This window comes from Leopardus geoffroyi, chromosome A2, assembly GCF_018350155.1.
Source record: "Leopardus geoffroyi isolate Oge1 chromosome A2, O.geoffroyi_Oge1_pat1.0, whole genome shotgun sequence".
NCBI classification, from domain to species: Eukaryota; Metazoa; Chordata; class Mammalia; order Carnivora; family Felidae; genus Leopardus; species Leopardus geoffroyi.
In genome coordinates this window covers 159546100-159618188 of record NC_059331.1, presented here as the reverse complement: position 1 = coordinate 159618188, position 72089 = coordinate 159546100, and the positions used below count along the sequence as shown (strand labels likewise).

Genomic DNA, 72089 nt, shown 5'->3' with positions numbered 1-72089 from the left:
CTTCAAGGCTCCCATCTAATCTCATTCTTAGCCTCCCTCATATATACCTTATACAGTGACATTGCCTGAGTACAACCAGTGGTAGAGTGAGCCTGGTCGTCGCCACCTTGTGTCTCCGATGGGAGTATCTTGTCATCAATGACTCATCTTCCAAAATCTAGTTGTATTGATAAAGATCTCTCTGTGAGGAAATATGAGATATCATCTGTATCCTCAAGGCAAAACAGGTACATGTTGAAGGTCATGCTTAAAATAGTCATACCTCTGTCACTCTTTATCCTACTTACTTGTAAATGAGCTCACCTTTGCTAAACTGTGAGTAGTTTGAGTGCAGGGTCATTTTGGTGTCCCTAGCACAGTACCCATCTTCTAGAAGGACTAATTATCAATTATCTAAATGAAGAGAACCGGGTTGAAAGCCAAGACCCTTCTTTCTTCTCTGTCTCATCACATGGCCATGTTCATGTCTCAGTATCTTTGAGCCTCAGTGTTTTTGCAGCTGTCAGATAAGGATGTTTGATTAGATTTTGTACTCTTGGCCAATAAAAATAGCTGATTTTTCTTAGTTTATTTGATGTTTGAAAATATTTGCTGTTTATTCTGTACAAACAGATTTTTAAAATTACAATTACTTACTAAAGAATTAGATGCACCAGCTCAGGTGAATATTAACATGTCTGTCTCATGTGGAAGTATTTGGCTTTTATTTATGAGTGAGACACAGTTTAAAGAATAGTATAAAATCTGGGCATTAAAAATGAACTTAAACACAATTTTAAAGTTTCTGCTTGTCACTGAAAACTGGGACAGAATACTTGGCAATATTTAATATCTTCTGTGTCTTTCCTAGAGCTCAGATTATTTTCTAAATAGACTTTATTAGTCTTTCAGTATTGCTATGGAATATCAACGGATTGGTCGAATCTATTGCAGTATGTATGATCTGAGAAATGTTAAGAAATTGAAGTAAGGAAATATCTTAGTTTTTTTTAAAATAAGATCATGTACTTGAAGTATAGTCATATAGCCTGAAGTTTTGTCCTTAATAACATCAAATCTATGTAACATATAGCATGAGGTGTATGCACATAGTTTTTTTTTCTTTATTCCTCCTTCTTTCCTTCAGAAATATTTTCACGTGTGTAACATAATTTTCAAGTGGTTATTTGAAGTAACTATATATATTTATATTGATATTATATAGTACCCATGTACTGCTTGTCCTTAAAGATAAGTTATTTCATTTTATATTGCTTTAATTACACTACAGAGTTTCTAGAGCTTTACTAGGTGACTTGTGTACATAAATTGCAATGTATTGAAGTTGTTGAATAATTTATACATTCTGACATTTATGCTTTCATTCCATACTCAGAATATGTTTTGGTTGGGGGAATAGTATTCTTTCTTAATTTTGTCAGTTTATTTTCTTATAAACTTTAATTCTAATGATGTTGAAAACAATGAAATGTCTGTGTTTGACAACTGAAAATTATTTCAGGGGAATTTTTGGATAGAGCTTCACCAGTTGATAGTGGGAGAATTTTTAAAAAAAAGTGTTTAGGATGATGAGGGGTTATGGGGCAGACACATACTTTTTTGATGCTTGTAATTTGGCGGCAATGATCAATAAATTATTCTACATTTTGAAGTAAAATTTTTTTCTAAGTTTATTTGGTGAGAGAGAGTGCAAGCAAGCATGAGCGGGAGAGGGGCAGATAGGGAGAGAGAATCTCAAGCAGGCCCAGTGCTGTCAACACAGGCCCCAAGGCAGGGCTGGTCTCATCACCAAGGGATCATGACCTGGGCCAAAATCAAGTCAGATGCTTAACCAACAGAGTAATCCAGGCACCCCTGAAGTAAATATTTTTATTTTTATTTTTTCATATGAAATTTATTGTCAAATTGGTTTCCATACAACACCCAGTGCTCATCCCAACAGGTGCCCTCCTCAATACCCATCCCCTACCCTCCCCTCCCTCCCACCCCCCATCAACCCTCAGTTTGTTCTCAGTTTTGAAGAGTCTCTTATGCTTTGGCTCTCTTCCACTCTAACCTCTTTTTTTTTTTCCTTCCCCTCCCCCATGGGTTTCTGTTAAGTTTCTCAGGATCCACATAAGAGTGAAAACATATGGTAACTGTCTTTCTTTGTATGGCTTATTTCACTTAGCATCACACTCTCCAGTTCCATCCACGTTGCTACAAGGGGCCATATTTCATTTTTTCTCATTGCCACGTAGTACTCCATTGTGTATATAAACCACAATTTCTTTATCCATTCATCAGTTGATGGACATTTAGGCTCTTTCCATAATTTGGCTATTGTTGAGAGTGCTGCTATAAACATTGGGGTACAAGTGCCCCTATGCATCAGTACTCCTGTATCCCTTGGGTAAATTCCTAGCAGTGCTGTTGATGGGTCATAGGGGAGATCTAATTTTAATTTTTTGAGGAAACTGTTTTCCAGAGCAGCTGCACCAGTTTGCAATCCCACCAACAGTGCAAGAGGGTCCCCTTTTGTCCACATCCTCTCCAGCATCTATAGTCTCCTCCTTTGTTCATTTTAGCCACTGTGACTGGCATAAGGTGGTATCTCAGTGCGGTTTTGATTTGTATTTCCCTGATGGGGAGTGACGTTGAACACCTTTTCATGTGCCTGTTGGCCATCTGGACGTCTTCTTTAGAGAAGTGTCTATTCATGTCTTCTGCCCATTTCTTCACTGGATTATTTGTTTTTTGGGAATGGAGTTTGGTGAGTTCTTTATAGATTTTGGATACTAGCCCTTTGTCCAATATGTCATTTGCAAATATCTTTTCCCATTCCATCGGTTGCCTTTTAGTTTTGTTGATTGTTTCCTTTGCTGTGGGAAAGGAAGTCTTTTATCTTCATGAGGTCCCAATAGTTCATTTTTGCTTTTAATTCCTTCGTCTTTGGAGATGTGTCGAGTATGAAATTGCTACGGCTGAGGTCAGAGGTTTTTTTCCTGCTGTCTCCTCTAGGATTTTGATGGCTTCCTGTCTCACATTCAGGTCCTTCATCCATTTTGAGTTTATTTTTGTGAATGGTGTAAGAGAGTGGTCTAGTTTCATTCTTCTGCATGTTGCTGTCCAGTTCTCCCAGCACCATTTGTTAAACAGACTGTCTTTTTTCCGTTGGATATTCTTTCCTGGTTGTCAAAAATTAGTTGGCCACACATTTGTGGGCCCAATTCTGGAGTCTCTATTCTATTCTATTGGCCTATGTGTCTGTTTTTGTGCCAGTATCATGCTGTCTTGATGATTACAGCTTTGTAGCAGAGGCTAAAGTCTGGGATTGTGATGCCTCCTGCTTTGGTCTTCTTATTCAAAATTACATTGGCTATTCAGGTCTTTTGTGGTTCCATACAAATTTTAGGATTGCTTGTTCTAGCTTCGAGAAGAATGCTGGTGCAATTTTGATTGGGATTGCATTGAATGTGTAGATTGCTTTGGGTAGTATTGACATTTTAACAATATTTATTCTTCCATTCCATGAGCACAGAATGTTTTTCCATTTTTTTGTATCTTCTTCAATTTCCTTCATAAGCTTTCTATAGTTTTCAGCATACAGATCTTTTAACTCTTTGGTTAGGTTTATTCCTAGGTATCTTATGATTCTTGGTGCAATTGTGAATGGGATCAGTTTTTTTATTTGTCTTTCTGATGCTTCATTATTGGTGTATAAGAATGCAACTGATTTTTGTACATTAATTTTGTATCCTGAGACTTTGCTGAATTCACTTATCAGTTCTAGCAGACTTTTGGTGGAGTCTGTCGGGTTTTCCATGTAGAGTATCATGTCATCTGCAAAAAGTGAAACTTTGACTTCATCTTTGCCAATTTGGATGCTTTGATTTCCCTTTGTTGTCTGATTGCTGATGCTAGAACTTCCAACACTATGTTAAACAACAGCAATGAGAGTGAATATCCCTGTCATGTTCCTTATCTCAGGGGGCAAGCTCTCAATTTTTCCCCATTGAGGATGATATTAGCTGTGGGCTTTTCATAAATGGCTTTTATGATGTTTAAGTATGTTCCTTCTATCGTGACTTTCTCGAGGGTTTTTATTAAGAAAGGATGCTGAATTGTGTCAAATGCTTTCTCTGCATCGATTGATAGGATCATATGGTTCTTATCTTTTCTTTTATTAATGTGATGTATCACATTGATTGATTTGCGAATATTGAATCAGCCCTGCAGCCCAGGAATGAATCTCACTTGATCATGGTGAATAATTCTTTTTATATGCAGTTGAATTTTATTTGCTAGTATCTTGTTCAGAATTTTTGCATCCATATTCATCAGAGATATTGACCTGTAGTTCTCTTTTTTTACTGGGTCTCTGTCTGGTTTAGGAATCAAAGTAATGCTGGCTTCCTAGAATGAATCTGGAAGTTTTCCTTCCCTTTCTACTTTTTGGAACAGCTTGAGAAGGATAGGTATTATCTCTGCTTTAAATGTCTGGTAGAATTCCCCAGGGAAGCATCTGGTCCTGGACTCTTATTTGTTGGGAGATTTTTGATAACTGATTTAATTTCTTCGCTGGTTATGGGTCTGTTCAAATTTTCCATTTCTTCCTGCTTGAGTTTTGGAAGTGTGTGGGTGCTTAGGAATTTGTCCATATCTTCCAGGTTGTCCAGTTTGTTGGCTGATTATTGTTTGTATTTCTGAGGGATTGGTTTGAATAATTCCATTTTCGTTCATGATTTTATCTATTTGGGTCATCTCCCTTTTCTTTTTGAAAAGCCTGGCTAGAGGGGCGCCTGGGTGGCGCAGTCGGTTAAGCGTCCGACATCAGCCAGGTCATGATCTCGCGGTCCGGGAGTTCGAGCCCCGCGTCAGGCTCTGGGCTGATGGCTCAGAGCCTGGAGCCTGTTTCCGGTTCTGTGTCTCCCTCTCTCTCTGCCCCTCCCCCGTTCATGCTCTGTCTCTCTCTGTCCCAAAAATAAATAAACGTTGAAAAAAAAAATTTTAGAAAAGCCTGGCTAGATGTTTATCAATTTTGTTTATTTTTTCAAAAACCCAACTCTTGGTTTCATTGATCTGCTCTACCGTTTTTTTAGATTCTATATTATTTATTTCTGCTCTGATCTTTATTATTTATCTTCTTCTGCTGGGTTTGGGGTGTCTTTGCTCTTCTGCTTCTATTTCCTTTAGGTGTGCTGTTAGATTTTGTATTTGCGATTTTTCTGGTTTCCTGAGATAGGCCTGGATTGTAATGTATTTTCCTCTCAGGACTGCCTTTGCTGCATCCCAAAGTATTGGGATTGTTGTGTTTTCATTTTCATTCATTTCCATATATTTTTGAATTTCTTCTGTAATTTCCTGGTTACCCATTCACTCTTTAGTAGGGTGTTCTTCAACCTCCATGCTTTTAGAGGTTTTCCAGACTTTTTCCTGTGGTTGATTTCAAGTTTCATAGCACTGTGGTCTGAAAGTGTGCATGGTATGATCTCAATTCTTTTATACTCATGAAGGGCTGTTTTGTGACCCAGTATGTGATGTATCTTGGAGAATGTTCCATGTGTACGCGAGAAGAAAGTATATTCTGTTGCTTTGGGATGCAGAGTTCTAAATACATCCATCAAGTCCATCTGATCCAGTATATCATTCTGGGGTCTTGTTTCTTTATTTATTCTCTGTCTAGATATTTTATCCATTGTTGTAAGTAGAGTATTAAAGTCTCCTGCAATTTCCACATTCTTAAAAAGGTTGCTTACGTTTGTGATGAATTGTTGTATATATCTGGGGGCTCTGACTTTGGTGTATAGACATTTATAATTGCTAGCTCTTCCTGATGGATAGACTCTGTAATTATTACATAATTCCCTTCTTTATCTCGTTACAGCCTTTAGTTTAAAGTCTAGTTTGTCTGATATAAGTATGGCTACTCCAGCTTTCTTTTGACTTCCAGTAGCATGATAGATAGTTCTCTACCCCATCACTTTCAATCCGAAGGTGTCCTCAGGTGTAAAATGAGACTCTTGTAGATAGCAAATAGATAGGTCTTGTTTTTTTATCCATTCTGATACCCTATGTCTTTTGGTTGGAGCATTTAGTCCATTTACATTCAGTGTTATTGTTGAAAGATATGGGTCTAGAGTCATTGTGATGTCTGTAGGTGTCATGCTTGTAGTCGTGTCTCTGGTACTTTGTCTCACATGATCCCCCTTAGGATCTCTTGTAGGGCTGGTTTAGTGGTGATGAGTTCCTTCAGTTTTTGTTTGTTTGGGAAGACCTTTATCTCCTTCTATTCTAAATGACAGACTTGCTGGGTAAAGGATTCTTGGCTGCATATTTGTCCTGTTCATGACATTGAAGATTTCCTGCCATTCATTTCTGGCCTGCCAAGTTTCAGTAGATAGGTCTGCTACTACCCTTATGTGTCTACTGTTTGTATTTTAAGGCCTGTTTATCCCTAGCTGCTTTCAGAATTTTCTCTTTATCCTTGTATTTTGCCAGTTTCACTATGATATGTCATGCAGAATATCGATTCAAGTTATATCTGAAGGGAGTTCTCTGTGCCTCTTGGATTTCAATGCCTGTTTTCTTCCCCAGGTTTGGGAAGTTCTCAGCTATGATTTGTTCCAGTACACCGTCAGCCCCTTTCTCTCTCTCTTCCTCTCCTGGAATTCCTATAATATGGATATTCCGTTTGATTGCACCACTTAATTGTCTAATTCTCCCCTCATACTCCTGGATTTTTTTTTTCTCTCTTTTTCTCAGCTTCCTCTTTTCCATAATTTTATCTTCTAATTGACCTATTCTCTCCTCTGCCTCATTAATCCACACTGTGACCACCTCCGTTTTATTTTGCATCTCATTTATAGCATTTTTAAAATTCATCATGACTATTTTTTTAGTCCCTTGATCTCAGTAGCAATAGATTCTCTTCTGTCCTCTATGCTTTTTTTTCAAACCCAGCGATTAATTTTATCACTAGTATTCTAAATTCTTGTTCCATTATATTGCTTAAATTGTTTTGATCAATTCGTTAGCTGTCGCTACTTCCTGGAATTTCTTTTGAGGAGAATTCTTCTGTTTGATCATTTTGGTAATTTTCTGTCTGTTAGGCATTTAAAAATTTTTTTTTCAACGTTTATTTATTTTTGGGACAGAGACAGAGCATGAACGGGGGAGGGGCAGAGAGAGAGGGAGACACAGAATCGGAAACAGGCTCCAGGCTCTGAGCCATCAGCCAGAGCCCGACGCGGGGCTCGAACTCACGGACCGCGAGATCGTGACCTGGCTGAAGTCGGACGCTTAACCGACTGCGCCACCCAGGCACCCCCGTTAGGCATTTTAAAATCTTGTTGTGTGTTCTGTACCTGCAAGCACTGCTTTGTTAAAGGTGGGTCATACACTGTCCAGGGCCTGGCCCTTCAAGAGGTGTTTTTTCGGGGATTGTTATTTGCTCTCTGTTATTGTGACTTTGGTTATTTTATTACCCTACTCGTAGTAATATTTTGAACCCTCTACCAAGTGTGCTTTGATTTGTTCCTTGGAGTAGCCCTGTCAAGTTGCGATAGACCATAAGCAATTGAATATGGAGGTAACTGGGGAGATCAAGCATCAGCGTCTCCATAGGAACCACTTATTAAACTTCTTCTATGTTCCTTGATCTGAACAGAAGTGATTCAGTTGGCCAAGACCATTTTTTGAGTGCCCACAGCAGCCTCAAGCAGTGTAAAGATGCTGTGAAACAGTGCCCCCAAAATAGAACATTCTATCTCTTCCACAAGAAACTTCCATGCTGATCTCAGCATGGTGGAGTTCTAAAGCAGTTGACCTCCCTGCCCAGCACCCATATGTTGCAATCCACGTGTAGAAGGTATGAGAAACAGCCCGCTTAGAGCAGGAGGCAATTGGGGAGAAGGGATGTTGGTTTCAGAGTTAGTCCCCTTTGAGTGGATGAGAGGGTTCCCTGGGAGAACACCTGGGCTTCTGAGGGTCCCCGCCAACAGCAGCACTCAGCAATCTATCCTGAGGTGCATGGCCACGTCCTTGCAACCCCAGCCCCGAAATAAAGATTTTTATATGATCTATTATTTACATATGTGGCAGGGATCCAGATCATGTTCAGTCTTAGACTTCATTTTGAAAAGACAGGACTTTTTTTTTTAAAGAGGGGGAGGATAAAAAAGCTGTTTTCTGGATGTCCTTACAATAATTTTCTTGAGGCAAAATTTGAGGAATTAATACATAGACAGACAAAACTCTGAAAAATAACCAGAAGGGTTGAAAATGAGAGATTACTATTTGCTTAGAATTAAGAGAAACATTCCCTCTTGTTCATGGCAAAGAATTTCCCAAAATACACAGATAAATAAAAGAAAGCAAGAGAACTTTAATATTAAAATTGAGAAAATTAAGTAAATCAACATTCCTATAATTATGATGTTATACGTATGGAACATAGAAGGAAAATAAATTCATAATTTATTGAGACTTTTTCTAAACCTGAAATAAGTTGTATCAGCTATGACCTAAGTAAAATACAAAAGATGGTGTGTCATGATGAAAATGTGTGTGTTTTTAAACACATTTCAAGTAGGAGGAAACATTTCATGAGTGGTGGCTGTCTAAGGTGGGCCCAAGTTTCTCTAAAGCTTGAAAATTATTTATAAGTAATCAAGGAAAATACTTGAAGATGCTTAGGACAGTGGTGTGCAACAGGTTGACTATATACAATTTCTTCCATCAATTCCTTACTGGAAATATCTCACAAATGGAGAAGAGGAAAGACTCATGCAGTAAACATCTGTATTTAAGATTTAAGAAGTGCTAAGATTTTCCTACATTTTTTTTTCTCACATTGTCTCTATAAATATATAGAGAACCATTTTAAAAACAATTTGCTGACAGTATGGAGCTTCAACTCTAAATATTTTGGCTTGCATTTAGTAAGAACATAATATTCTCTTACACAATCAAAATGCTTTTTGTCTTTATAAAATGTTGGTAAATTGACAGTAATTTACCAATAAAGTCTAATAGTCCATCTTCAACTTTCTCACATTACCTGCCTCCACAGTTGATTGTCCCCACTTGCATAAAGGATCCTTGTTTCATTCGGTTGGTACAAATTTTAAATCCAGAGGCAAACTCATGCTTTAAAAGTTTTTTGAATAACACTGATTTTTTCTTAAAGAGCCCAGATCAGTTTTCTCATAACTTTGTGACAAATACTTGATATGTTTGCTTATTTGTTCATTTTCTTCATTTCCCTTGTTCCTTTAGCCCCTATGTTTCCTGCAAACTGGAAGTTAGTTCTACAGGCTTGATTAGATTCAAGTGCACCTTGGGCAGGAAAAACTTATAAATGTTGTTGCATGGTATCTGGACTCCCAGTAAGAATTCGTGCATGGTAACCTGTTTGCTTTTCCCAGAGCTCCATTCATCTTTGAGCAGTTTCTCGCTTCCTGCCACTACAAGATGGCCCAAGTTGACCTGTCCCAGACCTAGATTCTTTTTACACAGGAGGAATGAGCGTAAATATTTGTGAACAAGAGGGCGAATTTTGATAAGCTGAAGTCATCCTCAGCAAATATCCATTCATCATTCTTTCTTTTCCTTGGGGCAAAATATATTCTCCAGCCCCTGTTTTGGTGCTGGCCATGTGATTTGTTGTGGTCAGTGCAACAGGAACAGATATGCAAGCACAAGCTTTAAACATATTCGTATCCTGCATCTTGTCTACTGTGATATGTTGATTTGTAATGAGCATACGGCTTGGATAGGTTTCAGTTAAAGGAAAACGAGGCCTACCTAGAGCAGAGCTACATCCAATTCACAGCCTGCACTTGAACTGAGGTAATCAGCAACTTAGAACAGCCACAGCTAATGCACACAGCCAGTGCACAATGTATTTTAATTTTGTGGAAAACAAATGAGAAAATCTAAGTTAAATTTTGCAATCTTTTCTAAGGCATTATTGTCATAATACCCGACCGACACCTGGGGCAGGGTACATGCATCAGTAATTCTGCTATGCATTGCCAAATTTCCAACCATATGGGAAAATACTATTTTTTACTCCCACCAGCAATGTAATAATGTTTGTGTTTCCACTCATTTTGTTAAAAAAATGTATCCTCAAACTTTTGTATTTTAATCAAGTAACGAAAAACACTATGGAGTTTGATGTGCATTTTTGTTGTATATAACGGTGAGCATATTTTAGGTGTTTAAGGGTCTTGCATATACACCTTCTAGACTATCTGTTCATACATTGATTTTTAACAAGTCGTTTTTTACTTCTTGACTTTTAAAGTATTATTCTATACCTTAAGGATGTTAATGCTTTGTCTCTTAGGTAAGTTGCACATACTTCTTTTTTTTAGTTTGACTTTCCAGATGGTATTTTTTTGAGAAGCAATTTTTTAACGTAGTTTGATAAATTACACTTGTAGATTAGATAGAAAGGCCTTACAAACTTCTGGTGTTTATATGGTTAACTTGCAACGCAACACAACATGCACGTGCGCGCACACATGCACTTAAAATCACAGTATGTGAAAAAATAGCCTCTAGGAGTGAAAGTAAGCAGAGCCAACAGAGAACTGAATTATTCCTCAAAGATTTCAGATACCAAAATATTCAGATGACAAATACAAAGTATTTTAATTGTGTCTCAATAAAAATATGTGAAATGAACAAGGCGTGACAGGAAAGTGTACTTTAAAACAAAGAGTACGTAAAGCAAGAAAAAAAAAACTAGGTTCTTATTTATAATCCAGTTAGTTAACATACAGTGTAATAATAGGTTCAGGTGTCCAGTGTAGTGATTGAACACTTGCATACAACACCTGCTGCTCAGCACAAGTGCAATCCTTAACCTCCACCATCCGTATGACCCATCCCACACCCGCCTCTGTCTGGTGACAGTGAGTTCTCTATCGTTACAATAATGTAGTGGTTTTAAGAAAAAACTGTTGACATTAAAATGTCAGGGGATGGATAAGACAACAGTATAGACCCACTGGAAAAAAAATGATTGGTATAGCAAATAGATGACATGAAATTACTAAAAGTTAATCACAGAAGAAAATTGGATGGAAAATATGGCAGAATGTCAAAGATTCACAAGGAGCATAAAATAAAGTAATAATTGAGCCTTTAGCCAAGAAAAATGAGCAAGTTCAAGAGTAGTACAGTTGAGAATATTCTAGAATTAATAAAGACATGAATCCTCAGATTCAGAAAAAAAAAAAAAAAACATGTGAAGATGTATAAAAAGTAACACATACCTAAATACTGGTTAAACCTAAAGTGGTTAAACTTCAGATCACCGAAACAACAATAGCCGCAACAAACAAACAAACAAAATCAGAGTGGCTAGGGAGAAAAGCTAGATTCAGTACACAGAATTGACAACTGCAGACAGCAGACTCTTCAATGGACACCAATGAAGCCATGAGGAAAGCCAACACCAGAAGCCAACACACTGTATTGACAGAATATAGGTTTCAAGCCAGCACAGTTGTTTAAGAATAAGTGTGAAATAATATTCTCAACATATATAATGAAACGTAGTATTACATTTAGAACTTAATAATTAAAGTTCAAAAATAACTTCAAAAAAGTACTTCAAAAGGAAATGTGAAGTAAAAATATAAGGTGAAATGAGGAAAAAATGGTTGGAAAACCTAAAAAGGGACTAAATAAAATAATATCTACCTGAAATACAGGGAAATAATATACACATGAACACATTTCAAAACGTCAGTATTATATAAACAAGTGTTTTAAAAAACATGTAAAGGAATTAGAAACAAAGTTAGAAATTATAACAAAAAACGCATGGGGAAAAATTTTATGGTGCCGCTACATCACTTAGATTTCAAAGATTAAAATGGCCTTATAAAATTACTAAAACAGAATTAAATAGTATGAAAATATGCACGTTCATTTAATATTTCTTAAGTTTAAGTTATAGATGTTTCTTAACTTTATGCATTTTAAAAGCCTAATTCAGGCATTGTGTTTTCTAAATCATATGTAAGGAAAATAGAAGTGTGTTTACATATGTCTACACATGTAGATTTGGGGTATTTCCTTTATATGTTATGAAAAAAGAATTTCCTTTGTTGTATACGTTTTCAGTGTGTAGAGATACCACTTTTTGCTTTCCATGCACTTTCCTAGCTATTGTTTTTTAAAAATTTTTTTTAATGTTTTATTTATTTTTGAGACAGAGAGAGACAGCATGAACAGGGGAGGAACAGAGAGAGAGGGAGACACAGAATTCGAATCAGGCTCCAGGCTCTTAGCTGTCAGCACAGAGCCCGACACGGGGCTCAAACTCACCAACCGTGAGATCATGACTGGAGCTGAAGTCGGACGCTTAACTGACTGAGCCACCCAGGCGCCCCTCCTAGCTATTGTTTAAATAACTTTTTGGGATCTAGAAAAACATTAAAGCTATGGAAAGATAGATGTCTAGAAACTGAAGAGCTCTTTGATATTTTGCTCCTGGTTCCTATATGGAAACTCTTTAACAGTGTTCAAGTAATCTCCATTACTTTAAGCACTCAAAATAGAATTTTGCTAATTAACATGTTTCTTTTATACATTCAGGTATTATATTTTTAAAAGGTTAAACAAGTAGGATACAAAGCCAAGTTTCCTGTTGTCTGCTTTTCTCCCTAGAGTTTTTATTTTAGAAAGAGAAGTTTAATGTTTACAATTACACAGATTAATTTCTGTTAGAAGAATTAATAAAAACCCATTTTCTAAGAAAGTTCTAATAAAGTTAACAGTGGCTAACATACTTTCAGCCATAATATATTTCGAATGTTTTAAGAGTCTTATATCTATAAATTGATTTAATTCTCAAAATACTGTTAGTATTTCCATTTACAAGTGGAAAGGCATTTTGGTCATTTAAAGTAATTAGGAACACATGTGTTCAAGTTGATGTTCAATTTAACAACACAGCCTGTGCTCCTTATATTATTGCACTAAACAGGAATCAAAAAAATAGACATTTTCCGATCCTGTTACTCTGCAGGAAAAAAGTGTAGAGAAAAAGCAGACCAAGAGAAGGTGTATTTGAATATGAATATGGGTTGACCTGTTTTTAAAATTCTGCAACAGAATCCAGGGACTTACAATAGAACAGACCATAGAACAATGAACAGAAGGAAATCCTTGAAGTCTGAAGAATGGAAGAATCATTGAACAGTGCACAGAAGAAAATCCTTGAAGTCTGAAGAATTAAAAATTGAAAATGACAGTGTTTTGCTTAGCAAGAGCGCTAATGAGGAAGGGAGGATAGAGATGTAGTTTCGTGTTGCTTAGGAATGAAGAGCAGTGAAGGAAGTCTTACTTGAATACACGCTGTTTTCTTAAGGTAAGTTTGAGTGAGTAGGATTGATTGGAAGAGAACAAACACTTGTTACATGAATGACAGCAATGCAGAATTAGCAAGAAATCAATAACTGTAGGCTATGGAAACTAATTTTCACTAAGAGCAGGAAAAAAGTTAGAGATTAATTGGTAGAAAAATACGTTGGAGTGATTGGAGCCATTTGGTATCATTATGCTAGCACATTTTTTCAGAGCTCTGAAGCCCAAAGGAGGCAAGATATAGGAGCAAAATAGATTTATCAGGGTCTAAACACTGTCAAGAATGATGCCGAAGAGATCTGATATAAGACTTTACTCATTTAAAAGTCTAAAGTCAAAGAAATCTTGGTAATAAACTATGTATGGCCAGAAAATGTAAAATGAATTTTCTCTTATTTACTGCCAGGTAATATTTAATAATAGAAAATCTTCAAATTATCACACATCTGCACAAGATACTTTTAATATATAAATGTATATACACATATGCCTATATACAAAGACAAATATATACATACATATATATTCCCATACGTATATGCGTGTATACATACATATCTACATATATGTATGAGAGTTACAAATAATTTCTGGTGATTAGAAACCAAATCAATGAACCTAAGGAACAAACGGGATTGGACCACTTTCTGGCTGTTGTAAAATGTGAACTGCATGTGTTTGTTGTTTTTATCCTATCCTGTAAGTATATTTAGGGGGTTTAGGATTTGGCATGGCTCTCGAAAAAGTGTGATTGTGGCTTAACTGGAGTACAGACCTGAGTGGACCAGTTTATTTGGAGCATAGGAGCTTGCTAGCAGCATCAAGCTGCCTCATCCAATCACATTCCTTCCACCCAGCCTCCCCCACTGAAGGTAGACATTCAAGTGTTATGTTGGAAAGGGTTGAACTTTGGCCATGGTTACTTAGAAAGTCAGTCTTATTTTGGAGTGGAAACAGCTGTGTAAAAGCTTGACTGAACTTTGCCTGAGACATAGTTTGCATCCATAATGTGGAGGGGAGGAAAATCGTGTGGTCTTTAAAAATCTCCCAATATACTTTTCACAGATTATGTCTCAATTATTCTTACCATAAATTTTCTATCAGCACTGTGGGAGTTGGAGTACAGGTTATTGGTATTAGAAAGAACAAAACCATAAGATTAAAACCAGTAAATACTCTAACATAGTGAGAAGAAAGTTGATGTTTCTGATCATGTAGCCCAGGCTGAGTAGAGAAGCATGTGAATATCGCAAAAAGCTGATGAAGGGAGAAAATGGCGGTGGTGCCCAGAAAAACAAAGCAGTAATGATTGGAAAAGTATACATGTCATTGTCTCAGAAGAGTAGAAAACTTACAAGGTAGCGATTTGGGCTAAAGTTAAGTTTTCATTAGGAGATAATGGCATCAGAATATATTTGAGTTGAAATGCTCCTAAGGGGCTACCCAGCCATTTACCAATATTTTCAAAAATTACCCCTCAACCAATGACCAGCTAAACTTTTATTAATATGTCAATGGATGAAACCAACTGATAGAAAGGTAATCTCAGATTTCAATCCTAATTGTTAAGGAGCTATATACCAAGCTATATTTGTTTTCCTATAACTTACATTCACTAAATCCACTTTAATTATCTGGGCTAACCTAGAATACATTAAGTATTTGTCAGATCTTTGGTTTCCTTCTAGTGTTATTTTCTCAAGATAAATCTTTCCCATTTTGTCAACTATTTTTTAATTATGTCATTTCAAACAACCCAAAGTAACTCATTTTCTTTGTCTAAATCTTGTATATTTGTCGACAGCTAACAGGTATGACCTCTAAGCCTAAACAAACTTACTAAAAAGTACACTCTCGGGGCACCTGGGTGGTTCAGTCAGTTAAGCACAGGATTCTTGATTTTGGCTCAGAACATGACCTCAAGGTTCATGAGATCAAGCCCCACGTTGGGCTCTGTGCTGATGGTGCAGAGTCTGTTTGGGATTCTCTCTCTCTCTCTTCCCCCTGTCTCTAAGATAATAAAAAATAAATAAATAAAATACAGTCTAATTAGTCCAAAGAGAAGTGATGATTATTTCTCTTCTTGTATACATTATAATCTGGAAAGTGTTCTAAACTCTATTTTTATCATTTCTATAATATTTTGACTCATATTTAATATACAGTGAATTAAACTCCCTGTATTTTGTTTTCATATATCATGGTGTTAAGTCATGCCTTACCATCTCACACTTGACATTTATATCCGTGCTCCCATTAAATGTCATCTTATTTCAATCTGTAATGGATTTTTAATTTTTTTATTCTTCCTATATTTATGTCATATAAAAATTAGTTAAATGCACAATCAGTGTTATTCTAGAATGAATTAGATAAAAAATTATTAAAATTATGGTCATGGTGAAGATAAAATCACTAGAATGTATTTGTTGTCATGAGAAAGAAGGTGAAATAGGGAAAAATAATGAGGAGACAGAATAATCTTTTTTTAAAATGTTTATTATTTTGGAGACAGAGAGAGACAGCATGAACGGGGGAGGGTCAGAGAGAGGGAGACACAGAATTTGAAACAGGCTCCAGGCTCTGAGCTGTCAGCACAGAGCCCGACGCCGGGCTCGAACTCAGGGACCGTGAGATCACGACCTGAGCCGAAGTCAGACGCTTAACCGACTGAGCCACCCAGGCGCCCCTAGGAGACAGAACAATCTTACTGAACCAAAATTCTGCTCTCTAACGGGGTATTCTGTAAGACACGCTTAACTTCTTTAGAGAGGGTACTGGAATTAAGTTATTTGCACCAGCAAGATTCAACATGTTGGTACTTTAACAAGAGCAGGTTTCTAAGAGGAAGGGAGGAGGAAAAAGAGGGAGGGGGTGGGGAAAGGAGCAGGGGAGAGGGTGGAGAGGAAGAGATAGCCTATGAAAAATATGTTTTGAGCTTACTTCTTATTGATTTTTCTTTTCCAAGCTAAAGATTATCATTTTCCTAATGGAAAAATTTTACGTATTTAAATCCAGGCAGAGTTTGAACTAAGTGGTGTGATAAACCAAAGACTGCCATTAGGTACTATACCAGAATTGAAGAATAAATCAAAAGATTTCCTTTCCTAAATAATTGAATTCATAACCCATGGCTTTGAATTTCAAATTTTATTAATTCATTTTATGATGGCTTTCTAAATTGCCTTTTTCCAGCTAATATGCCAAATTTGATGCCAAATTTGATAGCCCCAATTTTCCTATTATAGAAAAACTTTGATTAACTTTGAAGTCAATAGGATCGTTACAGGCAAAAAGGAGTGATTCTGCAGTGCTTGCAAATTTAGGTCAAAGCACAAAGATTATCTTAAAAAATATTTTGTAATTGTAGTGATTTTCATGTCACTGTGCTAATTATTAAGAATACAAAAAAAAAAAATCAAAGTTCCAGAGCTTACCCTTAGTGTGTTTGAAATCTCATAAGGTAGAAATGAAATGTCATATTTATTTATTCATTTATTCAACAGTTTATGTTGATAAAATACATTCCCTATGCCAAACACTTCTAAGCATTAGACACATCAGTTAACAAGGCAAATATTCTTGCCTTCAAGAAGGTTATATTGCAAGCAGAGATAGACAATAAATAGTATGAGAATCAATCCATAATGAAATGATAGGCTAGAATGTAGTATGGCTATGCTGGGTGTAGAATAAAAGCAGGAAAAGTAGTGCTTGAGATTTTAGAGGTGAGGAGGGATGCTGTTTTACATGGAAAGGTTAGTGCAGGGCTTACTGAGCGTGATGTATCTAAGAAAAGATTTGAATGCAGTGATGGAGTTGTCATGGCTGGAGACCATTTCAGACAGAAGGATAGTAGGTAGAAAACCCCATGACAAGGGCATTCTTGGTGTGTTGAAGGTGTATTCAAGGTGTGTCTCCAGTGGGGGAACCACTGGGACAAAAGTAATGTAGACAGTAGGGATAGAATGGGTGATAAGGAAAGAAAAGGCTGGATTGAGAGAGAGAGAGAAAATCATTGTGGTTGCTGGCAGCTTCTAACGTGGCTCCAGGGATTCTCCACTTTCTGGAGTTCATGCCTTGTGTAGGGCATGAATCCAGTGAGGGATGAGGGATGGATCCAGTGAGTTGCTTCTAGCAAGTAGAATACTCTACACTTGATGAGGGATCATTTCAATGATTATGTTACAAAAGACTGACATTTGTCTTGCTGGTGCTTTCTCTCTTCCTGGAACATTTTCTTGCTCTCCTGCTTACTTGCTCTGATAAAAGCCAGCTGCGGTGTTGTGAGATGCTCCATGGAGAGGTTTAATGGCAAGGAATTGAAAAAGGCCATTGGTCAGCAGGTCATGAGGAGTCAAGGCCTCCAGCCAACACTGCACTAGGAATTAAATCCTGTGAACAATCTTGTGAGTGGTCTAGAAAATAGTGTCTTGGGGCGCCTGGGTGGCGCAGTCGGTTAAGCGTCCGACTTCAGCCAGGTCACGATCTCGCAGCCCGTGAGTTCGAGCCCCGCGTCAGGCTCTGGGCTGATGGCTCAGAGCCTGGAGCCTGTTTCCAATTCTGTGTCTCCCTCTCTCTCTGCCCCTCCCCCGTTCATGCTCTGTCTCTCTCTGTCCCAAAAATAAATAAACGTTGAAAAAAAAAAAATTAAAAAAAAAAAAAAAAAAAGAAAACAGTGTCTTTCCGGTTGAAGCTTGAGATGGTTTAAGTCTTGTAGAGTTGCCATATAAAAAGATCAGTTAAATTTGAGGCTCAGATAAACAATGAAATATTTTGTAAGTATACATAAGTGGGACATACGTTAAAAATTATTGGTTGTTTATTTAAAATAAAAATTTATTTGTGCATAGTATATTTTATCTGCCCAGTCTAGGAACCCTATTTGTGAGTAATCCAAAGCCAGAGGACTCAGCTAACCTTTCTGATTCCTGATCCATAGAATAAAAAATGGGTGTTTATAGCTGTTTGGCTTCGAGACCATTTGTTACACAGCAATAGCTAACTGATTTAAGGCAGTTTTTGATGAATGTCAAAGAAGAGTGCTCACCCAGCTTTGAATGAAGGTCAGGGGACTAGTGAGGAAGAAAGTGAGATTTGTGCTGTTTGTAAGAATGGTAACACAGGCTAGAGTATGCTTAGAAGGATAAACATCTTGTTTCTTCTTTTAATCTCGCCTAGATTCCATAATTTATTCATCAATAATAAATAATTATAAATTGTCTCTTTGAACATATTCTTAAAGTAGCTTCATTGTGTCAACTTTTAAAGAAATGGAAAAAAAGGAGTATATGATATATTCTTGCATCTCTGTATTATAGCAAAACTAATATATAAAGCACTTTCTATGGGCCAGGAACTTGTGAATGCATTATGTATATGAATTTATTTACTTTTCATAATAACTAAAGTAAATGTGTAGATGAGGAAATGGAGACAGATGGTAAAGTAATTTGCCTAAGATTATACAGATAGGAAGAGACACAAAAGTCTCAGCAGACACAAAAGTCTTTGATTTTAATGAACTTAAATTGTTTTCTTTCTGTTGGATGTCATCTGCCATAACCTCTAGGTTCAACACTTGCTATTTAGGCTACTAATATTTTTATCACAAGAATATACATCTCGTCTCTTAGAAGCTTCATTATTTTTCCCATGAAATCCATCCCTTGCAAATCAAATAGTCACAGGCAGCTTCATGTTAAAAATGAGCCTGACTTTCATTTGATTCATTTATCCCTTCTGGCAGATATTCAATCAATTTGGATTTAAGTCCCGGTTCTGTCACATAGGAACTTCAAATCCGTTAGCAATTTCCCTAATTGCTCTCAGCCTCAGTTTTCTCAACTATGAAATGGAAATAATAATTATTATGACAGGAGACAGAGGAGATTAAAAAATATATTGTACCTCAAATGTCTGTACGGTGTCTGATCTAAGAGATGCATGCTAACTGCTAATGTCATGCCATCTCCCATTTTTCACTTTCCTGAGTATCCAGTCATCTCTTTCTTAATCACCGGAAATCTGGCCAGAATTCACAAGTAACAGAGGAGACGCCAGTGATTTATTTCTGTCCCAAACCAGAAGCATTTCTTCAGTCCTAATTCTCCTTGTTGTCTTTAGAGTTTTTGACACTTTTACTGTCCCTTGCATTTAAAAATTTATTGCTTCCCGACTTCTGTGGCACTGTCTTTTACTGGTCTCTCACCCTTTTCTCTGACCCTTCCTTTTTTATTCTATTTTAGTAGCAGTATTGAGATGAATTAATTCATGTCCAAGTAGTATTAAGCGTGTCCTATGTGATCATCAGTCGTCTAGGCTTCTCACGTTGGACAGCCATACATGTTTACTTAGTTTCTTCTAATTACATTATTTCTGAAATTCTTTCCTTAATTTATTTTTTTATTAAGGATTTTTTGAGTAAGTGAAAGAGAGCATCAGCAGGGGAGAGGGGCAGAGGGAAAGAGAGAGAGAGAGAATCTTAAGTAGGCTCCATGCTCAGTGCAGAGATCAGTCCCACAACCCAGGGATCATGACCTCAGCTGAAATCAAGAGTCAGACGCTCAACCTACTGAGCCACCCAGGTGCTCCTCTTTCTGAATTTCTTACTATAAGTAACCTAATTTTTTTGTGCCACGTGTGAATTTGTCCCAATCCAGCCTTGCTTGCCTTGCTTTGCGATACTGGACCTAGACTCCGTGAACATTTCTTCTTGGCCAGCTGAGATGTTACGTTTGGTCAGCAAAGGGAACGGGAGGGAAACTGATGGAGAAGAGGATTCTCCTGGTTCTGGTGTGCTTTTTCCCTTCAAGCCCCGGCGACGTACAGGGAGCCAGCCTTGGAGCCAGCGGCGTGCGCACCAAGGGAGTGCTTGTCCTCTAGCACGTTTCCTTGCCCATCCTGTCCCATGGTTTCCTACTCACCAGCCTCAACCTACCGGCGGTCTGGCAGGAAGCTTCCTGCTCATCAGGCTTTATCTAGTATCTGTGGGCCAGCTCTAGCAGGGGACCACCTAGATTCCATCTTCCCATTTGGTTTGTTTCTTAGTTTCCAGCCTTGACCCCACAGCTTTGGACGAACCCCGTAACTTTCTCCAGCATCAATGGGCTGTAGCCACACCCTGCCCAAGAAGGCTTGAATCTCAGCTTTGGGCAGGTAGTCCTTTTCCTTCTTTGCTGCTTCTTTGCCTGTGCTCTCTCAGGCTTAGGCTTTTCTCGAACACTCTGTTTTAATCAGCCTTTCTAGGCATTCCCCTATTCACAATTAATATTATGCTTTCTATGAATGATTTCCTTGTTCAGATTACTGGTGTTTTTGTGTCCTCGCTGTGTTCTGATGCAGGATAGATATGGAGAAAGTTTCAGGAGATAACCCCTAAAATAGGGTATTTTGGAATTAGCTTAATCATGTGTATGTGCTTGAGCATAGCACTGGGCTCCTTGCCAGTGGGAAGTGAGATGCCTGCAAATCATAAGTGTAAGTTCGACTTAGTATGTTAGGCCAGATAGTTCTCTGAGCTGGTTGTACAAATTTACACTGTGACTAGCAGTGTCTTTCAGCGCCTTTTTATGTTCTTGCAAACATTCGCCGCCATGTGTCTTCCTGACTTGACTAATTCTGGCAAATGTGTAGGGTTATCTATGTTTGGTTTTAATTTTAATTTTTATTTATATTCAGACTAATAAGGTTGAACACCTTTTTGTATGTGTATTGGGATATTTAGAATATCTTTTAAAACTTGTCTTGTTTGAATAACTTTTCCATTTTTCCCCATTGACTCAGCTACTTTTTTTTACTTATTGATTTATGGGAGTTCTTTATATACCATAAAATGCAGGTTTTATTAGCTATGTGTGTTGCAGGTATTTTTTTTCTCCCAGTCTGTGGAGATACTATTTAGAATAATAAGAGAATTCAAATGCCAAGGAACAAATCCTAAATTTATAGGACACGACTGTAAAATTAAAAATTGGAGAAAATAATATAATTTATATGAGATATGCTATGTTCTTGGACTGGAAACCTGTAAGACATAATGTTACCAGTTGTCCCCAATGTTATCTGTAAATTCAGTAAAATCTCAACAAAAATCTAAGCCAGTCTTTTTTGGAAATTGAAAAATGAATTGCAAAACATAGGAAAACATATTTGCAAAAATATGCAAAACATAGGAAAACATGATAATCTTGAAATGTTTACCAGATACCAAGACCTACTCTAAAACATCACTTATTACACAGTGTGATTTGGACAATAATATATACAAATAGAACAATGAGAAATGACAGAGTTAGGACCAGAACCAACATTCTTTTCCTTGGAGCACCTTGTATGGTCCTAAAGATACCTGACTTGTAATTCTTTGACCTTTATGTATATACAAATATTCGCTCTACCGACTTCTTCCAAATCCTTTTGTGTATTGGCATCTTGTATTACTGCTTCTTCCATTATGTAATTTTCCCTAAATAGGATTCATGAAGGAAATTTTGAGTAGTCGTTTGCATGTAACTGACCCACCACAAGGGATTCCCCCTTTGGAATCTACTATACAAGATTTTATTCTTAGAGGAATTTTTCATGTATTTTATTTCTTAAATTGTTTCAAGATAACATTCAACATGTTAATGTCCAAAACACAGTACATTCCTTCTTTTCCCTTGTAAGTAAATCGATTCCTTTTTTAGTAGTGATCGTGATATTTTAGCAGAGGTTAATTTAACATCTCTCTGTTAGTTTGGTGGCATAGCTGTGAAGGTTGAGGGGGAAGGGGGATGATCTCATTTGATTAGCAGTGTTCCTAATAAAAAAGCATACTATTTTGACAGATTTGTGTGTTTTCAATGAAAGATACTTAATTTCTGAGGGCTAGTTTAATAAAGAAGATTATTGGTCCTTCATAGAAAACAGTAAATGTCAGTGTGAACACAACATGCTTACCTTTTGAAGATGCTGTTGATCTTTAGAGCTTACTTGAAAAGATCATGCTGGGTTGGGGTGACATTCCCAATAAGAAAAATTGAAAACTGTTAAAATCATCACTCACATTCATGTCAATTTTGATCACATTTTCTTCCTAGCTGATTAAGGTAATTAATCTTAAAATAGTTTCACATTTTTCTACAATTGAAGGCAATGCACTGCTCAAATCTTACATGCATGATTTTTTGGGGTATGCTAGATGCTAGATGTTTTTTTTTTCCTGTCTTTCACCTCTTCCTTGTTCATATTAATCTGAAATAGTTGGATTTTTCCAGACATAGAATACATAGAAGAATAATAGAATAGGACTTCAGTGGGTGAATGTAGGAACTGAAATGAAGGATGAGCTATTCTGAATTACTTAAAAGTGAAAGGATTTTTTTTTACTAATGTTATTGAAATATGTATTTAAAGGATGGCTTTTTTGTTTACAAATAAAGGGTTACTAAAATTTATGGAAATATTTTCTATTTATATTAAGCCAGCTGTCAGAAGGGAGGGGCTAGCTGATAGCCCCCAGCTGTTAACTGCTTTAGATTTTGCTTCAGTTCTTACAGGCTGAGATCTTAACTTTGCTTACAGCACTGCCAATGACTGAGCAACATGGCACAGTGGAGGACTTGATTTTCCAGGATGGACTGCACTCAGTATTTGAGCAAGTCAGTTGTAAAACGTTCTAGCCATTTGCATCCAACGTGGAACTTCTTCATTGGGTAATATTTACTCTGGAGCTCAGACACATAAGTTAAAACCAAATAGTGCTGCACTTTTATCTATGAAAATAAGTAGGGTGAAAACTTCATAAGGAGATGACTATGGGTCTTGTTAAGTATCTTTGAAGTGCTTTGTGTAAGAAAAATAGAAAAGAAGGAAATTTTTCAAAGCAAAAACATGTACATGCTGACTACACAATTCAATATCAAACATTGATCGCTATGATGAAGAGATATTGAGTGACCATTATTAAAAATTACCTTTAATGTTGTTTGTGTTGTTTTTTTTTTTTTTGAGAAAATACTCTTTTGGAGAAAAATAGTTATTTTACTATCAGAACAGAAATAGACAATTTCATTATTATGTTTCAGGAATGACTGATAAATATTACGATAAATATTAGCTGGGAAAAATACTTGTCAAATGCCCCAATTATTTTTCTTTATCGTAATAATAAAAAAGCTTTAAAAATTTTACTTAGAGGGGCGCCTGGGTGGCGCAGTCGGTTAAGCGTCCGACTTCAGCCAGGTCACGATCTCGCGGTCCGTGAGTTCAAGCCCCGCGTCGGGCTCTGGGCTGATGGCTCAGAGCCTGGAGCCTGTTTCCGATTCTGTGTCTCCCTCTCTCTCTGCCCCTCCCCCGTTCATGCTCTGTCTCTCTCTGTCCCCAAAATAAATAAACGTTGAAAAAAAAAATTAAAAAAAAAAAATTTTACTTAGAAGTTTGCCATACTTTTGGTCAGTAACAACTATTACTATGGAACTGCTTTTGAACTACGCAAGCATATTTGAATTTAATGATTCTTGTTTTAATCGCAAGGCACCGAATTCAGAAATTACATAGATAAGTCAATATCTACTTCTACATTATAATTGAATTACACAAAATATGTTGATATACTTGCTAATTGCCCTCGTTAACAGGGATGTTATCCATAATCTGGTTTTCAGAGATGGGATTCCAGAAATCTTCTAATACACATAGTATGTGGGATGCACATGTATCTTTATGCAAACGTTGCTGACCTAAAGCTCTCCATTTGTTTTGTTTTGAGGGAGTTGGAGAGAGTCCCCCGTTGGATGCTGGGGTTATACTCTGCACACATTACCACTGTTTTCCTTCTACTGTCCTGTATTCCGAATTTCCTAACATAGTATACAGGAGGCCCACCAGGGACTGCTAGAAACTTGATGCTTTTAATAGGGTTTCAGAAAGTAAGTTTGAAAAGATGGCTTCTCACAGTTAAAAATACTCCCCTTCTCTGTATGTGGCCAAGGATTTATAGCTCTGTCTCCATTCTTCAACCTCTTTAAAACTTATCCTAGTTCTCTACCTCCTTCAGGAGGCTTCCTCCTGTAACACAAGGCCCCATTGAGATTCCTTGTAGCTATTCTTTGGATTACTTGATTTTTTTTTGATATTTGATTATATTCCATTTAGCACTTTCTTGTTGTAATTTTGCATTATTCCCTAATTTTTAAATGCCTAATGGGCCATTTTTCCCCCAAATCTTGTAACCTCATGCAGGGATGAACAATGTCAGGTATTTGTTTTGTCTCCATTTTTTCTCCCACAATATTGTAACTTCTAGCAGGGATGAGCCATGTCAACTACTTAAACATCTGGGAGAATGTTTAAAGTTTCATAACACTTTTATTAAATCGAGCTGGCAGTAAATCTGCTGTGGGTAATACCGTTCTTAGTGCTATCTTCAGTTATATGGCTGAATGAATGGAGTGAGTCATTCATGGATACTGAATTTTGTATGTATGTTCTCCATGAATAAAATTCACTATGAGAATCACTCTAGTGAGGGATCTGAAGATAAAATAAGAGAATCAAATAAAACACATCTGTTTTCTCTTATAGTATTGGGATTTAGTTATGGCTCCATGTGAGAAAACATTACAGATATATAGTTTTCACTTAAATATAATATGGTTTCTTTGTCTTTGATCCTTCTTTTACTGCTGTAAATTCCATTGGTGATGTAAACTCCCCACTCCCATTGTTGTATCTCAGATCGAAGAATCCAGGTATATTTGCATAACCTTAAGTGAAGTGAAGATGGGACTAGTTTGTACAGTTGCATCATATCTTTCTACAATCCACTTACTGGGTGTTAAAGAGTTTCACGACCCTCAAGAGTTAATAAAGAGACACAGGGGCATTAAAAACCAGTGGCAATTTTACAAAATCAATCATGTTTATAATATATAATTAAAAATTTAAAAAGTATATAATTATATATATGAATTACATATATATTTACGTATAATTGAGTCAGCATTGTTTAGAATTCCCTTCAATATTGCGTTTTATTTATTTTCGTTTGTGTGTAGTGGTATAATACACACATATAAATTAATGATAAAATCAATTTTCACTTTATACTTGCTCGAACTCTTGTGTGTGTTCACTGAGTAAATATCAGTAAGTCCTTACTGTGTTCCAGGCATTGTAAATAAAAGAGAAAAAAAAAACATTTCTGACCTACAGGATTTAGATTGTTGAGTCCTTGAGAATCCAAATGATTACGTTCTTGCATATATGATAAATCCTTGTTTTATTTAAAAAAAAATTAATGTTTATTTATACTTGAGAGAAAGAGAGACAGAGCGAGAGCAGGGGAGGGGCAGAGAGATCTCTGAGAGAGGTAGACACAGAGAGAGGTAGACACAGAATCCGAAGCAGGCTCTAGGCTCTGAGCTGTAAGCACAGAGCCCCACAAGGGTTTGAACTCGTGAACTGCAAGATTATGACTTGAGCCAAAATTGAACCCTTAAATGAGGGAGCCACCCAGGTGCCCTGAACGTTTTTTTAAAATATTTACTTACGTACTTATTTACTTATTATTTATTTAGAGGGTGTGCAAGTTGGGGACGGGCAAAGAGAGGGAGAGTGAGAATCCCAAGCAGGTTCCACGCTCTCACCACAGAACCAGACATCACAGGGCTCGATCTCATGAACCTGTGAGATCATGAGCCCTGAGTCAAAAATGAGGAGTTGAGACACTCAACCGGCTGAGACACCCGGGTGCCCCAGAAACAGTTCTTACTGTTATAATTCCAGGTGAAATTGACCTGCCCAAGTAATGTTATTTCTATACTACAAAACATTGTTAGTCTTACATGTGAATTATTTATCATCACTCTGACATGGTATTTAATAGCTTAAAATCCTCATGCAAATCTGTCTTTGTGGGTGGTATTTGTGGGTAACACCAGTAGGAACATTAATACATAGTCAAAAACACTATAGAAATTTATAAGCACATTTATACCATATTAAAAGTACAGATGTTCATAAAAAAGAGGCTAGGGGCACCTGGGTGGTTGAGTGGTGAAGCAACTGACTTCGGCTCAGCTCACGATCTTGAGGTTCATGAGTTCGAGCCCTCCACCAGGCTGTGTGCTGACAGCTCAGAGCCTGGAGCCTGCTTTGGATTCTGTGTCTCCCTCTCTCTCTCTGCCCCTTCCCTGATCGTGCTCTGTCTCTGTCTTTCTCAAAAGTAAACATTAAAAAAAAAAAAAGAGGATAGATTCTGTACTCACAGACACATGTGCACGCATACACCTTGGCGTCTGTGCTTGTGTGTGTCCCACAAGCTGGTTGTGTAAGTACAGAAATTAGAGACTTCGTAACTGTCCTTTTTCTTAGGGTACCCTCCACTCCTCGCCACACAAGAATACTGGCTAAGGCAGAGCATGTCGAAGAGAACTGCAATTCCATTCCTGAAGGCAGATGTATGACAGATGAAATGGAAAAAGATGGATTTAATACAAATAATTCAAGAAAGTTGTCAGCTGCTCTTACTTTTTTCTGAGCAGCCTCGGGGGGAAAAAAAGAGAAATTACCAACTAAGATTAGGTGATGGGAATCAACACAAAGGAAACAAAAAGGATTCTGCTAATATGATAGCACTTTCATCTAAACAAGTGCATTAAAGAGAAAGCAGAGTGCTCAATTAGAGAGGGGCAGTGTATTTTGGGGGGAGGAGATAATTTTTGCATTTAGCTTTTTAATTAGCTCAACTGTTCCATTCCTTAAAAAACAAAAATAATGGAATAATTGAGCTACCAAAAGAATTCTTTTAAGGCTTTTGAAGCAAGGTGATAATCCATTACGGAAAGAAATTTAACATTCTCTAGCTTTGTTGAAACAATGGCTAAAAGATCAATTAGTAGATTAAATTCATCAATCAATATTCTAGTTTATTTTAAATTATCTTAAGATCAATTTATATATTGTTTCTTTTTAACATCCATAACTCTTGGTGTACATCCTCACTTGGACATATCAAAACTTACTAGTAACTTGAAAGCTGTAAAAACAAAAACAGGCTTAGGTTTTGAGTACTCACCTGAGAAGAATACTCAATATAAGATTTTTAGATGATAACATAGCCACAGATATCTGTTTTGAGGTCCAGTGCATCATGCAATGGTGAGAGTTTAGGAATTATATTAGAATTTCTGTGTTAGATTTACTGGTAGTATGATGCTGCACAATGCTATTTCAATATTTAAAATGTGAAAATAGCCATACCTACCTTGGAGTATTTTCTCTTTTTTTGTTTTTTTTTTAATGTTTCTTTATTTTTGAGAGAGAGAGAGAGCGCGTGAGCAGGGGAGGGGTAGAGAGAGAGAGGGGGACACAGAATCTGAAGCGGGCTTTGGGCTCTGAGCTGTCAGCACAGAGCTTGACACAGGGCTGGAACCCAGGAGATCATGAGATCGTGACCTGAGCTGAAGCCCGACACTCAGCCAGCTGAGCCACCCAGGCACCCCCAGCTATTTTTTGAATGGACTTTTAAAGTATAACATTTCTATAAAAGTGCATTTATCATTAGCATAGAGCATTAAGACTCCTCTGAAAACCAGTACCCAGTTGAAGAAATCGTGCATTCACTCGGAACCCAAAAGCCCTTTCGATGCTCCCTGCCAGTCTCTACCTCCTCTCTCGTTTAGCTGCTATTATTTCTTGCCACGTTTTAAAGTTGAGGTGACATTTGTATCATGTAATTAACCATTGTAAAACATACAATTCATTGGTAGGTAGTACATTCACAGTGTTGTGAAGTCACCTTTATCAAATACCCAAACATTTTTGTCACCACCCCAAAAGAAAACTCCACACCCGTTAAGCAGTTACTTCTCACTCTCTTCTCCCTCCAGCCTCTACTAACTCCGCTTTCAGTTGCTATGGATTTACCTCTTCTGGATATTTCATATAAATGGAATTATATACTGCCTGATCTTTTGTATCTTTCTTCTTTTAGTTAGGTCCATCCTGTTGTAGCATATATCAGTACTTCATTCCTTTTTATACCTGGATAATATTCCAGTGTGTGTGTGTGTGTGTGTGTCTTACGACTCAAAAAAAATCAGCTATAAATCGACAAAGAACTTGAATAGGCATCTCTCCAAAGAGGATATACAAAGCTTTAATAAGTACGTGAAGACTTGCTCAACGTTATTAGTCATTAAGTAAATGAAAATCAAAATCACAAGATAGCACTTTTTGATGATTCGTAAAAAGTAGAAAAGGGTGAGTAGTAAAAAATAGGCAAAAAAAAAAAAGGAAAATAACAAATGTTGGTAATGACATGGGGAAATTCGAACCCTCATATATTGTTGGTGAGAATGTAAAGTGACGCAACTACTGTATAAAACAGTTTGGTGGTATTTCGTCCTTGACTATTAAGTGTGCTGTTAACTATAGGTTTATTGTAGATGTTCTTTACTAACTTGAAGAAATTCCTGGCTATTCTCATTTTCTGGGATTTTTTTTCATGAATAAGTGTTGAATATTATCAAGTACTTTTTCTTCATCAATTAACATGATCTTTTTCTATCTGCTTTACCCCGATAATATGGCAGGTGTATTACAATGATTGCTTTTCAAATGTTGAACCATCCTTGCATGCCTGGAATAAACCTTACTTGATATTGTGTGTGATTATTTTTATAGGTTGCTGAAATCTATTGGATAATATTTTGTTAGAGACTTTTGCACCTATATTCAGGAAAGATATTGGTCCATAGTTTATTCTATTTTATTCTTTGGCTCATTTGGGTTTTAAGGTAATGATCACTGATAAAATGAATTAGGAAATGTTCTCAGTTCTATTGTTTGCAAAAGACTGAGTAGAATTGGTGTTAACATATTGGTAAATTCTTCAGGTATATTATCTGGACTTAGAATTTTTTTAGGAGTTTTAAAATTATGAATCCCAATTACTTTAGTAGTTACAGAGCTTTTAAAAATATCTATTTCATAATGGATGACTCGGTATAGTTTTTTTAAGGAATTCATTTCATGTAAGTTGTCAAATCTACATATGTAGGATTGTTTATACTCCCTTATGCTTTTAATATTAAAGGGTCTGTAGTGATATCCCATTTCATTCTTGATATTGTTGATTTCTGTCTTCTCTATTTCTTTGTCAGTCTGGCTAGAGGTTTGTTAATTTCATTGATATTTACAAAGAATCAGCTCTGTTTCATTGATTTTTTTTTTCTCAATTCCTTCATGTTTTCAATTTCATTGATTTGAGATCTTATTCCATTCCTTCTGCTTGTTTTAAGATTTATTTTTCTCTTCTCGTACCGGTTCTTTAGATGGAAGTTTAGATTATTATTTAGAGACTTTCCTTTTTTGATGTAAGCAGTTAGTGCTATAAATTTCCCTTGAAGCACTGCTTTATTTGTGTCCTAATTTTTGTCCTATTTGTGTCCTTTTTTGATAGGTTGTGTTTTCATTTTCATTCAGTTTGATGCAATTATACAATTTTCCTCTGAGACTTGTTTTTGATCAGGGAATTGTTTTTCTAATCATATTATCCAATGGCGAAGTGTTTGGGATTTTTCTGTTACTGTTCTCTAATTTATTTCTAGACTGATTCATTTGTAGTTGCATATGCCCCAAATGATTTCAATTATTTCATATATATTGAGGTTTGTTTTATGGTCCAGGGTATGATAGTTTTTGGTATTTGTTGAATAGGAATTTGAAAAGAATGTATATTCTGATGTTGTTGGATGGCGTTTTCTGTAATGTGTATGATATCCTGTTGGGTGCATACACATTTAGGATCGCGATATCTTCTTGGCAAATAGGTTCTTTATTATTATGTGATGTCCCTCTTTGTCTCTGGTAATTTACTTTGTTCTGAAGTATAACTCATGTGTCATTAATATAGCCACTCAGCCTTTCTTTTGGTTAATATGTTCATGATCTATCCTTTGCCATAGTTAGCCTTCTTGTATAATTTTATTTGAAGCGAGTTTCTTATATAGACAACATTTAGTTGGGTCATGTAATTAACCATGCTGCAGTTCTATGTCCTTTCCCTTCTGTATTTAGACCATCTATATTTAATATTTAATGTAATAACTGATAATTTTAGGACTTAGTCCACCATTTTATTTAAAATTTTTTTTTTTAACGTTTATTTATTTTTGAGACAGAGAGAGACAGAGCATGAACGGGGGAGGGGCAGAGAGAGAGGGAGACACAGAATCGGAAGCAGGCTCCAGGCTCTGAGCCATCAGCCCAGAGCCCGACGCGGGGCTCGAACTCACGGACCGCGAGATCGTGACCTGAGCTGAAGTCGGACGCTTAACCGACTGAGCCACCCAGGCGCCCCGACCATTTTATTTTAAAAAGTTTTAAAGTTCTTATTTTTTTAACGTTTATTTATTTTTGAGACAGAGATAGAGCATGAACAGGGGAGGGGCAGAGAGAGAGGGAGACACAGAATCTGAAACAGGCTCCAGGCTCTGAGCTGTCAGCATAGAGTCTGACTCGGGGTCGAACTCACAGACCGTGAGATCATGACCTGAGCTGAAGTTGGACGCTTAACCGACCAAGCCACCCAGGCGCCCCTGTTCTTATTTATTTTTGAGAGACAGAACGCACGCAGGGGAGGGGCAGAGAGAGAGAGAAAGAGAGAGAGGGTGACACAGAATCTGAAGTAGGCTCCAGGCTCTGAGTACAGAGCCCGACATGGGGCTTGAACTCGTGAACTGCGAGATCATGACCTGAACCAAAGTTACACACTTAACCAACTGAGCCATCTGGTATGCCTATTTTTTTTTTTTTTTTTTTTTTTGCTTTCTATTCCTTATGTATTTTGGTTTCTGTTGTATTGTTTCTGCCTTCCTGTGGGCTCCTTGAACAAATTTACAGTTCCTTTATTTATTGTTGTTTTTGAGTGTATCTCTTTGTGTAGTATTTTTAGTAGGTGCTTGAGGTGTTAACACGCACACATACACATGCCTATTTAATTTATTTATATATTGTATATAGTATATTTTTCAAATATAATTTAGGAACATTAAGACTTAGGAAGTCTGTTGCATTTGTCCATGTTTAGTTGCTCTGGATGTTCCATTACATATGTGTACGTATGGGTATATACATATAGAAAATATATTGGGGCACCGGGGTGCCTCAGACGGTTAAGTGTCCGACTTCAGCTCAGGTCATGATCTTGTGGTTGACAAGTTTGAGCCCCGTGATGGGCTCTGTGCTGCCAGGTCAGAGCCTGGAACCTGCTTCCCATTCTGTGTCTCCTCTCTCTGACCCTCCCCTGCTCATGCTCTCTCTCTGTCTTAAAAATAAACATCAAAAAAATAAAATATATTTACATCAAGTATAATTTGGGAATATCAAGAATACTTAGAAAAAGTATTGCATTTATCTATATGTTTATTTACCATATTCTTCATATTCTTCTTTTTGATGTTCTAAAGTTTGTTCTTTAATGATTTCCTTTTTGTTGAGAGAACTTTCTTTAGCCAATCTCTATCTCTATCTCTCTCTATATATCACAAATTCTAGTTTTCCTTTATCTGATTATATCTTGATTTTCCCTTCATTACTAAAGGATATTTTCACTGAATATAAGGTTCTGAAATTGTAGTTCTTTTGTTCATAATTGGGAAATAGTATGCCTCTCCTTTCTGTGCTTCACTTATTCTCATAAGAAGTCTATTTTCATTAGAGTTGATTTTCTCCTGTAGGTAAGGTGTTGTTTTTTCTCTGGCTGCTTTCAACGTTTGTTTTCTGTCTTTAATTTTTCACAAGTTTAATTACAATGAATCTGCCATGGTTTATCCTTATTGGAATTTGCTCAGATTCTTAGATCTATAGGTTATGTTTTTTGCCAAATTTAAGTAGTTTAAAAGTTTTTAGCCTCATCTTCTTTTGGGATTTTACATCTTTTGTTATAGTCCCACATGTCCCTCAGTCTCTGTTTTTTGTTTTTGTTTTAGTGTATTTTCTCTCTGTTGTTTAGGTTCAGGTAATTTCTATTCTGTCTTCCAGTCTAATATTTCTTCTGTCCAGTTCGTTGTGTGAAATACATCCATCGGGTTTTAAAATTTTTGTTACCTTATTTTTCTGTCCTTAAGTTTCCATTCGGTTCTTCTTTATAGGTTCTTTTTTTTTTTTTTTTTTTTTTTTTTTTTTACCAAGGCTTTCTATTTCTTTGATGATACATTCTAATTTTTAAATCACTTCTTTTAACAAGGAAGAAGATGTCTGTTACTTTCACATGGGAATGGAAGTCCAGGTTTCCTATTCAGCTTCCACTGATACCCTGAGGTGGAGGGAAGAGGACTATCGTTACTTGTTGACCCAGGAGTAAGAGTTCAGACCTCCTGCTAGGCTTCTCTTCACACCACATCTATGAAGGGAAGAGGTCCTTTGTTACTGTTTTGGGCACTGCTTCCACTGATGTTGTGTGAATGGGGCTCATTATTCCAGAAATGTGGGGAAAGTCCTGCCTCTTTACTCAGCCTCCTTGATATTACCCCAGTGGAGGAGAGAAGGGTTACTTTATTACTGTTGCGTGGGGGTAGAATCCAGACTTTCCATACTACTCAAGTAACACCATGGGGAATTGCTTTTATCTATTTTTCCTTGATTTTTCTATGTTGCCAGCTTTCCTAGAAACCAGCCTGGTTTATTTATACATGTTGTAATGAGAGCCCAGTCAAATCATCACATACCATTTATCAGGATTCAAGATTCCTAGCCTTTCTGCCTTCTTCTTTCCACCTTTCAAATTCTTCTTGGGTTTCCTTTATATTTAAAGATCTATGTAAACCCAGGGAAGTAATATATGTGTCTCCAAGGGCTTTAGTAGTAGTCATCAGGAGAAATAGAAACACATCTACTCTAAGAGTCGAAATTCTCATAAAATAGATCTTAACTACCCTTACTGAAGAACCCTCCATGGTGGGGAAGAAAGAAAGAAAACATGTAAAGTTTTTAACTCTGACTTTTATTTAGGGTAACTTAAAAAAAATCGGTGGCCCAACTAATAAGGATGCATATAAATAAGTGTTTGCATTTAATTTTATATGTTATATATATTTTGCAGAAACACTTCGTTCCACTGACTATTCAGAAGAAAAAAATAGGAGAAGTCAGAGACACAAATTCTGGTCATTTGCTATATCTATCAGCTTTCAATTTTGCTCTCCTGTCCAGAAGTGTTTGACGGAAAAACCCATCTCTCCAGGCCTTTTTGAGAATTTCACTGTCATCTTTACTAAGTTTGTGGGCTTGGAAGCTCTGAAATTTCTTTACGTAATTGATTTCACACTGCTTAACGTTTCTTTTGTCTTCTTCTGGAATATCATCCTTTTTCTTAATTACTCTTTCAGCCCAGGATCTAATCTTTATCATTTATTTTTCTCCTGCTGTTTTACTTTTTTTTTCTATATTGCCTGCTTCATTGCATCTGAGCAGCTATTTGAGGCCAACAAAGCCATTTTCTCCTCTTGAAAGTCTAGTTCCCTTGTTCTCTTGGTCTAGTTGCTCCAAACACCCCACAACAAGTCCATCTGCTTTGATACAAAGGTATTTTCCATAGCCAGATTTCAGCACAATTCTGGAATCAGGCAATTAAACAGGTGTAAAGTGCTCTGGGGTACTAGGGCCCTCCTCATCTTCTTTATGTGGAGCTCCCAGTGTAAGAAGTCCATTGTCAAGTGCATGTATGTAGGTTCCTTTATCCATTTCAATGGCTATGGTTCCTGGTATTTCACCAAAGGTTGTTCCTGTCCGCCAGATTATAAGATGAAGTTGTTTCTTCATCCTCTCTCTTTTCTTCTTCTGTTTACTCTTTTTCTTCTTACTCTTAGCCTCGGTCCTTGAACATGAGTCTGGTGGACTTCACACAGGGGTATTCAGCCTTGGTTCTAGTGATACTCTATGAAAAGGTGGGGGATGACTAAGGGCAAAACACCTCCCCTGGAGTAGAAACTGATGACGGAGGTCCCAAAATTAAGCAAGAGCACAGACTCCCTGAAAGTGCATGCAACAGCAGGAATGGCGTGTCCCTCCTGGGTCCCTGGTGGTTTTCGCCCTGCATTTAATTATATTTTTAAATTCTCTTTAATTTTCAAACTTTCTTTCCAAATTTACTTTTCTTTAATAAGGCCCTGTCTCAAAGACAATATTTTGTTAGTAATATTTAAGTTATTAAAGATTGGAGGTTGCTAAACCAGAATTGCCATTACTGCTATGGACCATGTGTATAATATTTCTAACTTAGATAACCCAAATAAAGACCAATATAACCCATATCCAGTGCCGTCCTTTATCTGTTAGGAATAACCAAGGAAAGAAGGAAGCCCTGATAAATCATGACATGACTCATGATTAGAGGAGACCCCTCCCAGAACTTACCTTAAAATTTATTTAGTGTGACGGACGTATTTTTATTTGCCGGATAAATGAGAAATTGACAGTTGGTGAAGTGTGTGTGTGTGTGTGTGTGTGTGTGTGTGTGTGTGTGTGTGTGGTTTAGTGTTATAAAAGTTGTACTTAGAAATGGGAAACTCCCATGTAATGCTAGAAAATAATGTATTTAGAAATTTAGGATCTTGGGATTTATTTAATTTAAGATGAATAGTATCTAGTGCCTGTAACTTAAAATCATTTCTATTTTACACATTCTGCTGGAAGACCACAATTTAAGTAGCCTACAGTTTTTCACTAGAAGCAAGTTGTAATTCCCCACCTGAACATATGTACAAATTTCTCTTAGGAGTAACCTAGGAATAAGATAGTTGACTAATGGAAATTGGAGCCTTCAACATTAGTAGGTAATCCCAAATTAGATTCCAAAGTACAGCAATTTAGTGTCCAAAGCCTCATACACATTTCCCTTTTATTGCTATACAGACTGTTTTACATTGGTCAATATGATAGGCATGAAATAGTATATGACTTTCTAGGAAAATTGCAATTCTCTACTTACTGTTGAGATTGAGTATTTTTCATATATGTATAAACCATTTCAGTTTTTATATAATTTCTCTTTTTACATGATTTTCTAATTTTTTCTGTTGGATTGACTTCTAATGAGTTGTCATTTTTAAAATTTATTGTATTATAATTAAATGATCATTTTAAGTAATATATGTTAAAAATTATCTTGCAGTGTATAATTTGTCCTTCTACTTTGAATCTGCAAGTTTTTTTCTGAGATTTTCAGTGGATCCAAATTTAATGTTTTTATTACTTTTTGTGTTTCCTATTTTTTCTTTTTAAAATGTCCTTTTTTTGATCTCAGGTCAGAAGACATTTTCCTATATTTAAAAAAAATTGGAGCTTTGTTTTTCCCTTAGTTTTCGAATTCATTTACAGTTTATTTTTAGATGTGAGATGAATCTGAGGCCTTAGAAGTGCTAGTAGGTTTCCATTTTTGCAGGACAAGTTACCACAAATGTAGCAGCTTAAGACAACCACTTATTGCACACTTCTGTAGGTGAGATATGGGCGTTACTGGGGGTTCTACCTAGTGTCTCACAAGTTTGAGATCCAAGTGTCACTGGAATAGCCTTTTATTGGAGTCTTTGGGAAAGAATCTACCTTCGGGCTCCTTCACCTTATTTGGCAGAATTCAGTTCAGGCTGTTGTAGGACTAGGTTTTGATTTTCTTGTTGGATGTCAACTGGGATCATTCTTAGCTTCTAGAATCCTCTCATGTCCTTTCTAAAAACCTTCTCCATCTTTGAACCAGCAATGAAATCTCTCTCCCTCCCTCTCTGCCTCTCTCTCTCTCTCTTTCTCATAATATCCTTTTTGCATTTGGATCTCTCTGATTTGCTCTTTTATTATCATCCTGAGAAAACACTGATTTATTTATTTTTTTAATTTACTTTTTAAAATTTACATCCAAGTTACTTAGCATATAGTGCAACAAAACACTTTTTATTTTTATTTTTTTTAATCTTTGTTTTTTTTTTGTTTTTGAGAGGGGGTGGGGTAGAGACAGAATCTGAAGCAGGCTCCAGGCTCTGAGCTGTCAGCACGGAGCCCGATGCAGGGCTCAAACCCACAAACTGTGAGATCATGACCTGAGCTGAAGTCAGATACTCAATCGACTGAACCACCCAGGCACCCTGGAAACACTGTTTTTAAAGGACTCACCTCATTAGGCTTGGTTCACCTGGATAATCTACTGATAATATGGTCAATTGATTAGTAACAGTAATTACATCTGCAAAATATCTTTTATCATGTAGTGTATCCTAGTTATGGATGTAATAACAGAGGGTGGGGATCATTGGGTCATCTTAGAACTCTGCTTGCCACAGAAGTGTACTGTGGGATGTGTTTGCTACGCAATTATTTTATATTTTCTTCATGGCTTTGTTTGAATCTTCCCCTTAAAGAGCTGAGAGAGAGAAAGAGGCTCTGACCGAGTGCTTCCAAAAATCATTTAATATATATTAAAGTAATCATTATAAAGTCTATATTTTAACTTTATAATACAGTCAGGGATACAATGCAATATTTGTGTTTACACAGTTTTTACCCCAGTTAAGAAAATGTCCTATCTATACATGTCTATTTTTAATGTATTTAACTTAATAATTGACAAAGAATTATAAGATGTGTATTCTATCCTTCTGTTGAAGGCACTTAGATCACTTTTCATGTATATACATGCCATATTGAATTTGAGGCAGTAACTCAATTATGACCATGTTGATAGGATGGGAAAAGGAACAGACGTATGTGTGCATTTGGCATTTTCAGAAATTAAAGTTCTGCGGGAAGCATTAACTTTTTCTCATTTTTTAATTTTAAGGAATGCAGCCAAGTGGATTTTTGTAATGGACTCACGTACCTTCTGGAGCTCCTTAAATTATTGTTTTGGTTTCACATAAAGTGAACATTGTGTGCAAGAGTGCCCTTGGGAGAATTGCCCTGACCACATAGCCATGATTTAATAGAAATAATGGAAATCCATGATTTAATAGAAATAATGGAAATAAGTGAGCTGCATTTTACCTTCCAATCGAATTATGTGGCTTTTCAATTGAAAGACAGGGATGGATACAGATAAAGGTAGATACAGATATAGATCTTCTTTCTTTGTTCTCAAGGCCCCTCTTTCTACTGAGCTGGGTCCTAGAGATCAACAAATCAACATAATCATCTCAGTTGTAAAATCCGTGAAACCTATGAAGATAAAATAACTTACTTGCCTAAAATTGCATTGACCTGAGTCTCAAATCTAGGCTGTGTGTCTCAGTTCACCCAGTCATTCAATTTTGTAACTATAGCTATATAGCACAGATTATTTGAGGGTTATAAATCATGTGCTAAGTTCTAGGACACTGAATGGGTGAATATTTGGGGCCAAAAAATGTCATGTTAAGAAAAATCATCCACTTGTTGAAACCTGATTTCTTTTTTATATAAATAGAAAGTCTGTCTGTGTCTAAGTTGTATTCCTTACTTCATTTTAGGTTTTCTTTAGACATTGAATCCAAGTTCAGTGAAATTTCAGTGGAATATGACAATGACACAACTATACCTTTTGCATTTTAGACTATTCATAAATTTGATATTTTTATATCTCTGACATTTCAAGCTATGGGATGATATATATATATATATATATATATATATATATAATGTATAATATATAATGTGTAATATATAAATTATACATTATTATTTATGTATATATGTATATATATAATGTATATGTGTATATATATATATAATGTATAATATATAAATTCATAAAATCACTGCAAACAAATATAATCCAATCTTTGTTGGAAAAAGAATTTGTCTTTTATTCCGAAGCACCTGGGTGGCTTGCTTTCTTCGATTTCCCTGGAAGACGATGTTGTCGCCTTTTGGGGGTATTGCAGCAACCTTTACTCCCTAACTTCATCTATCATGCGAATTCCCCACCCTAAGAGTACCCTCATCTTTACAAACTTGTCTTTTAAATAAGGTCATAAATCAGGTTTCTCATTACTTTTTCTGCTGCTTCAGTCAGCACTAGAAGGAGCATTTGGGCTTAACGGTATTGGAAAGCCACTAAAAATACCACGCTGGTGCCTGTTAACATATACTTAGTCCCACTTGGAGCCAGGGCTAAATTACTACCCAATTAATATGGGACAGACAAGGAGGGGCCGAGGGATGGAGAGATTCAAGAGCTGCTGTAACCCCATCCGCCAGTTATCGATTTGTCCTGCTAGAACAGTTTAATGGAGAATTGCACACTCACCACACTTAATTTGACAGTGGTGTAAAAAGTAGTTTAGAAGCCTTCCCATCGCCCCCGAGCTGAAGAAGTAGAACTGAGAATGGAAAGACTGTTGAAAGGAAAAGATGAGCAAGTCTTGATGATTCAATAGATAAGAGGAATCAGGGAGACAGAAAAGCAAAGGACAACTATGCTGTTCCATTCTTACGTGACCATCACTAAATAAGAAATGCTGAAACAAAATAGGTTTGGGAGAGAAGAATGTAAGTTTGATTGAAGATAGTATCAGTTAAGAGACCTGATGATGTGAAAGAAAATTATATCAACCCCTGGTCACTTATGGAAAAAATATCAGACACAGGTTCTTGTAAGATGTTGGTGTTTTATAAGCTCTATGAGACAAACAAAATTAACTATTAAATAATTTTAAAAACGTATAACTGATTATTTTACACGAAAATATATTTCATTCAACATCTTAGCAACTAAGGGAAAGATACCAGAAGATTAAAAAAATAGGGAAGTTCCTGTATGATTGCCCCCACTCACCCAACTCCAGCCACATAGGCTTCCTTGATGTTCCCTGATTACGTCATGGTTACTCTTGTCACAGGGCCTTTGCACTGGCTTTTCCCTGTACTTGGCATATTCTCCACATGCCTAACACACTCACTACCTTTGAGTCTGTGCCAATGAACCTTGAAGATGTATTCACTATCTTTTTTTAAATTGTAGCCTAACCTCTGCCAATATTGAACCCTCAGTCCTACTCCATTTTAATGTCTTTTGTTTTTTATATAGTACTTGACATCCCCTAACATACAATGTAACTATTATGTTTATTGGTCACTGTCTGCCTCATCTACTAGAAGTCAAACTTTATTTTTGGAGGATTTTTGTGTTTTGGTCACTGAATATTATTATATATATATATTATATTATATTATATTATATTATATTATATTATATTATATTATATTATATTATATTATATTAATATGTATATATTATTTATATTATATTATATATTATTTATATTATATATTATATATTATTTATATATTATTTATATTATAAATATATAATATATATATTTGTGTTTTGGTCACCGAATTATACATAGATAATTAAATTATATATATATAATTATATATTATATAATTATAATTATACTATACTATATTATATAGTATACCATATATAATATATATTTTGATATATATCCTCTATTGTGTATAAATATGATTGACTTATTGACAAATATTATTTTACATATAATATATATATTTAGTGAGCAAAACACAAATATATGTTTATAATATATATAGATATATTTATATATTTATATATAATATATTATAAACATATATTTATATATTTATATATAATATATTATAAACATATATTTATATATTTATATATAATATATTATAAACATATATTTATATATTTATATATTTGTGTTTGGGTCACTGAATAATATATATATAATATATTACAATATACATATTGTTTTTTTTTTTAAATTTTTTTTTTTTTCAACGTTTATTTATTTTTGGGACAGAGAGAGACAGAGCATGAACGGGGGAGGGGCAGAGAGAGAGGGAGACACAGAATCGGAAACAGGCTCCAGGCTCTGAGCCATCAGCCCAGAGCCTGACGCGGGGCTCGAACTCACGGACCGCGAGATCGTGACCTGGCTGAAGTCGGACGCCCAACCGACTGCGCCACCCAGGCGCCCCAACATATTGTAATATATATATATTGTGTGTATATATATGATATATATATATATATATCATATATATATATGATTGAATTATTGAGCTGTTGGTTAACTTGACTATCTTCTAGTCCTTTCTTATCAAAAGAAAATTTGCCTCCTGAAGCACCGTTCATATATAAATGCAAGGCATAAAACGTAACTTTAAATTGTCGTCAAAATTATCAAAACTAACCTATACCAAAACTTCTGATATGTGCCAGGCATTCAGTTAAGAGGTTTACAAGTAATACTTATCCCTCAGATATGTTAGGTATATCACACACTCACTTTTCATTGAGGCACTTGAGGCAGTGAGGGCTTCCACAGCTTCCCTGGGGACATTGGGCAGGACCAGACTTCGAAGCCTGTTCCTAGTCCATGGTGAGTGTCCTAAGATTTCCTTAAAGGAGTATGACACCCATTACCTACAAAGACTCATTTTGGTTTGGTAGCAACATTTTGTCTTACACCGTACCGTGTAAGTCGAACGGTAACTTAATTTTTCTTGAGACATAGACCTAATCCAAAGGCTCTATTCACTTCATTGCTTTGAGTTGTGAGGTATTCTGAGACCAGTAACTATGGAACATCTCGAATTTTCACCTAGAGCTCAGTACTGATCTTATACCAAGGGAAAATTATTTCTATCACTGTTTGGAAAACTGTGATGCTTTCAAGAGCGCATCCTTTCATTGCTTTAAACACTCACATTTTTTCAATAGATATAGGTATTAAGTGTCTGTCACGTTGTAGGCACTGTGTCACGCACTGAGTTTATGATGGACAAACATGACTATGATCCGTATCATCAATGATTGTATGGAGAGAGAGATGTTAGGCAAATAGGCACAAAAAACTAACTGAAAATTATAGGTGTGACAAGCGCGATGAAGAGACACATACCTGTTACTAGGTGAAAAATATTAAAGAGAGCTCATTTTTAATGCATTAACTTTAAAGAACATCTCTTAGGTATTATGACATAGGTGATCTTTATGTAGTTAGCAAACTGGTTTAATACCTAAATCCCAAGACAGTATTTCATGTGTGGGTCTCTGGTGTGTGTGTGGGGTGTGTGTGTGTGTGTGTGTGTGTGTGTGTGTTCATGTATTTATGTGTGCAAAACTTTTCAGTGCTAGGCTCTTGAGCTCAGCCAGTCTTCTCTTTTCCTATTAATCACCCCTTTGCTGTGAAACACAAATGTGATAAAGAAACTTCTCTTTCCATATTGACAGAAGTTATAAAATTGGATATAGCATTTTTTTTATTTTTAGCTAATTATAAACCAATCCCTTTTTATGTAATACTCAAGGTGGTTTTTTGTTTTGTTTTATATTACTTATCCTACTTCATAAGGATTCTATGGGAACATGTACTAGCTTATTTGTAGAACATGATTTTCAGAATGCAATGCAGAGAGATTTTGTGAGATGAAGGTAAACTATTTTTGAGTAATCCACTTTTTAATGTATGTAGGCGAGCAACATAGTAATTTTCATAGCCATTTAAATTTGCTTCTCTGTGTTTCCCTCTACCTTTTTATGCACTACCATCACCATTATTAGTGTTATCCTTTTTTGTCTTCTTTGAAAAATTCATTATTAGACTAGTTAAAATTAGTATAATAACGCAAGGGCAAAAATTAAATCTCCACTGGTCTAAGATTAGAAACTAATATTCATAATATTAAACAAATTTTACATTCTATTTTGATGAGACAAGAAATCACATTACAAAATCTGTCTTCAGGTGAGGAATAGCTTGATATAGAGGGTGAAAAACATCCACGTTTTTGCCATGTATTTTTGCTCTTCTATTGTGATATTAACTTTCATTTCTTGGTAGCAGAATGCTCAGTGTCTATTTAGATTTCATCATTAGTTTCAAGGGAAAGATTAACATATGGTTGGATCATATATTTAACTCATGTGAAATATGATGCACACTGGGAGGGAAATTAATAATAAAGCCATATTCTAAAAATATAAAATATATTTATTAATTATCTTCTAGTTCCTTGAAAACATTTAAAACTTTTCCAACTTTTTAAAAGCTTTTTCTTTGGAGCTTTTTAAAAGAGCTCTAACATATAACTTATTCACATGACAAAGAAACATTTTTATTTCTGAAAAATTGATGCAAATAATGTTTGTGGTGCCAAAAAAGTTAATTTTCTATAAAAATCAGGAAATTTATTTGTTTTTAAATCACAGAAAGTTGAATGATGAAGAGAGATCTGTCCCTTCATCCCTGAATGATCAACTGCCAATTTCCCCTGTGACTTTAAACATACTTCATTATCATGGAAATGCTCGATTATGTGAGCAATAAAATAATCTTCTCTTAAAAGTTGTTGATTTACTTTGTAAACTAAACCAAGCAAAATAAAATCAGTACTGTTCTTAATCATCTTATAAATGAGTACATTACAATCATATCATGATTTTAGGCAGAATGTAGATAAAAGGTATAGCCATAATTTGGTCATATTTTAATGAATTATTGTAGTCATACACTATTTTAAATTAGAAATAAGTGGTATATTTTCTGAATCTTAAAACATTCATTTTAAATGAATCTTAGTTTTATTTTTTTTTTTTTAAGATTTTTTTTTCAACGTTTATTTATTTTTTGGGACAGAGAGAGACAGAGCATGAACGGGGGAGGGGCAGAGAGAGAGGGAGACACAGAATCGGAAACAAGCTCCAGGCTCTGAGCCATCAGCCCAGAGCCCGACGCGGGGCTCGAAATCACGGACCGCGAGATCGTGACCTGGCTGAAGTCGGACGCTTAACCGACTGCGCCACCCAGGCGCCCCTGAATCTTAGTTTTAAATAAAAGTTCTACATTAACTTTTAAAGTTCTACTTTACCCAAATAATTTTTTTTAACTCTAAAAAGTTATTTTTGTTTCCCATTCTTTATTTTACCTAACTTCAAGAATAGAATTATAAAGCTCAGACAGTCCATTCCTGGACCTTTCCAGATCTGCCTCAAGCCAAAATGCATTTACAGCATTTTGAGAAGTTATTTTCTCAGAAAACAATAGGACTATATTTTCAAGGCCAGAGAACTTCAGATAAAGAGTTGAGCTCTGAGTCTCTTGTCTAAAAATGCAACACCAAAACTCATATTTATGCAGTTAATCTCATAATCCAAGAAATTCATAGAGAATATGGTATTTCCCATGTTGCATAACCTTTTTCTGATCTAGCTATTTATAAGTGAATTTTTTGGAATGAGATTTTTAAAAACTTTTTTTAACATTTATTCATTTTTGAGAGTGAGGAAGACAAAGAATGAACACGGAGGAGGGGTGGGGCGGCAGAGAGAGGGAGACACAGAATCCGAAGCAGGCTCCATGCTCTGAGCTGTCAGCACAGAGCCTGACGCATGGCTGGAACTCGTAGACCCCGAAATCATGACCTGAGCTGAAGTCCGACGCTCAACCGACTGAGCCACCCAGGCGCCCCTGGAATGAGATGTTTTTAAGGTTTGTGCAGTATAGTTAAATGAAATTCTTGTTTAACTTAGAAACATCTTTTCTAAATGTCTTTGTACATGGATAATTTTAAACAAAAACATATAATTCATGACAGAATTTATAAGAAATAGTACACAGTTTCAGAAATATAGAGGTCAGGGCAATATATGCAACAAGTGATTTTATATTTATTTTTTTTAAGTTATTTTGAGAGAGAGAGGGAAAGTGTGTGTGGGTGGGGGTGGGGCAGAGGGAGAGAGAAAGAAAAGAAAAGAAAAGAAAAGAGAGTCACAAGAAGGTTCCATGCTGTCAGCACAGAGCCTGATGTGGGGCTCAGTCCCGGCAAACTGTGATATAGTAACTTGAGTCAAAATCAAAAGTGAGACACAATGGAGCCACCACGTGCCCCCAAAACAAATGATTTTAGAACAATGTTAGAAAGATAGCTTACTACCCTCCTGCTGATACTAAGTGAAGTCCTTTCCACCAAACTTGTTTTAAAAAATGTATTAGAATTATCCAGAATATGGCAAGTTGTTGCATGGAAGAAAGGGTAGGTTTCTTAAGCAGTAGAAATTATACACAGACGTTATACATTATGCCTCATAAAAATGATGATTTTCCTTCCTTTAGAGAGGGGGAGAGAAATAGAAAAATTAAATGCAAAAAAATAAACATACATTAGATCTAGAAGTACATTTATTTTCCAGTTCTAGGCACGACCTCAGCTCCGTGAGGACAACTAAGTTTTGACATGAGGTGAAACAGATGTGTCTTATTTTGAGTCCCTCTGGATTATAGTATTAAAAAGACTTTAGTGATGGTTGTTTTATTTAGGAGTAAATCCCAGAAAGATGTGCAGAGTAGAGAAAGCAGGAGAAGGTGACAGGAAAGTATGAAAAATCAATAAAGGGTCATTGAGGAGTGGGTATAATGCTGTGGGCAGTAGGGGCTTAACGTTACTGGGGTCCTCTAAGAAACCATGGGGAATAAGTTTCAAAATCGTCTTTTTGGGTACCCCTCCCATGAACGGGGTGGAAAGCTGGTAACACCGGTCGCTGCTGTCCTCACATGAAGGAAAAGCTGGATAAACCAAAAGAGCATACATTTTCATAAATTTTCTTCAGGTTATTGAAGAGAAGAGTTTGCAGGGCAAGCAAGTAGCCTGAACTCTTTGGAAAAACCAGCTCCTCCAAAGAGAAATGGAATACAAACCCTGGATCACCTTGGCATAACATGAGCAAAATGGACACCAAGCACCACATGAGTGGATAAAAATAATTGAGCTACAATACTTAAAAATGTGCTAAACATTGAGCGTGCGCTAGGGGGAGTGTATATGGCCCCTCTGAGCTTCAGACACAAAGGGAATTAGGATGCCTTTACAGACTTTCTTCAGAGACCTCTACTGGCTACGAAGATGATTAGGGGTGAGGCACATACTGAATAAAGCCTCCATGAGTGGTACAGAACTGAAGGATAAAAGTTGCTGCCATTGAAGGAAGAAAAAGTGGTCCACAAGGACAATTTTTTTGTTCTGCAGAACAAGCATCTTAAGCTCCTGGAGAAGGGCGGCAATCTTTGTGAGCGCCTGTGAGGATCCTGTGTGGCTAGTGGAGAGGAACTAAAGACAAAACAAAAAGGAAAAAAATCTTTACAACAGGCCAATGGTGGGAAAATTTAGAGATTCCCTCCTTCTGAAGAAAAGACAAGAAATCCTCTTCCACAAAATAGCTGCCAAAAAAGGTAGAGTTTGGCCTCCATAGGAGTAAGAGTAGTATCACCACGAAAGACACATCTCTGAGACCCCAACCTAGACTCCCCTGGCACCTGACTCCACTGGCATGGCAGCAAACACTGAGTAATAAGCAGCCACAGACTGCCATTGGGAGAGGGACACATACATAGAGCTTCCCTCTTAGGCACCAGTCACCAGGAAGTTTGAAACTTAAACATGGAACAGCAGCACTGAAGAAAACCCCTACAGCAACCAAGCCAACATCCTAACCACAGGTAATGCAAGAAACAAATGGAAGTGGATGCGTAGAAGTTACCCAGATTAACAACACATATCAAAACCAGCCCAACCCTGGAAGAGGTTGGTTCAACTAACTCCAGCTAAAACTAAAAATCGAGCACAGGAACAGGTATGTCCATTTTCAGAGGTAAATGCTATATAACTCAGTGTTCCTGTGTTCGCATGATGACCGTGATTTGATAAAAAAAATTTTTGAGGCAAACGCAAAATCACAATGTCAAGAGAGAGAACAATAAACATATACTCAACCGAAGAACCAGATGTGGACACAATCAGATAAGGGTGTTAAAATAACAATGCTTACCATGTAAAGGCATCGAGTGCACAGAATGGACATCCTTTACCAATAACAGGAGCAAGATGGAAAGCAGAGGAAAGAGTCAATGGAAACACTAACAACAATAACAGGTAGAAAGACAAAAAAGTTTTTGGCAGTCTTGTCAGTAGATATAAGACATCCTAGGAAAGGACACAAAATGAGAAAAGAACTAACAGTAGCAACAGTCAACCCTAGAACATCCAAAAGCTGTTGGACAATATCAAACGTCCTTACCCGTCTGCGATTGGACTCCTACTTGAACTTGGAGGGTATTACACTAAGTGAAATAAGCCAGAAATATGTGGAATTTAAAATCGTTGAACTTCTGGAAGCACCGAGAGGAATGGGGCTGCCAGGACTCTGGGTGATGAAGAAAATGGGGAGATGTTTATTTAATGGGAGAAAGTTTCAGTTATGAAAGATGAATAGGTCTGGAAGTCTGACATACAGCATGCTGACTCCAGTTAACAATACTGTATTGTATACTTGAAATTTGCTAAGAGGGTAGATCTGAAGTGCTCTCACCATAAAAAAAAGTTATGTGAGGTGATAAAAATACTAGGTAGCTTTATTGGGGGGATCATTTTATAGTGTCTACATATACTCAAACATCAAGTGTACATATTAAGTATATACAATTTCTATTTGTCATTTATACCTCAATAAAGCTGAAAACATTTTGAAGTTAGAAGAAAAAAAAATTATATAGAGAAGAACAGTGATTAGAATTACAATGGTTTTTTCTTTTCAGAAGCCATGGAAGCCAAAAGACAATGGAATTACATCTTAAAATTCCTGGGGAAAAAAATAGTTCAACCCAGAATTCCATACCCCAAAAATAGCAACTCTCAGGAATGAAGGCAAAATGAAGTCCTTGTTGAAGAATTCTTGTGGAGACGTGTCTGAGAACATCCCAAAAAATCACAGATGCATTTGTCTTTTGATAGTCTAAGACTGAAAAGATCAAGCAAATTTATTTTATTCTGGATACTGGGTACCACAGTGAGAGAGAAGCACAACAAATAAAGCAAGGGGGGAAAATTAAATGAAGCTTTTAAATTTGAACTGAAATTGGAGTTATTGGTATGAACTCGCGGTGTTGAGTATTGATAAAGAGATAGGTAAGTATAGATGTCTTGTATGTACAAATGCGTATTTCCTAGCTCTGTTTGCTGAGAAGGTTAGAAGCAGTTGTATTCAACAACATTGAGCACATCCAGTCACCAAATACTTGTTTCTAAACACTATTGTTTTAGATAAAATTCACCAGGGCTCTTCAGTGAAATACCTTTCATTAGAAATGCCACTGGTTTTAAAAAGTGCATTTGTTTTTTGTCCACAGTTGCTTGAAGGATATATGTTTTGATAATTCAATTATTTCTTTATAAATGGACAGATAACAGACATAAACAGAAAGCATTTACAACGAAGAAAGCAATATTAAGTAATAGGTGTCCAATAATTCATTTTGTAAATATATATATGATTAAGCTAGATGTAGCATTTTACAATGTATATGATACATTATATTTTTGTCACAAAATTCTCAGCATATTTTCTTCAAGCAATTTTAAATTACCATACATTATAAAACTCATCTTATAAAAACAATGACATTAGATGAAATGGATCATTTGAAAATAATATGATATGAACCCTCCAGAGTGTGTGTGTGTGTGTGTATACAATATATATCATATATATGGTTACAAAATTGTGTAGACTGTTCAATTCCAAAATGAAAAGCAAAACGCGCATAACATGCATCTCTTCAGAGCCACCAAATCTAGTAAAACCTTATTCTTGTGAAAATTGATTACCATCCTCCATTTGCACAAGATTATATTGACATGACTGACTACCATTGATTATCATTGATGGAGCCACCAAAATGCTACCCTTTCAAAAACTGAATAGATTCAAAGGTTTGATTTTGTATTTAAGTTTAGACCTATGTCTAACAATAATTTTTAATCTAAAAGTTTTCAAACCTAACATTCATGAATAATGAGAATTTAAAAAATATCTTTCTATTCTCACTTGGTTTTGCATAACAAATATATTTTCTAGTAAAACATTTTAACATACTTTTTAGGTCATATCACTTTGAGCAAGATCACTCACTTATTTCCAACAAAAATGTAGTCAGTGATTCTGGTCTCAGACTTTAAAACAAAAAGTCTTTATTTTACCTGAATTTACATGAATTTCATGAACACATGCTTAGTAAAAATCAGTCATAATGTGATTGTGCCAGAACATGAATTGACCTGACATTCAAAGAATGTATATTCCTGCTTACGCTACCTTGCACTTAGTCGGTTCCTTGAGTTGCATGGATTATCAGACTCTTGAATATTAAAAAGGGATTCTTCTACTTTCTAGATATTGTTACTGTGAAAGGATATTACATGATTTTGCCAAAATCAGCTGGGAGTTAGGATATTAAAGTACAAAACAGGATGAAAGAGGAAATTTGGATACACAGGTTCACATCAGTGGATGGGGTTTCAGAATATACATGAGGAGTCATGAAGTGGTCTGTGTAGTAGGAGGGATGGGTATTAATGGATAATGTACTATCTATGACTAAAACCACAGGTCTTCTCACAACTGAACAAGAGTTTGCAATGGGTATCTTTCCTAAACCTCTTTTTCTGACAGTGTTCTCAGTAGTGTTGCTAAAGAGCTGTCCTTTTGTGCAATGTAACCCTAGCCTTAGTTGACTGATATATAGAAGAAGCATAAGATTGACCCCTGGGTTCTAGTAGTTCCTAAGGGGCTTTCATCATTGACTTTCCTGTAGCCGTCCTGATGTATTTCACTAAGATTACAATAATTTCTCCCTTTTTCTTGGGAGATCAGTTAGCTTTTGCTGCTTACCAAGCACCACAAAACTTAATTGTCTTAAAACATTTTATTATTGCTTAAGAGTCTATGAGTCAACTAGGCAAGTCTCCTGATGTAATGTTAGGTAGGTGCATGATGTTGGCTGCACTGCCTTGCACATCTTTGTAGTCAGGTACCATACCAGCTAATGCTCAGTTAGACTAGGAAAACTTGAGGTGGGTGCCTTTTCTGTGCACCATATGGTTTATCTACCTTCAGAAAGCTAGTCCAGTCTTGTTCAAATGGCAGCCAGGTAGGTCTCCAGGAGAAGGAAAGGAAGAGAGCAGGACCTTCTGCAGTTTAGGCTTGGAACTTCTATACTATGCCATCTGCCACCATTCTCTTGGCAAAGGAAGTCACAGAGCCAACCCAAATTCAAGGGGTGGAGAAATAAATTCTGTTTCTTGATGCAAAGAACTGCTAAGTCATACTGTAAAGGAGAAGACTAGTGGAGAGCTATGGTCGTTTTTGCAATTTGCCACACTGTCAACTGCAATCTGACTAGTCTGAACTGATAGAAAGTCCACATTTTCTCGAGAATTTTGTCTTACAGCAGAAGAATGTTGAGACTCCTGCATGCCTGAGTAGGTGGAGCATCCAAATCTTGATTTCGGCTGAGGTCATGATCCTCATGGTCATGGGATCAAGCCCCTGTGTCAGGCTCTGTATTTGAGTGTCAAGCCTGCCTGGGATCTTCCCTTCCTCCTTCCCCTCCTCCCGCCCCCCTTTCCCTCTCTCCCTTTGCTCATCTGCCCCACTCATGCTGTTTCCAAAACTAAAAAACAGAAGAGTCTTTCATTAGGGGTCAGGCTTACTTAAGAATACTTTTTATACAACAGTGACAATTTACTAATCCCCTGCTTAATTAAATTATTAAATGATGATATACACCTTTGTAGAACTGTTATATCTAGTAGTAACTATAGGAAACTTTTGGCTAAGATCGTTTAATTAAAGTAATATAACTCTTAAATTTGAAATGATGGTATTGCTGGTTAATTGAAGTTTACCAAATTGTTCTGGACTGTGAGAAAGGCAATTTTTGTCCCCCTGTTGTTATCGATATTGAGAGAGCAATATTAAACTTTTGTTTAACAGGTTGTTTAAACCATAATATGCGAGGAAAGCAAGAACGTTTAAACTTGAGGGTATTAAATCCAGGAAGCACAGATGGACTGAGTAGATGAGGGAATTAAAGAATTATTACATGATTAGTCAACTGGGGAGGATAACAATGAAGATATCTTCTCCGTTATAATGCTTTATCATCATAAAGAGAAGATAAAACCCCAAATGTAATAGATTTGAATCCTGTTTTGATCCATTGAAGTACTGATTCCCATTTTGATGATGGTGATGTAGGTAAGAGTTCAAAGGAAGGTTGAATTTTTTTAATCCTAAAATGATCTTCTATAGTCTTTATTTGTAACAATGTTAAAATATTACTCTTTGCTATAAAGGATGACTGCAAAATCATACCGATCATCAACAAGAAACACTAATAAGTCCTTACAGGGGACACTTCTTCTTGATGGTTGGGCCAATCTAGAGACTTTCTGAAATGCATTGTAATCAAGACCTAAGTATTTCTGGGACTTAGACCGTCTCCCTCCTCACTGTCAACATTTCTGAAGGTTAGTGTATCTCCTGCCTTTTTTTCATATTCTCCTGAGACTCCACGTAAGTTTTAATTGATTGGTAGATGCAAACTAATTTTTTCCTCTTAGCTTCTGGCTGTTGATTTTCAGGATAAGTCGTGAATATTAGCAGCACATCCATGTAATGGAATCTATTTAGCAACATCTCTTCCCAGTGAGTATAAAATATAATTTTAAGCAGGCCTTCATGAAAAATGTTACAGATCAGAAAGAAATTGAATAACTTGGACACATCGCTGTGACCATATATGAGTTTTTTTAATTTTTATTTTTGAGAGAGAGAGAGCATAAGCAAGGGAGGGGCAGAGAGAGACTTTGGGACAGAGGATTTGAAGCAGGCTCTACACTGACAGTAGCAATCCTGATGTGGGGCTAGAACTCACAAACTGCAAGATCATGAGCTGAGACCAAATCCAAGGCTCAACCCCCTGAACCACCCAGGTGCCTCATGGTTATGACCATATTAAGGAAAAACCTCAAAGGACACCAGGTCTAATCCAGCTTATTTTCCACCTATAACAGGAAGGGGAAACAGTTCAGCCCGTTAGGAAAAACAATTAGGTAAAATGATGCTTATTTTTAAAAATAGTAAGATACAAAACTTGTCTGAATTACCCCATTTTAATGGAATGTAGAATTAGGAAAATGATTATTACTGATGAGAATGTCATATCCTTTCATGACTTAGACTACTAACTCTAACAGCAGACATCATTAATTTAGTTTGAGCCAATTTTTACATATTCAAAATACAACTAGTGTATTACAAAGTGTAGTTAGCATAGAAACATGAATATTATGATGATTACCCATGAGTTTATATAGTTATTTGCTTAGCACCTGGTACTACATCTTACATTTAGTATGTGCTGAGTTAAAAATGTAGTGCCTTTCAGGGCACCTAGGGTGCTCGGTTGGTTAAGCATCCAACTCTTGATTTCAGTTCAGCTCATGGTGAGATGGAACCCCTCCCACCCCCCACCGCCCCATAAGGCTCTTTGCTGACAGCTGAGAGAGCAGAGTCTGCTTGTGATTCTCTCCTCTCTCTGCCCCTCCTTTACTTGTGCTTTCTCTCAAAATAAATAAACATTTAAAAAAGACATAGTGCCTTTCTTTGAATATTGATAGCAACATTAAGATCCTCAAGAAACTAAATATCTTGGATACATAGCTATGTTATAAAAAAGCTTCACAAAACACCTGGTATAATCCAGCTCATCCTCTGACCTACAGGGGGAAGAGAAAGTACTTGGATAAATACTGATCCTAAGTTACTTACCTCTGAGTTTTTCTTGATAAGATCGAACAATTATTTCCTGGTTAATCAGTCCTGTAAATTCTAGTTCTGATTGAATAATGTGCAAGGTGAGTTTACTATTCAAATAGAATTTAATAGTTCTTGGGAAAAAAAATTACCCCAAATTTTATGGTTTTCTTGTTTGTTTTTTGGCTATGAAGGAAAGACACGTTTTAATAGCTGTACGACCAAGCACATATAATTTCAAAGAGTTAAAAAAAAAGGAAAAGAAAAAACTAGGGGAAAATGTGTTTTTCCCCCATTGAATGTGGAACAGAGGCTCAATAATAAAATAATTATCTATTGTTATACTAAGAAAATAAGACGTTAAATTATTCATAGTAAATTCATTTTTGAGTATTCAAACAAAAAAGCCTTACTTTTAAAGATAAGCACAAGCTATACTGCTTTGTGGACATGCATTAATAGTATCTGATGAGTTCAGGATTGATGACCCTTTAAGGAACTTTCAAAGAATGGGAATGGATGTTCTATAGTCAACTAACTGCTTTTACACTTTTAAGAAAAGGCCAGAGAGTAAAATCACAAATACCTCAATCCTTATTCTAAAGCCGATTAAAACCATTGTCCATTCATTGTAAAAAATGGAGAAATTAGAGTAAATATAACCCCATTTATAGAAGGTACTTAAAAGATATTTTTATAGAAACCACTAAGCTTTCTCTCCCATAATGGTCTCCCCTATCCCTGGCTTTATTGAGATATAATTGATAAAAACTGTATATGTCTATTTTATTTTTTAGTGTTTGTTTATTTTGAGCGAGCACATACACGAGTGGGGGAGGGGCAGAGAGAGAGAATCCCAAGCAGGCTCTGTACTGTTAGCACAGAGCCCAATACAGGGCTCAATCCCACAACCCTGGGATCATGACCCAAGCTGAAATTAAGGGCCCGAACCTCAACCGACTAAGACACCTACGTGCCCCAAACAACTGCATATATTTAATGTTTACAGTTTGATGAGTTTGGACATATGCATATACTGGAGGGAATCATTACCACAATCAAAGTGATAGACCTATCCATCACAACTAAAAGTTTCTTTATAGCCCTTTGATTTTGTTTGCTTGTTAATGCTTAACATAGAACTTATTCTCTTAATAATTTTTTAAAATGTTTCTTTCTTTGAGAGAGAGACAGAGACAGCACAAGTAGGAGAGGGGCAGAGACAGGGAGAGAGAGAAAATCCCAAGCAGGAGCACTGTGTCAGCTCAGAACCGGGACTCAAGCTCGTGAACAACGAGATGGTGACCTGAGCCGAAATCAAGAGACACTCAACCCATTGAGCCACCCAGGTGCCCGTCTCTTAACAGTTTTTTTTTTAAGTGCAAATGGAGTATTGTTAACTATAGATATTATTTTATACAACAGATATTTAGAACTTGTTCAGGATATATGTCCACAGGAATTGAAATCAGGATCACAAAGAGATAGAAAGTCGATTGCCAGGGGCTGGAGGAAGCTGGAAATGGGGAGTTACTGTTCAACTGATGTAAATTTTCAGTTATGCAAGATGACTAAGCTCTAATGTTCTCTTGAATTCACTCTATTCAAGCTTTGATTCTGATCACTAAACTGAAATTATTTTTGTCAGAGTTGCTAAATCCAATGTTCAACTCTTAGCCCTCATCTTAATTGGTCTGTCAGCACATGTAATATAGCTGATTAGTCGCTCCTGCTTGAAACTCTTGCTAATTTTGGTTCTAGGTGAATACATTTTATTGGCGTTTCATAAATCTCACTGAATCTGACTTCTTAATATCTTTTTCTGGTACTTCTTCCTCTTTTCAAGCACTAAGCCTAGTAGCATTGCATCCAACCTAAACTAAATCTCTTAAGAGAGATACTCATGGCTTTAACACCATGTGTATGCTGAAAAATCCCAATTCTCTTATTGAAATATAATTAACATACAATATTATACAATTTGCAGTTGTACAATGTAGTTATTGGGTAATTCTATATTACTCAGTGCTCATCAAGATAAGTATAATTACCATCTATCACCAAACAACATTTTTACAATATCATTGACTATATTCCCTATGCTGTACTTTTCATCCCTGTGACTTACTTGATAACTAGAAATTGGTACTTTTTAATCCACTTTATAGATGTTGCCTATCCACCTCACAAAACTCCCCTTTGGTGACCACCGGTTCTCTGTATTTAAGTGTCTGGTTTTCTGTTTCTTTGTTCATTTGTTTTTTAGATTCCACATATAAGTGAAATCATAGGGTATTGTCTTTCTGTTTGACTTTTTCCACTTAGCATTATACTCTCTAGATCCATCTATTTGGTTGCAAATGGCAAGAATTCATTCTTTTTTATGGCTGAGTAATATTCCTGGTGTGTGTGTGTGTGTGTGTGTGTGTGTGTGTGTGTGTGTCTCCCATCTTCTTTGTCCATTCATCTATCAATGGACACGGGTTACTTCCATATATTGGCTATTATAAATAATGCTGTGATAAACATAGAGGTGCGTATATCTTTTCAAATTAGTGTTTTCATTTTCTTTGGGTAAATACCTAGTAGCAGAATTACTAGATCACACAATATTTCTATATTTAACTTTGAGAGTAACCTCCATAGTTTGGCACAGTGGTTTCACCAATTTACATTTTCACGTTACGTAACGTATGTGCACAAGCATTCCTGTTTCTCCATTTCCTTGCTGACACTTGTTACTTCTTGTCTTTCTCATTCTTATACAACTCAACTCCCCCTCCCCCCAATCAAATAATCCATTTAAAAAAGGAAAAGCCATAAATAGGCATTTCCCCCCCCCAAAAAAGATATGCAGATAGCCAGCAGACACATGAAAAGATATTCCACATCACTAACTATCAGGGAAATGCAAATCAAAACCACAATGAGATATTATTTTATACCTGTCAGGATAAAAATTCCCATTTTATATCTTAATATGTTTTTCATTAAGCTTCAGTCTTGTATAACTCTCAACCTACATGATATGTATATATTTTTTCCTTTATGGGAGTCTAGACAAGAGTTGATGCTCCCTGGATCATGTTACTAGAGGTATAGGGGGAGTCTGGTCACATTCTGGATATATTTTGAGGATAAAGCCCAGAGAATTTGCTGAAGGTTAAGATGATGTGGAGAGAGAGAACTAAATGAGCAAAAACGTGCTTTATATATTTCTTGCCTGAACAGTGAAAAGAGTCTCATTTATGTAAAATTTTAACGGAGGTGAATGTATGGATGTCAGTTTTAAATTCATCAGACAGTAGGAATTGGTGCTTGTGTAAGATTGCATTTATTATACTTAAAGGGAATACCATGCATTAAATCACACAAAAATATTTGCTGAGGGCTTACCTAGAGATAGAACAATGAACAAAAACAAACACAACTTGCTGTCGTGACACTTGGATTTTAATGGGGGGGGGGGCAGTAAACCAGAGATAAACAAGGAAATGAGATAAACATAGATTAATAATGATAGATCTAATTTAAAAGGTTTAAGATAGGGGCGCCTGGGTGGCGCAGTCGGTTAAGCGTCCGACTTCAGCCAGGTCACGATCTCGCGGTCCGTGAGTTCGAGCCCCGCGTCAGGCTCTGGGCTGATGGCTCAGAGCCTGGAGCCTGTTTCCGATTCTGTGTCTCCCTCTCTCTCTGCCCCTCCCCCGTTCATGCTCTGTCTCTCTCTGTCCCAAAAATAAATAAACGTTGAAAAAAAAAATAATAAAATAAAAGGTTTAAGATATTTAAGATGCATGAATAATATGAAATGAGGTGATTACCTTGGTAGGATGAGAAGGAGAATTACTTTAGTTAAGGGGGAGAGCCTTTCTTCAGAGTTGACAGGCCAGGATCCTGGGGACCTTCCGGGAAGGTTCTGAGGCTCATTGTCTAAATAGGTGCCAGTCAGGATAAACCCTGGAGACCACAGGTGGGGAATTTTGTTCTCAGTGAAGCGGGAAGCCACTAGAGGGTTTCATGCAGGAGAGGTATGACTGTATTTTGTTTTTACTAATGATGATGTTACATGGGTGTGGATTTAAGAGGTCAAGAATGGCAGCAAGGAGAAAATTTGGGGACAGTGTGATAGTTGTAGATATGACAGTGACTTGGGTTAGTTCTGTGACCAAAGTTCAATGTCCACAAATGTTAATATATGGTATTATAAGAGTTATCAATGTATATTTCTGGAGCTTTAAAGATTTTTGAGAAATATTTCTTTGGCTTTATGTTAATTTATTTCTTCAGTAAATATTTGTTGAACATCTACTTTGTGCTGGCAACATAGTCATTTTCTGTCACTTTGAAAAATTTAGGAATACTACAACTGGCAATTTTTTGATCATAAAAAGAACATTTTTTGTCGGTTGGTTGGTTTTAACTAGGCTTAGAAGAACAGGTATTACCTAATCAATCCTTCCCCCTGATAACTGGTAAGAGCCAGACACAAGTTAGATGGCTTTCTTCTTCCCCTGACATACACTAAATTATTTTTATCTCACTATTTTAAGAATATGTACAATTGCGCCTTCTTATAACAGTAGCAAATATTTCATTTCCGTAACTGTTTTATAGGTAGTTTTTGGTCTTGTTTTGGAGATATAAAGCATATAGGCTATTATCCCAGCTCCAGGAACCAATTAAAGTTATTATGAGTTCTTCAAGAGTGGGTTTTAGAGTATAGTTATATAAAGAAGTAAGCAATATTTGTTTCTCCAATCCATTGTTACTTATTGCAAAGCCATGGACAGAACGTTATAGAGCAAGAGGAAAAATTTGAAGAATCAGGGTAACTGCCTTTTACTTGCTAGGATTTGATAAGTTACACAATGTTTCTATTACACTGCAGTTTTGGTTTGCAATCTAATACAAAATAGACAATTTTACCAAAATATAAACTCCATTTGATAACTTTTGTTTGTAATGGAAATGAAAATAATATCATTCCTTGTTGATAGAGTTTTGCACTGTATTAAGGCTTCACCTTCTTTCATTTTCTCCATACCATTATGTCCAACAAAGAAGTCATCAATTATCCTCACCACTTGTACTGTAACTTCCATTAACTCAATTCAAGCTCTCATCTTCTCTCACCGAGATATTGTCTCATCCTTCTAACATGGCATCCAGGCCATCTTCTGTACCACTTCCAGAAAAAAATTTATTGAAGGCAACAGTAGGTATAGAATGGTTCCCCAAAGATGTACATGTCCTACTCCCCAGAACCTATAAACATATTGCATGGCAAGAGGAAGGTTGAGGGTAGAATCAAGTTTGCTAATCAGCTCACCTTGATATGGGGAGGTTATCCTGGATTAGCCAGGCAAGCCCAGAGTGATCACAGGATTCTTATTATAAGTGGAAAAGGGAGGGAGGATGGAGTGTCAGACTGATGTATTGTAAGAAAGACTCTTCCAGACCTTGGTGGTTTTGAATAAGAAATGGTACTCGACACTGTGCTGACAGTGCAGAGGTAGCAGTTTTGATGAGCCAAGGGATATGGTCAGCTTCTAGAAGGTGGAAAGGCAAGGAAGCCTAGAGTATTTCCCTAGAGTCTCCCAAAGAAAAGCAGACCTGCAGGTACCTTGATTTTAGCCTTGACACCCATTTTGGATTTCTGACTTCCAGAAGTGTATGTTTATAAATGTTGTTTCAAGCTACCATGATAGCTTGGTAATTTGTTACAGCAGCCACAGGAAATTAGATGTCACACCCTAATTTACAATCTTCTAATGATTCCTCATTATACTTGAGATAAAGTCAGTAGTGTGCTAGCAAATGTTGAGCAACTAGATCCCTGGGATAAAAAGCCCTGGTTTGTAGTGTTTGCCTATTTCAGTGTTATAATTACTCAAACTCTGATCTTCAAGCCACCAACCTGACCTAAATGAAGGCCATAACTGTACAAATCCCATCCCCAACGAGGTGGCTTTTAGATAGTCCTTAATCTACCTTCTAAGTCTCCAATTGCAGTTCATACATCTTTCCCTGGTTTCTTTCATCTTCTTTGCATGTACTGGCCTTTTCCCTGGGAGACTTCCTTTCTTCTGCCCATTAGAACTGCACTAATTATTTACAAATCAACAAAGGCGAAGCCTCCCCTACCCATTTCACCTCCGACCTCATTAAATTCCCAGGCAGCATAAAGACCACAGCTGCCTTTTTTGTTTTTCTGATGTCAAAAGTACCTCGAAGCTTCTTTTACTACAGAATGTATCCCAAATTGTGGCAATTTTGTATTTTAGCTTTCTTTCCCTAGTTTGAGACTCCTGGAAGTACAGATATTTCCGGGTTTTTAAATTTAATATGCTAGCATAGATGTAGGCTCCTAAGAAATACGTGGAGATGTTGGTTGGATAAAAAGGCGTAAATGATCTGGAGGGACTAAGTCACGGGAATCAAAGGCACAGCATAAGAAATACGGTCATTAGTGTTGTAATAGTGACACCTGAGGACAGATGGTGGCTACCCTTGTGGGGAGCATAGAATAATGTCTAAATGTGTTGAATCACTATGTTGTACACCTGAAAGTAATGTAACATGGTGTGTCAACTACACTCAAAAAAAAAATACAAAAATAAAGGTAATGTACATTAAGCTCACACTCTATACAAAAGAGGAGCAAAAAAGATTAGTTCCATTTGAGACAGAAGTAAAGATGGTGAGGGAAGTAAGACAGATTGAGTATGAGTGGAATAATTTTGGTAAATGAGAAGAGGCTAAGCCCAGAGTTTCTTGACATTCTCGCTGGTGCTGGACACTGTGCTGCCGACACAGTGGTGGCAATGTCTGCCCTACGCAATCTAAGACAGCAAATATAAACCCGCTCACTGAATGAGAAACTTGCAGGTTAGATTTCTAGAGGAGAAAAAAATAAATTTGGGGGTCTTTGCAACTGCCAAATGAAAACAAAAAATAGATACGGGCGACTCGGTGGCTCAGTCAGCTAAGTGTTCAACTTTGGCTCAGGTCTTGATCTCACGTTGGCAAGTTAGAGCCCCCTATCAGGCTCGGTGCCTCGGATCCTCTGTCCCCGTCGCTCTCTGCTCCTCCCTCCGTTGCTTTCTCTCTCTCCCTCTCAAAAAGAAATACACATTAAAAAAAATTAAAAAAAATTAAAAATAGATAAAAAGAATAAGAGTTAAAAATTTGAAATTTGAGCAAATAAAGAAAGCCAGTTTAGCAAAGTTGATATCATAATATGAAATCTAAGGTGAAGAATACGAATAAAGTAAAAGAATAACAGGAAATGTTCGAAGAATCTGCAAAAACAACACAATCAGTCATGAACTTACAAGCAATTCAATGAACAAGACAGGATCAACCCATAGAAGGGCACCTGGGTGGCTCATTCAGTTAAGTATCTGACTTCAGCTCAGGTCATGATCTCACGGTGTGTGAGTTCAAGCTCCACATCAGGCTCTGCTCTGACAGTGTGGAGCCTGCTTGGGATTCTCTCTCTCTGTCTCTACTCCTTTCCCACTCATGCTGTCTCCCTCTCTCCCACTCAAAATAAATAAACTTAAAAAAAAAAGAATCAACCCATACAAAGGGAAAGTGTTGATTTTATTAGAACACATCAGCAGGTTCACAACTAATTTGGAAAAGTTGAGTTTATCTGTTTGACAATCTTATGGATCAAAAATAAAAAGAAAAGGAGGGAGGAAAGAAACAAAGAGACAAAGTAAATTGTTCTGGTTCCAATAATATGTGTGATAGTGACATGAATGGGTCCTTCCACTGAGAACAAGCTGATATCCTAAATAAAACATTTGAAAAATAGTAACCTTTAGAACAACTTTGAGAACCTAGTGAAAATATAAGGTATTATTCTTAAGTGTACAATTTACTGAACTTGTACATGTGCATTGTATCCAAGTACATAATAATACTTTGATTATTCATTATTTTATAATATTTGTATACTGCTAATTTTTAGTGTTAATCATCATATGCTTAAGGGTTCACAGATGTCCTTATTATTCAGTTAGAATCTAGAACTTCACAAGAAATGACATTATAAAATAATTATCTATTGTGAAACTCAAGTATCCACAAAATATATTTTATTATCTCTCATACCTTTTCACTACCCAGATTTCTGGCGTAGAGATCAATTTTGTTGTTTTGCTAACATGTAGAACAGATCGTCCATAGAGATTCAAGGAAGGGAGGACATTTGTTGGCCGAGGTCTTTTTCAGTGGCCTCTTCCTAAGTGATAATACGCATCAGACTTGAAAGACCCATCAACATGGCAAAGACAAATTCTAGATAGTGACTATGAGGTCTCCCACTGTTCATTATTATTTTTTATTGATTCTTTTGGAATACTTATGATAAAGATCCTGGACTCTGGTATGTTTGGAGATAGAATTGTTCAAAAATGATTTTTTGGCCCATCTCTGAATCTGTCATTATTAGCTCAAAAATTGCTTGAAGCTTACCAGGTAGTCTCTTAAGAATGGTATCAATAGTTAATCATTTGAGCCTTATACTACCTTCCAATAATGGCGTCCTCAATTAATAAATGAAAACCTTAGGCACAGATAGGCAAGGTAAGTAGGTAATTCTCCCTGAGCCTCTCTGAGTGGCACAGCTAAAATGTGAATGTACATAGTCTGTGTCTACAGTGGGTCCATTTACAGTTTATGCTGATTGATCAGTTCCTTTTACAAACAGAACAGGGTTGTTAGTTAATTGCATGACAGAAAAAAGAACATAATTTAGCCAGGACATTTTCTTGGTCAGTGTACTTTTTGTTGAAAGTATCATATATCTACATTTACCAGAGAATAAGGAGAGAAATGTGCCACAAGGGTATAACAAAATTTATCTGGTCCCAGAGTACATTTTCCAGTGAAGTTGCATGAGTCACTAATCCCACCCTTTTCCTTTCTTTCCAGGATAATCTGGCTTCTCACATCTGCTTCTCTTGGTTTCTGCTTCGTTTAATTCTTTCTGTAAAACACTTCTCTCTAGTGACTTCAATTGTGATTACTTAATCAGTCTCACCTCCAAGTCTATTTGGTGTAATTATGAAAGTTTCAGGTTTCTGTTAGACTTTTCATAACCCTACTGCTACTAGAGTTATTGCAATGTACCAAAAAAATAAATGCTAGATTCTTTGTAGCCTTCATGGTCAAGTTGGCTCTATGACCGCTACTTCCATCCCTGACAGGCATGGCTTTTGTGTAGTTCTTTTTTTAGGGGGTAGGGGGAGAGCGTGAGTGGGGGAGAAGGGAAGAGGAAAGAGAGTCTTAAGCAGGCTACACACTCAGCATAGAGCCCAATGCGAGTCTTGATCCCAACACCCTGGGATCATGACTGAGCCCACATCAAGAGTTGGACACATAACACCTGAGTCACCCAGGCGCCCCATGTATAGTTCTTACTTACAAATGTCCAGTGATGAAAATTTGCTTGAGATTCACAAAGCAGAAGTGAGACAGTAATCACTGGGAGGTCCTGAAGCTTAGAGAATTCATCAGTTTGTCGATTTCATTGTTGGCTTCATAAACTCGTATGTGGCAAATGCAGGAGCTTCTGGGACTTATCCCCCAGCTTCCAGTCTGCTTTTGCTGTGAACACTGAAGATTTCCCCACAAACTCCCTTTTCAACCTGCATCCCTACGCTCTAGCCCAAGACCTACACTTGGGTATATCTGACTTTGAGCAACCACTATCCACATCTTCAGAGGTACCTTTCTTAAACTTCATCTTTTTTTTTTTAATGTTTATTTTTGATAGGTGGAGGAAGGGCGGAGAGAAAGGGGGACAGGCAGGATCCTAAGTGGGTTCTTTACTGACAGCAGAGAGCCCAATGTGGGGCTCAGACTCATGAACCATGAGGTCTATACCTGAGTGGAAGTCGGACACTTAACTGACTTGCCCCTTGAACTTCTCTCCAGTTTTTCTAACACTCGTGTAGGATCATAGTGTCTTTTAAACTCTTTCTATTAAGAATACATAAGCTTCTTTTTCTGAATAATCTCTTTTGATATACCCTTGTAATATCTCAAGATATTTTTGTGTTTTTTGTTTGTCTTCTATATGTGATACTTACCTGAATTCTAGGCCAATAAATCAGTTTAAAAGTTACTAATCTTAGTACAGTGGCAATATATTTAAGCTGTGTTTTCGGGGCGCCTGGGTGGCGCAGTCGGTTAAGCGTCCGACTTCAGCCAGGTCACGATCTCGCGGTCCGTGAGTTCGAGCCCCGCGTCGGGCTCTGGGCTGATGGCTCAGAGCCTGGAGCCTGTTTCCGATTCTGTGTCTCCCTCTCTCTCTGCCCCTCCCCCGTTCATGCTCTGTCTCTCTCTGTCCCAAAAATAAATAAAAACGTTGAAAAAAAAAATTTAAGCTGTGTTTTCTCCTCACTTTATCTGTAATGCAAATTTAATGACTTGAAATACCTACATTACCATGTATGCATATAACCGTACCTCTGCTTGAATGAGCTTTTTTTCTTAATGTTTATTTTTGAGAGAGAGAGAGAGAGAGAGAGAGGGAGAGAGAATATGAAGCAGGCTCCATGCTCTGAACTATCAGCACAGAACCCTATGTGGGACTTGAACTCATGAATCGCTAGATCATGTCTTGAGCCAAAGTTGGATATTTGACTGAGCCATCCAGGCACCCCTTGAATGAGTTTTTGGATAGCTCAGTTATAGAAAGTAGAGAATACTCATCCCTATGAGAACACTAATGCTAGTGTCCCTTGAAACTAATGCACATAGAGTAGACTCACATTATTAAGAAAGAATTTAAATGTTTCCATACATAGATTAAAAATTTCCCTTCATGGTTGGAAACGAGAAAAAAAGGAGGGCACAGAAATTTAGAATTCTACCTGTTAAGGGTAACTCCATTCATTTAAACAGTCAGAGTCTGCAGACCTAATAGAACTATATTAGGGGGCCAATATAGTCTGCTATGCTTATCTTTTCCCTCCTAGATTTTTTTTCCTGTAATAAACCTTTCAACTCTCATGCGAATGCTATCTCTATAAAGGAAAAAGATAATCAAGCCAGAAAGGGAAGTCAAGCTTACCTCCTAATGATGATAATGGTGTGACCAAAAGAAGAGTGACAGGGGAAGTCTGGAGCCCAATATGAACCATCCTGGCTTCCTTTTCTCATCGTTTTCATAAAGAATCACATGCAGAGGAAACAAATGGGAGGAAAAAGTAAAATCACTCAGATAAACAAATCAAAGAAAATAGAAATCACAATGAAAGCAATTTTCTTAGTGTATCACTATCTCCTGGATTTAACCAATTATCTGACCTTAGGAGAGAAATTTATAATATAATATAATATAATATAATATAATATAATATAATATAATATATAATATAATATAATATATACAATTTTATATTCAGTATGATGTAGTCAAAAATTTCAAAATTTCAAATAGATATTGGACAATTTAAGTTGTAGAAGGGCTAGAGAATAAAAGGCAAAAAGACTGGGATGTTATAATACTGGACTTATTTTCATAATTTCAAAAGGGTCACAGTGTCTCTGAAGCTGCTTCTAAACCAACGGAGGGTGTTAATATTTAGATATGAAAATACCAAGAGAAAACTTTTGTCACTCCATGGGAAGCCGGCAGCCCTGGTGTCATTCAAGCACGCATATACGTGTACAAAGTCGTCTTTGAACATTTTCTATTCCTTTATGATCATGAATGTGGTAATGCATGCATAACATCTCTTGAGGCTTAGACGCAAGACACTGGTAGTTAAAAATATAATATGTTACATAAACTCTACAATGTGAAACTTGAGACAAGGGAACACTCCCCCCTATTATTTTAAATAATCTCATAGATTTTAAATGTTACATAATAGAGATTGAGAGCCATATCGTGGTAATAATAATGTCAAATGTAAACCTTTCAAATATCATGATATAAAATGATATCATGAAGTTTAAACATTAGTTCCTGTCTAAGGAAATAATATTCAAATAGCACTATGATTATTTTACTCATAAAACTAGACATCATCACAGGTGCAGGTAAAAGTTACAAGTTATTTTATAGCTAGCACTCTTTTCTGAGTAAAAGGAAGAGTTGATTGAATGGAATAAAATTCAGCTTAATTTTAACATAAAATAGGATTTATCTTGTAAATGTAAAATTGCCAAGTATTTTATTATAGGTATACTGATATCATATATTGTAATTTTAAAAATCATGGCATTGTTTTTTTCAATTTGTAAATTCAAATTACCAGGTGCATATTTAAATATGTGTGTGGAGGAAAAACAGGTAGACGTAAAACTTCAGAGCCCTAAAGATAATAAATGCTAATCCCTGAATTTTGCAATGAAATCAAGCCAATTTGTACCTGCTTCATATTCCAAGACTGTGTCTTCTATCTCAGAATACCTCTGTTTCCAAGCAAGAGTCCCTCTTCCTTGTTTGACTATATTTAAATGCAGTCAACAGATATTAGGTACTTACTATATGCCAGGTATTGTTCCAGAACCAGGAAATAGACGAATAAAAGAATCGTAGACTTTAAAAAATTGAGCTGCACAAAAATTGGCTGCACACTTTCAATAAAACACAGGATAACTCGCCACAGTTGTTTACGTGTGTGTCAAAATCTGTTCTTCTTAAGATTCAGTTTTTTAAACGTGTGCGGCCAGTGACTATGAAGTTTTCAGCGAGCTCTGAATGAGGGCCGGAGCAGGTGGGGAGTGTTAAACTCAAGCTGAGTGCTGAGAAGTGAATAGGTATCTGCTAAGCAATACATAGCAATACCGTGAATGAGAAGAGTTAGAGCTCAGGAAGTGAGTAGACCAGGAGAGAACCGGAGAATGAGGTAAGGTAGATGAAGAGAGAGAGAGGTGGAATTGCAGATGGCTTTTATTTTTTTTTAAGCAGTGGTGAATAACTGGTGCTTCAACTTTATTCCTTATCTTACAAAACTCAGTACTGCTCCCCACTTCCAATTGCAGCCAACTCACAAGTATCGGTGATAGGGAAAAACATTCCACATTATTCCCTTGAAAAGCTCCGTCTTTTTGCAGTCATTTCTGTGCCTGTATCTAACTCGGCCAACAGACACACGCTCATCGCTCAGTTAAATGATTAGAAACTTGGATGGTAGATTTGGACAGTCCTATTTATCTGTCATCTGCCTAGCTTTTACTGCCTTACGTGGCTTCCCTGTACTTTTCTAAAAATATTTTTATTAGTTTTTTAAAAAAATTTTCTTTTAGAGAAAGTGAGTACAAGTTGGGGAGAAGGCAGAGGGAGGGAATCTTAAGCTGGCTGCCCGGGTGGACACAGGACTAGATCTCATGACCCTGGGATCAGGACCTGAGCTGAAACCAAGAGTCAGTCTCTCAACCCATTGAGCCACCCAGGCACCGCTGCCCTGGACTCTTTCTCGATACGTGAAAACTGCTCTGGCTTCAGTCACTTCATGATAACATCTAGCCCACTGTCAACATGCTGTCCAGGTCAACGGTAGACGGGTTTTATGAGCTCTTCTGTTCTTTAGCCACTCTATACTTGTGCTTTCAGAAGGAAACCAGTCTTCTTACAGATGTCTCAAATATTGCAAGGTCTTTTTTTTTTAAACTTGCAAGATTTTCTTTTCTTTGTCTGTCTCAAGTTTTTATTGAAATTCTTCTTAGTTAACATGCAGCGTAGTATTGGTTTCAGGAGTAGAAGCCGGCGATTCATCGCTTACATGTAACACCCCCATCACCCATTTAGCCCATCCCTTGACGACCTCTGCTCCGGCAAGCCTCAGTTTCATTCTCTATGGTTAATAGTCTCGTATGGTTTGCCTCCCTCTCTTTAGTTTTTTCTTCCTCCCCATATGTTCATCTGTTTTGTTTCCAAGATACCACATGAGTAAAATCATAGGGTATTTGTCTTTCTAGGAATTATTTTGCTTAGCATAATATACCCTAGCTCCATCCATGTCAAGCCAAATGGCAAGGTTTCGTTGTTTTTTATGGCTGAGTAGTAGTCCATTACATATACATATATAATGTATATGTATATGTATGTATATGTATATATCAAATATGTGTGTATACACACACACACCCCACATCCTTATCCATTCATCAGCACACCAGTGAGAATGGGTAAGTTTAACAACACAGAGAACAACAGATGTTGGAGAGGTTGTGTAGAAATGGGAACCCTCCGATACTGTTGGTGGGAATGCCAACCGGTGCAGCCACTCTGGAAAACAGTATGGAGGTTCCTCAAAAAGTTAAAAATAGAACTACCCTACGACGCAGCAATTGCACTGCTAGGTGTTTATCCAAAGGATACAGAAATATTGATTCAAAGGGGCTCATGCACTCCTATGTTTATAGCAGCATTATCAACACCAGCCAAATCATGGACAGATTTTCCTTAAAAATCTTTCAGTTACAAATAAATTCGGAGTGATTTGTCACCTTCATTTATCACATTATTTCAAAGCAGAAGAAATTACATGGTCATAATCAAAGGTATGCTGTTAGTTTCTAAATGGTAAAGACAAGAAAAATTAAAAGTAAATCTTTAAAATAATGAGTCATCAGTGATGTGTTTAAGTAAAAACAGCTTAATCTAATCTTTTGCTTCTGTTCCTTACAGCGTATACAGCTAAGAAAAATAAAACGACAGTGTTCTTGCCTTGTAGGACATGTTATTACAGATAGCTGAGGAAGCTTACATATCTAATGCGAACACATTGCTGATGTCAGTAAAACAGTTTAAAGTGACCTGGAATACAGGCAGGTCTTTCGATTTTAGTAGAAGTGAGTTTTTTGTGAAGTTTTCCCAAGACACCAGCAATTCTTCCATGAGGAGGGCTTAGGAATATTTTCATATGCATTACTCTCTACGTGATAATCTTGATGAAATAGATTGAAAGAAATGTGCTTTCTCTTTCCAAGTTCAAGTCTTGTTTTCTAATAATTGCTACTTAATATATCTGTTGGTTGTTTATCCTTAACAGATATTGATAGTGTTATTATACCCAGGTGTGCAGGTGTTATTATGCGGGGGTGGCTTTCCAACTTTATACGATTCTCAGAGATTACACCTATTCCTCCAATAAGTAGGAACGGGCTTATTTAATATATAAATGCTTTGTAGAGATGAGATATGGGAAAGGGAGAAATTAAAGGTGACATGAGATTTTGTGTCTGAGTAAATGGAAATAGGAAATCTTCATTGGCAGAGAGATTTTCTGTATACATATTCTATCAATTAGAGAGAGAGAAAGTGTTGATGTCTCTGACTATAATTATGGACAGATATATTTCTCCTTTTAGTTGTAGCAAATGTTGCTTTGTATATTTTAAAGCTCTGTGATTCATGCATACGTGTTCAGAGTGTTTAAGTTTCTTGGAGAGCTGACCCCTTTATAGCTGCACAATATCCCTTTTTAGTTCTGGTAAGTTCCTTGTTCTGAAGTCTATTGTGTCTGACTTAAGATAGCGGTTTTGGTTCTTTTGTTAAAAAAAAATTGTGTTGTCATGTTAGATCATTTCTATCTATCAGTTTTCTTTTAACCTGTTCATGCCTTTATTTTTAACATGAGTTGCAGACCGCCTAACGTTGGGTTTTCCTCTTTTCGTCTTTCATCTCACTCGACCAGCTCTGTATTTTCACTGGGCCTAATGGATTGTTTAACATCATTATTGATAAGGTTGGATAAAAATACCAGTTGGATAGCTGTTTCCTGTTTTTTTCTATCTGTTCTTTGTTTCTTTTTCCTTGTCTGCCATGTTTGGTTAATAAGACTCTGAAAAATTCAATTTTATGTAAACTGTTAATTTATTTGTAGCTTGTAAATATTTTAAATGTTTATTAATTAATAAGACCAGGGCTTATGGTCTACATCTTTATAGACAATAAGAATTGGGGCGCCTGGGTGGCGCAGTCGGTTAAGCGTCCGACTTCAGCCAGGTCACGATCTCGCGGTCCGGGAGTTCGAGCCCCGCGTCAGGCTCTGGGCTGATGGCTCAGAGCCTGGAGCCTGTTTCCGGTTCTGTGTCTCCCTCTCTCTCTGCCCCTCCCCCATTCATGCTCTGTCTCTCTCTGTCCCAAAAATAAATAAACGTTGAAAAAAAAAATTAAAAAAAAAAAAAAAAAGAATCTACAAATAATGTTATACTACTTCCCATGCAGTGGTAAGGGCCTTACATTAGTAAATTCCCCATGCCTATCTCTATCCTATATACATTTTTTTCTTATGTGTTTTATTTTCCTTTGTGCCACAAGTACACAGTACATCTTCTGTTTTAAATAGTTTCCTTTTAGGACAGTTAACATGAACAGAATATGTTTTATTTTTATTTACCTCATTTCCATATTTTTGTGTGAATCCTAGTTTCTGTCAAGTGTTTGTTAATACATCTGCCCGAGCGTCTCCCTCAACGTTTCTTTCAGGGCAAATCTATTGGCAATTAATTCTCCGTTTTTGTCTATCTGAAAATCATCATGTCTCCTTCAATTTTGGAGGATATTTCCCTGAGTTGCTAATGAACACTCTGGAGCAAGAGTGGGGAGAAGGCGCACAAGCAACTGTCAGTTTTCTGTTATTACGCGGAAGTTCTGATTAGCAAACAGTAATCATGTTGTATTGAGCATTGCTAATCCAAGGATTAGTAAATATCGTCTCAGTTAGCAAATTAAAATGGTTGAGTTAATGAGAATTAGGCAGCTACTTTTAATGACTTGAACTTAGGTGTAAGTAAGCCCATAGAAACATAAAACCTCATCCCTTATGTCAATGATCTTGGAGCAACGGTAGGAGGGAGGGGTAAGAGAAACGCTGGACAAGAATTGATTCCTGGTCTGGGGAGACTGTTGTGGTATCATAGCCTGACTTCTTTTATAACATATTTATCAAGCTACGACTGAACTCCTTGGCTTCCGCCTCTGCCCAAACAACCAATGATGGGAACCTAATAGTGATTAAGCCATGGTCCAAAAGGTGCCACTATCCACGGCCAGTCACAGTCATTAGAAAATTAAACACTCGGGGCGCCTGGGTGGCGCAGTCGGTTAAGCGTCCGACCTCAGCCAGGTCACGATCTCGCGGTCCGTGAGTTCGAGCCCCGCGTCAGGCTCTGGGCCGATGGCTCAGAGCCTGGAGTCTGTTTCCGATTCTGTGTTTCCCTCTCTCTCTGCCCCTCCCCCGTTCATGCTCTGTCTCTCTCTGTCCCGAAAATAAATAAACGTTGAAAAAAAAAAATTTAAAAAAAAAAAAAAGAAAATTAAACACTCATCCTGGTTTGAAGGAGGGGAATCTGGAGGGACACCACTCTTTATTCTACTAATTCATCTAAAAGTAAGCATTTGTTGTTGTCGTTGAGAGGACAATACTGATTCATGATTTTCCATGTGTGAAGGGTAAGAAAACGTGGAGGAAGGTCTGTTACCTGGTCTTAAATCACTCTCGCCAATTCAGGGGACAAATGGGAAAAATAACTTTTTATTCCTCAATGAGCAAAGAGAGCTAGGTCCTATTGTAAGTTCTCCCACATGTTTTTAGTGAATTTCCTGTATCTGTGATTACTAGTTTGCTCACAAGTAATTTACTCCACAATTTTATTTCATTTTATTATGTTTTTAATGTTTGTTTATTTTTGAGAGAGAGAGAGAGAGAGTGGGGAGGGGCAGAAAGAAGTGGGGGGACAGAATTTCTGATGCACACACTGCCCTGACAGCAGAGAGCCCGATGCAGGGGTCAAACTGACCAACTGCGAGACCATGACCTGAACTGAAGTCAGACGCTTACCCACCTGAGCCACCCAGGTGCCCCTTCCTCCATGATTTTTAAAAAGTCAGATCACTGCAAAGTAGCAGTTTCCAAAGTTACTGGAACAGCAGTAACAGCTGACGGGAAGAACAGCGGCTTGCACGGATACAGAAAAGGCAATTCAGTAGCTACGTTTGTAAGAAAAAAAGAGAAGACAAACAAAATGGCACCAGTGTGTGTGTGCTTGTGTGTGATTTTAGAGGATTTCCAAGAAAATTAAAAGGCCCACTTCCCCCTGACTTTCTACTGCCTTAAAGTCTCTCATACACAAAGTACTGGGGGCACCTACCTGTGCTGCACGTCCTTATGTTACCATGTTGCTACAGTCTCTCTCTCTCTCTCTCTCTCTCTCTCTCTCTCTCTCTCTCTCTCTCTCTCGGTCCTTGTTCTCCAGGGTTCTCCTCTCCTGGTGACTGACAGTCTGTCTCTTCCCTCACACCTTGTGTTCCTCACTCTGCCTTTGGCTCCCACTGGCCTGCTGACTAGGCAGACAACCCTCCGGGTGGTTGAATCCTCCTCCTTAGCTCAAGGAAACACAAACAAACCCAGATGTTGTAACCGTGAACTTTCTGTGGAGACACAGCTTGTCAGTTTTTGTGAAAGCATTTTCTGTCAAAAGTCTGTCGTAGGATTTCGCAAGAGAAAAGAAAAGGGAATTTTGAAAACCGCAAAAACCAGGCTTGCGTGATTGACGCCAGGCTCAAAGACAGGAACCCACACGACCTTGGTAATGAGACAACTATAATAATGACGTAATGTGTTTGCTTCTCTGGTTAATACCCTAGGAAACTGCAGCTTAGCACCATTAGGTAAGTAAACTGACCCCATGTATGCATTTATGAAAGAGCAGAACCCAAATTCAGTGCCTTCAGGAACATCAAGCCTACATCTTTTCCTCTACAAAGCAGACTTTGGCCAGTGCTAGAGCACAGAGGCAGCTTTTCCAGACTGTGAAATGTCCCATGTATCTTGGCCATCTAGGAAACCTGTTTGGGAAAGACACTTTATGTGAAAAATCATAAGTATATCTAAAATTTGGAGTTTAAGTGGTATATGGAATTATATCACCAGTTTAAATATTATGGGAAATAATTTTCAAAAATATGTCTGGAAGCAGGTGGGGTGATGGCAGAATTAGATGAAAGGAGAATAACAGGTCAGACGGCGAAACACAAACACCATATGATTTTACTCCCGTGGACTCTAAAACAAAACAAAACAAAACAAATGAATAAACAGAATCCAGAATCAGGCCTATGAATACAGAGAACAAACTGATGGATGCCCGAGGGGAAGGGGTTGGAGGGATGGTCAAAATGGGTGAAGGTTGAGTGGGCGGTACAGCTTTCTAAGTTGCGGACTGAGTAAGTCGTGGGGATGAAAGGTACAGCACAGAGAATATAGTCCGTGATATTGCAATAGCGCCATATGGTGACAGATGGTGTCTACACTTGTGGTGAGCACAGCATAATGTACACAGAAGTTGAATCACTGTCGTACATCTGAAACTAATGTAACATTTTGTGTCAGCTTGGCCAAACAAAACATTTTTAAAAATGTTTTCAAAATAAGAGAAAACTAAAATTATTACATTTTATATTATTTATTTTTTAATGTGCATTTATTTTTGAGACGGGGTGGGGGAGAGAGAGAGAGAGAAAGAGAGCGAGCGTGCAGGCAGGGAAGGGCAGAGAGAAAGCGGGAGAGAAGACCCAAAGTGGACTATACGCTGACAGCAGCGAGCCCGACGTGGGGCTCGAACTCGCAAACCATAAGACCATGACCTGAGCTGAAGTCGGACACTCAGCCAACGGAGCCACCCAGGTGCCCCTAAAATTACTACATTTTAAGTGTGTCAGTCTTTTATTATGGAAGCATAAAGTAGAGTGGGATTTATCCATAGTTAGAAAATAATACTTTCTCTTCCATAAAATATACCAATGAATTCTAAGGAAAAATAAATCAGATGATTATATCCCTAGGTGCTGAAAAGCATTTGAAAAAATTCAGTATTGTTGATTTAAAAAAAATCCATCAACTGTATGTATTTACTTACCTATTTCAGATCATTTTTTAAATTTTTTTCTTAATTTTTTTAACGTTTATTTATGTTTGAGTCAGAGAGAGAGCATGAACGGGGGAGGGTCAGAGAGAGAGGGAGCCACAGAATCTGAAACGGGCTCCAGGCTCTGAGCGGTCAGCACAGAGCCTGACGCGGGGCTGGAACC

The 72089-nt window shown here is 36.9% G+C and overlaps 1 pseudogene; it reads right to left on the bottom strand.

Moving 5' to 3' along the window:
- Positions 1-33525: 33525 nt before the first annotated feature.
- Positions 33526-49680, bottom strand: LOC123607305 (annotated as a pseudogene).
- Between the last annotated feature and the right edge of the window lie 22409 nt (positions 49681-72089).